Source organism: Cnephaeus nilssonii (assembly GCF_951640355.1).
Source record: "Cnephaeus nilssonii genome assembly, chromosome: 12".
Classification (NCBI taxonomy): domain Eukaryota; kingdom Metazoa; phylum Chordata; class Mammalia; order Chiroptera; family Vespertilionidae; genus Cnephaeus; species Cnephaeus nilssonii.
Window position 1 is genome coordinate 16,850,904 of NC_137083.1, and position 72,089 is coordinate 16,922,992.

Genomic DNA, 72,089 nt, shown 5'->3' on the forward strand with positions numbered 1-72,089 from the left:
CCCACATAGAATTTTCTAGAGGGGTTCCTACTGGGAGAGAGCATAGAGTTCCAGGCAATAGCCAGCAGCAGAGTGAGTGGTGACAGAGACAAGCACAGACTAAGGAGAAACAGCTGAAGGCAGGCAGCTCAGGAACAGGTGTGAGAAAAACTCAATGTCAAATATTCTGGAAGGAGATGACAATGAGGGAGTGTTACAGTTGGTTTGCCCAGATAACAGACTCTAAGATGGAGGTTAGTGGACAGAAAGCTTATTAAGCAGAGCTCTGGGGACCAACCCCTGCAGGAATGGGAAGGCAGCAGGACTGGGCTGAGGGAGAAGCTGGGCTGTGGTGCAGCCACAGTGTGGCCTTGGCTGGACTCACAGTGAGCTCTGAGCTTCTGAAGGGATGGGGCCCTCCCAAGTTGTCCCAAATTGAGCTGAGGAGGCTGAGCCATTTTTATCCTTAATTCAAAGGGATGAATGGGGCAAAGAGGCTGTCTTCAACAGAGGACAATTCTTCCCATCAGCGGAGGGAGCAAGTCCCTCAATTCTATACAGGAGATTTGAACAGCACAGTGCAGTATCCACGATAATACTAGGAGACTAGTATATGGAAGAATGTTATAATAGAACACATACTGGTTTACATCCAAAGATACATATTTATATGGCAGAGGAGAGTTTCAAAATAATTATATTAACATGAATAAGTAATAAGATGCTAAAGATGAGAATAAAGATTGTGAAGATGTGATCAAAATTTTCTTGGCATTTGATATTGTTCCTTATTCAAATGATTATCAAATAAAAATACCTTTTTAGCCTACATTGTAGTCCTTATCCAGACTTGGGAACAAATGTGTGTTGATTTAGAGAGTCCCCTCTTCAACATCGGGTCTCTTTCTCTTTCTCCCTTTTACACACACACACACACACACACACACACACACACACACACACTTAAAGAAGACTGTTCTGTTGAGGAGATTTTTTTTGTTAATCCTCACCAAAGGGTATGCTTTCATTGATTTTAGAGAGAGAAAGAGAGGGAGAGGAAGATGGAGAGAGAGGGAAATGGGAGAGAGAAACATCCAACAGTTGCCTCTCATACCTGCCCTGAACTGGGGATCAAACCCACAACTTTTCAGAGTATGGGATGATGCTCCAATTTACTGAGCCACCCGGCCAAGGCAGGGTAGATATTTGGATAAGTATTTTGGTCACCTAAAAGTCAAATTTGCGTCACAGTAGAAGGTTGATAAATTGCTTTGTGAAAATAAGTAGATTAGGTTAAATATAGGGGAAAGTTTTGTTTAGCAGAAAGTAAAGAGTAAGAAAGCCTAAAAATTGTTTAGGTAGTAAGAAGGGTTCTAAGAGGTAGTGGAGGGGTGGGGGAAAAGAATGAAGGGTAAAAGTGGCTGTCTCTTAGAGGGGGAAATAAATTGTGGGGGAATAGGTCATTCTCAATGATGGTCTCACTAGAAGAGAGTTTTAAGCCTTAATGACCAAAAGCATCCTCTGTGTATTAATTAAACTCCCTCCTATGTGCCATGAAGGGTACTATTGCTCTACTACTCATGGGGTATTTTCTCTGTGTGAGTTCAGAAAATGTGCCTAATTCTTTATTATGAATGTAACCTATAAAATGCAGACACTGGGATACAACAACTTCAGAAAATCACTGTAAATTTTTTAAAACAAATGATTCAACTTCAACTTAGTATTTGAGTTAACATCAGTTAATAATCCTTCTCTGCATTCACATCTCTCGCCTCCTAGAAGGAAGAATGCTAGTGATGAGGAAAGCTGTCAAGTCTCTGATTACTGCCTACAAATGTTATCACTTAACTACTGTTCAACAATGTTCTGATGAATACATTACTACTAATGGAACAACATGCATATGTTCTTAGGATAGAAATAGTATCGCTACATTCTGTTTGCTTACAAGTAGAGTAAATTAGCATTGATCTGAGGTGAAAAGTAATTCCTTGAACAAAGTTCTCAAGAAATTTTAACTCTGAACGCACACCTTTTCATAGGAGATTGCAAGAGACTTCAGACTTGAACACTTCTCTAAATAAAACTTCATCTCTCAGTAGATGAGGTCTCAAATCTCATCTCCCATCTCGTCATCTCAGTATTGCAGAATGAGAGCCATTAATGCAGTTCCTGGTGACCAATTTCACATTTATGAGAACATTACATTGTGTTTAGTGTCATAAACTTTCCCCGAGAGGCTGACAAAGGACAAAAAAATAAAATGGGTAACTAGCATCAAATCAACCTACCAGCAAACTTCACACACACCAGTCATCTGCCCAGTTTCTTAAATTCAAACAAAATTTTATAGAAGTGTGCCCAGTATCTTTAGTGATAATGGCAGAACTGCACATTTAAATGTCAAATACTTCTAGATTATAGTGCAATAAAAAGTAAAGAGTGGGTACATGCAAGAATTTTGATATTAAGAAATAGCAAAGAAAATTTTAACATTATAATCATAGAAAAATTTTAATACTTACGAAGAGCCTTAAGCTTTTCACCTACTTGAATCAATAATTTCAAGAGTGAGATTCCATTTTAAAGAAATAATTTTATGAGTGGACACTATTTGTAAGTAAAGATGTTCATCGCAGCATTATTTTTACTGTAGCAATATTCTTAGTATGAAAGTTAAGAAGCAACCCTGACCGGTTTGGCTCAGTGGATCAGCCTGCGGACTGAAGGGTCCCAGGTTCGATTCCGGTCAAGAGCATGTACCTTGGTTGCGGGCACATCCCCAGTAGGGTGTGTGCAGGAGGCAGCTGATTGATGTTTCTTTCTCATCGATATTTCTAACTCTCTATCCCTCTCCCTTCCTCTCTGTAAAAAATCAATAAAATATATATATATATTTTTAAAAAGTTAAGCAATCCAAGTCTATACCAATTGGGAAAGTGGCAGCGGGCAGTGAGGAGAGATTAAGTACACTATAACACATCCACTCACAGGAATTATATGTAATCATTAAAATTCTTTTTAGAATTTAACACTATGCAGCTGTTTAATGGGGCAAACAATAAATATGTAGATGATAGTAAGATATTTAAAATGTATAAGTGATAAATGTAAGCTGCCAAACTGTATACAAAATGTGATCACTCTGTTGCATGTTTATATGTATTTATCTGTATATATCCTGCAAGTTTATGTTTAAACACATGGGCAAAACTTTGGGAGGATATACACTAAGTTTTACTGTGTTTATTTCTGTATGGTAGGATTACTGTTGCTATATATACTTGTGTATTATTTCAAATTTCTATAGCTAACATGAATTATTCATATAATGAGAATAGGAAACAAAGAAGTATCCATTTTTGCTTTAAAATTATGTTTGCTAGATGTTTTAAATGACTAAGAAGATCCTCATGTTATAATATAAATGCAAAAGCAGGATATGAAATTATATGTATAGTGAAGTCTCAAAGAGATTAACAAAAAATGCAAGAAATATGCTATAATGAGTAGTAGGATTTTAAGCTACTTTTTTCCTACTCATTTAGATTTTTTCACATTTTTCAAAATTTCAACAATGAATGTTGATTAGTTTAAAAATTAAGAAATAGATAAACATAAAGCTTTATAGAAAATGTAGAATTGCATGCAAAAAGCAACAGCTAGGAACTAAGGTTCACTATAGAAAAAAATCCCACTGACACATGCTCAGTATGGTGTTTGTGATAGTCACTTTCCTGCCAACTCTTCATTTATTCCTTTTAAAAAATGATCTTGAAACTTTTTGTAGACTAGAACTCACAAATTTCTAGCTTCTAGGGCTACAGTATGGCTAACCCAATTAAGTATGAACAAATCAGTGACTAAGGTGACTAAATTTTTATATGAAAGACTAACCAGTGAAATAATGTGTCCTTGAGCCACTATCAAATGGACAGATACAAAACATAAGTAACAGTGCTTTAAATTCAGAGGTCAAAAAGGAGGTGTACCCTGGCTGGGTGGCTCAGTTGGTTGGAGCATCATCCAGTTGTGCGTTTGATCCTTTTCCTAAGATCAATTTAAAAATTTTTAAAAAGAGGGTGCTACTGTGACTTAAGAAAACTTAATAAACTAGAGTTGAGGGAGTGTAGGAATGCAAACATGTCTAGAACTTAAACTGAGTTTTAAAGGATGGGTAATACTTGACAAAAAATCAGGGTATTTCATATGGTCATCATTTACATATAACTGGGTAGAAAATTAACACTTTACCACCAGATATGCAAAGAAAATATTTTGTGTGTGTGTGTGTGTGTGTGTGTGTGTGTGTGTGTGTGTGTGTATTATAATGGCTATAATGGTTATATTGAGCCCAATACTGCAGAAAGTTGGTGGAGAGAATGAGTGCTATAAGTAAGGGATACAAACTTACCAAATGTTGGTTTCTCAGTCTCTTAAACTGTTATGGATGACTCAGTGTTTTTAAGACAAATGCTCAACCTTTCATATTTCCTTCTGGAGGCAATGGAGAAATAAGTAATTCTATGTAAAAAGCATAGTTGGTGTAATCACAAGGTTGTGAATGCTCCTGATAGTATTTCCTCCTCTATAGACCCACCAGGGTAAAATGGAGCCATGCCGTATCCTATCTAATAAAAGGGTAATATGCAAATTAATCGTCACTCCGTCACAAAGATGGCCGCACCCATAGCCACAAGATGGTGGCACCCAGTCCTCTCAGCCCTGCCAGAGTCCCCCAGTCCCGGGGGGGGGTGGGGGAGGGGGAGGTCTGCTGCTGAGAGCAGGCAGTGTGAGCGGCCTGGAGGAATGCTTGCTTCATTGCCACGGCGACAAGGCAAGCATTCCATGCCTGGCCGCAGATGGGCCTCTGGCCAGGCTGGGGCGCAGATGGGCCTCTGGGCCACAGAGAGCCTCTGGGCAGCAGGCACGGAGTGGCCAGGCCCTGCAGAGAGCTACTGGTGCACAGATTCATGCGCAGGGCTACTAGTCCTTTAAAGAACGGACTTGAGCTTAGTCATGCTGACTTTACCAACAACAGATGTTAATTTGGTATAGCCTAACTCTCACTCTAAAGACAGTGAATAGAAATGTTTTCTCAATTAATGAGGAGCCTCTCCGTTCCCATATTGTGAAATATCACATTCAGTTTCTTCCATCTGAGGGACCCTACCAAGAAATAATCTTATCAGAGGCATTACAAGGCACTTTAAATGGTGTTCCCTTGTTTCTCTAAGAACACAGATTCTGGAAATTGCTTTAGGCTTAGTACTTGGAAGTGTGGGGAATCAGGGAGATGAAGAAGCCAATTTTTTTTTTAAGCATCACATACTTCCCATTCGGCTTTCCAGCTGTGCTGCCCTTCTGCACTGCTGACTAAAGCGACTAATTACCACCACTCACTTGGTGGCTCTCAGTTGTGTGTCTTCTCACTTAAAAGACCTCTCCCTGGGCTCTGCCACAAATCTTGAGGAAGGAAGGGGTTGAGAAGATCTAGACCAGTCATGTGTTATGCCTTGTGATTCATTCAAAATTCCCTTTCCCTTCTGACCTTCATGCACTGTCTCTGGGCCAAGTCTGTGCACCTCAGCTTCTCCATCACTCAGGATGCCCTGGTTCTCCATCAAGCATACTGCCAGGGAAGTTTGAACACAGCTTTCATTATCAGCCTGGGGAGAAAAGTGATCAACTCCAACTCTAGTTCTTGGCCTCCCCTTGAGGCCCCCAGTCCCTTTCAAGAAGGACTGGATGTGTCTGATTTCTCCATTTCCCAGCTTAGCTCTCTGAGTCACTCACCTCTAATCAAGTGTCCTGAGCATCCACACCTGCCAGGCCCTGTACTTTAGCTCATCTATATGTATAAAAGCCTAAGTGACTATTCAACCATTCAACTGGTAGTTATGACATGCACTGACCACCAGGTGGCAGACACTCAACACACAGGCATGGAAACATGAAGCAGACTGATGAATCTCAGAGGGTAGAGGGGAGGGGAGAGGGCTGGAAGAGATTAACCAAAGTTCTTATATGCATACTAGAGGCCCAGTGCACTGCTTTGTGTACCATTGGGGTCTCTCAGCCTGGCCTGTGGGGATTGGGCAGAACCCTGCAGTCCAACATCCCTGGAGGGGTCCCGGATTGAGAGAGGGCACAGGCTAGGCTGAGGGACCTCGTGTTGGAATAAAGAGATGAGAAAGGCATGTGTTTACACTAAAATACATCGGAGGCTAAGGAGGAATTAAAGGCAAGTGGATAAAAAGTCCATCTTAAGACTGGACTGTAGAGGGTCTAGGAAGGGGATGGGTGCTGGAGCTTTCAAGTAGTTAAACTGGGGCTAGATTACAGAGAACCTTTAATTCTAAGCGAAAATGGTGAAATGTGACAACTCTTACTTCTCAAGCAGTGATATTTCTGTGATTTATGTCAACAGTTTATTTTCGAATCTTAAAAAAAAAAGTTATTTTGGTCACTTTAAATATACCACAGCACATTTTTAAACTCTTAGATTTTGTTAACACCTGCAGCTTTGTCATTGTAGAAAATAAGTCACATTAAATGCTAAGTGGAAAAGCTTAAATTAAGTCTTTCAAGAATAGCCTCATCTGGAAACCAGTGCTTATGCTGAGGTTTTGAAGCACGAGTGCTCTAATACTATGTCTACGCTCATACATTGGACTCTCTGCTAGAACCTTAAGGAGATGTGAAGAAAGGAAGCAAATTGCTTGCTGCTCATTCATCAAAATCATTAGTGAGTGTCTATTAGCACATGATGCCATGCTAAATGCTATTTAGGAGGAAGTTAAAAACATGGTTCTCCCTTTTCACATTTATCACCTTAAATAAATTTAATTATAAGAACTCTAATGCCTTAAGTCCAGATTCATATTGATTTTTAATCTGTCATCATAAATCTGTTATATGATCTTCACTTTTTTGTGAATTTTTCAATAATGCTAAATAAAGTTAGTTATTGAGTGTCTATATTGGTATCCATCTCAAGGTTCCTTATAAAGGTAGATTTTGCAATTTAATAGTTGACGTGGTTATATGATAATGCAGAAAATTCCATGGTGGATGAATAAGATTTTCTTTTAAGTGTAGGGGAAAATTCATGAAGGATGAAATTTAGAAGTAAAATCTGGATGCTCTGAACGATCTTTATATTTCCTCTCAACAGTTATGATCCTTTTCTCTGCCAGATGAGTAAAGGTTCAAGTTTCAAAAGTGTAGGCTTAAGCTGATTGTGAAATGAATCCTTCACTAGGGACTGGAAAATCTACTCACTTAGCAACTATCTTTAAAAATACGTATATTTACATATATTTCTAATTTGCTATTTGAAGTTTGCAGTAGAATTACTATTTTGAGGAATAGTAATTTCTGTGTTCTTTCTAACAAGAAATATAATGGGGGAAATGCCTTAGAGTTTCATATATTTTCACAATGCAATCATCTTACATGTATTTCCTTCATCAAATCATCTACCTTTTGGATTCCTTTCCACTTGGACAATGATTCTTACTTTATTTTATTTTATTAAATATATTTTTATTGCTTTCAGAGAGGAAGGGAGAGGAAGAAAGAGACAGAAACATCCATGATGAGAGAGAATCATCCACCCCACACTGGCGATCGAGCCCACAACCCAGGCATGTGCCCTGACAGGGAATCGAACCATGACCTCCTGGTTCATAGGTTGACCCTCAACCACTGACCATGCCAGCCGGGCTGATTCTGATTTTAAAATCATGGATAAAGCTCTGGTGCTCTATTTCCAAGATGTGGCTCAGACAGACAGCACATTTTGGCAATGTCTCCTCTCCACACTTGCTCAGATCCCCCAGGCTTTCCTCTTCCCCTTTTAATTAAAAGCCATTATCAAGAAAGGATCTGAACAACTCATTCCCACTAAGGTTAAATAGAGGTGAGGCTTAATATCTACTTACATTTTAATCATGGAAAGACCCTGAAGGATCCAGTCACTGAATGTAGGGATTGTCTGAAGCCAGCCAGATCTAACCTTTTGAAGAAATACTACAAATTGAGGGAGGGAATAAGGAAGGGAAAAGGAACGAGATTTAAAGTTCATTACAGTTTATATTTCATTCTTACTCAAATATTCTAAGGCGGCATATTTTCTGTAAATGAAGAGGTGAATATTTTCACTAAAATGTCACAGCATTGTAGATGTTGTACTCTATTTATTTTTGCTAAAAAAAAAAAGTCAAACTTATAAAAAACAATGAAGTCAAACATGCTTTTCAAGACCAATGCAACTCAGTGTCTTAGATAAGTGTAGTTCTGTAAATTCTGCTGTCTATTTAGGGCAAGTATAAAGACTGAGAATAAAAATTTGAGAGAAATAATTTTAGAGCAGTTTGACAAAATAGTGTCTATTGAAACAAATAATTTTAAAAATTTGGATTTGTATGGGTTTTTTTTCTTTTTGATGGTATCCTTTTTCTAGTAATGCCTTATTTTTGTATTTTACAGAAGAATTGGTTTGCAATGACTTGGGTATTTAAAAAAGAACCATTTCTTCACCAAAGTTAGTTTGAGAGCACTATATTATAACATAAATAATTCTGTGTTAAATGGAACACTGTCATATTTTGTTCTAATACAAACAAATGGTACCAGCTGTCAGATGTTTAAAAATATTTTATGGGAAAAAAGTCTTCTATCCATTAATTCAACTTCTATGTCTGTGTGTATATGTGTGAATTAGGAAAATATTTTCATTATCTGTGTAACCGAATGCATATCCAGAAGTCAATATTTGAGAAACACTATAATCAGGTACTAAAAATACTAGATTATAGAAGATAAAGCAATTTTGCAAAAGTTGTTAGAGAGTAACCAGGGGAGGAATCTCTAGGTACTGGAGCTGTTGCATTTTTGGCAAATGGCTGATACTGGGGAAAAGATTAATAGAATCATGAAGTTAGAAATCACAGAATTCTACGTCTTTGTTTTGACAGAGGAGATCAGAATAAGGAAGAAATTGTTGGAACTGAAAAGATGAACTGGTGGGTGAGAACTGCAGTTCCCATTACATATACAGTTTACATGTATAAATATATCCTTGCTGCTATTTGTAATATCCAAAATCACATGATATTAGTCAGAAGAAACCATCACTATCATATAATACCGCTTCTAAATTTTGCGTGCTATAAGACAAAGACTTACTAGGTTAAGTGAACATGCCTGGAACTGCCAGTTACGTAAAGAAGGAAGACCAGGAAGAAAGAATCCAATCTGAAACCCATGTCAGTAATTTCATGTGGCACCATGTTATGGGAGACTTTTTTTTAAAAAAAATTGTATTGATTTCAGAGAGGAAGGGAGAAGAAGAGAGATAGAAACGTCAATGATGAGAGAGAATCACTGATAGGCTGCCTCCTGAATGCCTCCCACTGGGGATGGAGCCCACAACCCGGGCATGTGCCCTGACTGGGAATCAAGCCATGACCTCCTGGTTCATAGGTGGGCACTCAACCTTGGAGCCACGCCGGCCGAGCATGGAAGACTTCTAAGTGAGTTACCACATTAATTCCTCAGGAAAATTCTTCTATACAGTACCCGAAGTAGTGCATTTCATAAATATGAAGTGTGGCTTCTATAAATCAATGGAAAAAAAAAAGATGTATTTAAGTTAAATTATTAATCATAGTGATAGGACTAGAAGAATTTTGCCAGCTAATGATCATGTATCTGGGTGAATTATACAATTTATAAAAATAAGATAATTTCAGGGTTAGAATAAACCTTAACTAATCTATATACACTGACTGGAACTACCATCTAGCCTACCCATAGGAAGAATGGTAATGAATCCAAGCCTCAAATTTCTATGCTTTGGGACTCATAAACTGTGCTGATTTATAAAAACAGAAGTCATTTTCTGAGAACCTTTATAACCCAGAAACCAAGCTAGCCCTTTATTTAAAAAACTCATAATAACCTATGAAGAAGGTACTGTTAGTAGCCCCATTTTACTGATGGTATCATTGAGCTGGGAGAAATCAAGTAGGTTGTATATATTAACATTACTTATATGAGATCAGACTTCAATCTGCTTATATCCTCTTCGTTCATATCTTATATGAGATCAGACTTCAATTTGCTTATATCCTCCTCACTCATATGTTATACAATATTGTGGTCTAGCTAGTCAGGCAAGGGGCATCATAGGCAGCCACAAGGGCCCTGGGGTCAGACTGCCTGGGTTAGATCTAGCCTTTACTACATACAACTGTGTGACTCTGGGAAAATTATTCAACCTCTCTGTGCCTGCCATTTGCTTCCCTGTACAATGGCAGTGGGATAGTGGTGAAGAAGTCTAAGTCTTTGGCATATAGCAAGTACTCAATAAATGAGTACTTAAGTTAATATGTTAGCTGTTATTACCAAGGGCCAATTCAAACTCAAGTAGCTCTCCTGGATGTGCTGGGCACAACCAAATCCATTTATTAACTCCACCATCCTTAATTTCTCTGTCTGCAGGCTCTCCGTCTGGTAGGAGAAAGGCAATCCCACTTGTTGTACTTCTCAAAGAAGTCATCCATTTCTCCCTGAGGTAAGCAGGCTCAGACCTCTCTGCATGCCAGAACGTGCCTGGAGCCATCCTCCTCTGCTGCTCCCAGGGGTTATCAGGATAACTTTATAAACAAAAAGAGAGACAAATATTTGAAGACAGTAATGAAATTGTAAAGTTGTAAAACAAAACTCTAATCAAGAAATGTATTGTTTAAAGCAACGGTTCTCAAAAGAGGTGAGGCATCAGCCTGAAAAGCTCTCGGGGTTCAGGTTAGAGTTAGGGTGACTCAGAACCAATTATCCGGATCCCAGGCATGGGATGAAGATGAGACATCAGCTTTTGTTTTTGTTTTTTAAGCTCCCTGGGGGATTCTAATGAGAAGCCACTGTTGAGAATTACTGATTTAACGCTACCCAGTAAAAAACATGTCCTAGGTTGAGTCTGGAAATATGTATTTTCAGAAAACAACCCTGATGACACTGATGATTAGCCAGTGTCATCTGGTTTTGAACATGTAACACCCCAATAAAATAACTGAGGGCCTATTTTTACAGTTATGGAGTCTGAGAAATTGCCAGTGGAGCATTCTGATAGATAAATACTTGGTAATAGTTTGAATTCCAGATCATGAAATTGGAAATAGATTCTTAAAATCTCTCTATTTACTAATCTATAAACAACATATAAGAGTTGGAGGTTTAAGGTGAAATTTAAATGTGCATGAAACATTTCCATTATATACCTAAAGCATAACCCTTAACACTGAACCAAAATAGCATGTCTGTTACCTACCAGGAACTCTTTCATATGCAAATTGTATGAATCTCAGCCTTTATAATACAGAAGAGACAGCACAGAAGTCACAGCTATGTAGCAACCAAGCAAAAAAACAGTGCTGATTTATGAAACTTCACAGACTTTGAAATAGAAACAAAGCACTAAATATTCATGAAATCTTATACAGTGCTTACACATAAGTTACATCTCAGTGATTTGTGTAAGTTTATATGGAAGAAATAATAATCTGAGTATATCCAAACATATGGAACCTTTCAAGTGTTAAGTTCACTAATTTTTGGTCTCATTTTATTTTGAGTCATAAATAAATTATGAATATGCTGTAAATGGTTGGCCATAATCTAAACCTTTCAAAGAAAAGTAAACAAAGATTTCATCAGCAAAATAAGAGGGTAACTATGGAAGGAAGGATTTAATAACAATCTTCTCTGATTGCAATGTTTTTAAGAAGTGGTAAAGCTCTTTAAAGACACAAAGATAAATGAAAGAAAATAAAATTTTGTCATTAAACAAAGCAACATCATAACCTATCATGCAAACAGAGTTAAAATAAGAAACAATCTGGGCCATGTACCTTTTATATTAATCATAAACTCAAAGAAATAATCTGATAGCTAATACAATAATCAAGGGACTCTTAAATTTCACTGAGTTACCTTGCCAATTTTGGTTCCAGTTTCATAACATAATTATCCCAATTTCATTTAACTATATTAATGGCAGATGCAGTCTTTAAACATAAACCTAGACCTACAATCCATGTTTAAAGTAGAAAGATGAAAAGCATATCACTGGTGAAATCTAACAGTTCAATCCAAGATCTACTTATTTATTTCAGAACAGTGGCTTTTTAAAAATTATACAATCCAATTAATTGCTAAAAATCCATTCTTTATCCTCTTTACACTTTTTGGGGGGGTGTTTTTTATTTTGTTTTTATCCTTCAATTTATAATAAGCCATAATTAACTCCAAGTAGCTCTGGAATATAGTGCTGTTCTTTAACAACTGTTAAACAACTTGTTTAATTAGAAAAAAAAAATCAAACTATACTCTTGTATGAAGGGAGGATATTGGTTTTCAAATGGCCTTAGTTTACCTGTGACACAAATAAATGCTCAGAGATAATGTATCACCTCCGTTGAAATGCTCTTACTGTTCCTAAAAAAGCAAGTGTGATACTGGAATGTATAAATAGCAGTTGACACAGCCAGTAGAATACTACACTGGTCAGACCCACAGGAGCACGAGTTGTTTAAATTCAGAGATTTAAGAGAGAGAGATGGAGAACAGTAAAAAAGATCACAGGATTTAAAAATAGAACCTATAAAGAAGGCCTTGATAAAATGAGATTACTCGGTAGAGGAATTTTTAAATAATGGTTCTCAGGTATACGAAGAGGATGATATCAGCTGCTCTCCATCTTTACTGAAGGATAAATAAGCGAGAAAGAGATTAAACTTCAGGAGAATAGACATAAGAGAATTTCCTAAATGAGTTATGTATTTTTAAAACAGAAAATTATCAAAAGGATCTGCAAGATTTCTTTCCCTGGAGATATTATAAATAAAGCATATATTTCCTTGTTCAAAATGTTTCAGCAATGTCTTGCTGGGAGCAATAGTCTACTATCATGGAATCTCAGGATAGGAAGATGGTGTTTTCTAATGTCCATTTATTGCTATAAAATATATTGAAAATTGAAAAAATGTATAGTTTTAAGAATTAAATATTGAAATATTCAAAAGATTTTATGATCTGTTATTAAGATGTGCTTAATCCCTGTAAGATAAACTAAGAAAAATGAGGAAGCAATCCTCTTTTGGTTAACTAGTAATTTTCCACATGGCCTTATGCCTAAACTCTTCTTTAGGGGCCTCACTCTACACTTATATGTGGAGAGAGCCTGCGTCTTAAGGATGTTTTAAGATGTCAGTGCCTTCCCAACTCTCACTTGACCTGACATCAGGAGTCTTTGGGTGAAGACACCCTCTACTTTAAGGAGTCAGAGGGAAAGATGCACTCTTTGGGGCAGGCATACTTTCAGTTTATGACCGTCTCATCAAAGCTCACTCTACAGCACAAGCAATAATCTCCCCCATTCTACTTCACTGTTATTGCCCCTTCTGGAGGAAGGTATCCTATATAATGAGAGGAATATGCTAATTATCCATTATGCCCCAAGGCATAATGACCAACCACATAATGACCTGCAGAAGGGTGGGGCAGCGGGCAGAGAGCTACAGGAGGGGGCAGGGAAGCAAGCTATGGGGGAGTGGGGGGAGCTACAGGAGGGCAGTAGCAACCTACTGGCGCACGAATTCGTGTGCAGGGCTACTAGTAGGGAAAATAAAGAACCTGGAGCAGGACTCTTTGCAGACATGATTTTGCTACCAGTTTAAAAATTTTATTACCTACCTGTATCCCATTTACATGAATAACCAACATTTATAAAGCAGATGTGATATATATAAAATATATAAAGTACTGTTTACTAATGGTTTATATTCATTCTGCTTATTAAATCCTCACAATCCTCAGAGGTTGGCAGTACTGTTATGATCATCCATTGTATAGATGAGAAAACATTGACAAAAAAAATATGCTAAGTAATTTGCCAAAAGTCATTCATATAGTAAGCTATTGAGCCAGGATTCGAACCCAGTCTGGCATCAGAGTCTGTGTGCAAATCCATAACATCAAACTACCCTCTGCAGTTGGATTAACCTTACAGAAAATCAGACACCAACTATTGCCATCTTACTCCTCATACTTGGAAGTCCCATTAATCACTGTTTTCCTAGGCCCCAAGCACAGAGCAGAACCCTCCAGAGTTAGTGAAAATAAAATATTTCTTTAAAAATACATAATTTTCAAGAAATAAGATAATAGCTTATTGTCATAAATTCATTTATTCACTGGCAAAATCTTTTTTTTGTATGTCTACAAAAGGAAGAAAACAGATTGACGCTAATAAGCTGTTTCTTGCTTTTCATTGTTGTTTATCTGAAACGAGAGCTCATGAGTTGAATTGATAAGAAGTAAATTAACATATAAGGATATGAAGCAGAATGTATTTATACAAAAATTGACTGTTGGCAAAGTAAACTGCTAAAGTGAATAACAATCACAAGAACATTTTTAAAGACAAATTACTAGAAGGTAGTATATAGAATATACACTCATTATGTGTATGTAGTCTCTCTTATCACTCACCTTGAGTTTATCATAAATATAAGTGTGTAACCTTGATATCCCATGTCCTAGCTGGGAAAACCTGGGAAAACCAGGTGGGAACTGTAAATATGACTGTAATGGCACAGGCTTATACTAGCTAATTCAGAAAATAATCCCTGTCTCAAAATGTCAAACTACTGGTTTCTGTTACTTATACAAGGTCCTACAGATTTGCCCAGTCCAGGCTCTTCATCAGCCACTGCACACACTAGTCTCGCTAGGATGACCTTCTCCCAGGGACAGGCGTTCTCTGCCAGTGGCAATTGCTGCTTGCTGCTTCCACCATTCTGCCCTCAGGGAGGGGATGTGAGCTCATCCTAAATTCTTAATAAAGAGCTATGACTAGGTCTAATTAGCGTAATTTTCAGTTTTATAGACTTCGTGGGTCAAGGGTAATGGAATTTAAGGCCCAGGGCCTATCCAAGGTGAAGAGTATCATAGGAGACCTTCTACTCATTAAATTGGGACCTCAGAGCTCTCCATCTTCAGAATACTAATGGTGAAGCAGAAGTAAACCAGCCTGCACAGTCCATAATAGGGAGGGATGACTTACTGGTGAGCACAGCAGAGAGCAGAGAAAAATAGTGTGTGAAAGGGGGGTGAAAGGGGTTGGGAGGTGTGGATCCCTGAGTCTTGACCTTAGGCTACCCTTGCATGGTTCTATAGTCTGGAGTTATATCACCCAGATGGGCCAGGGAAACTTAAGTACATTTGAGGTAGTCCTAGACTAACAGCCATTGCATATAGGAGTCAGAAACAAATTCTCTCTGGAAGAAAAACAAGTTACATTTGAGGCTTCAGAGAATTTCAATAAAATTGCATATGACATGAGGGCACATAAACATAAACAACCACAAAAGAAAAACTCATCATGAGCAAGAAAAATAGACAACAGATACCGATTCCAAGAACTTCAGACATTGGAATTACCAGATAGAGCTTATACAATAGCCATTATACTATGTTATAGAAAATAGTTTGAAAAAGGAACATGTTTGGAGATATCTTCAGAAAACAATGAATGAACTCTAAAAATCGTCTCAGACGGATTGAAAAGAGATTAGACAAAATATCTACAAATGAAAAATACAAGAACTAAAATGAAAAACTCAAAGATATGCACACCTATTAGAATTGCCTAAATCTAGAACACTCCAAATGCAGTGAGGATGTGGAGTAACAGTAACTTTCATACACTGCCAGTGGGAATACAAAATGGTATGGTCACTTTGGCAGACAGTTTGAAGGTTTCTTACAAAACTAAATAAATATACTCTTACCCTATGATCCAATAATCACACTCCTTGGTATTCATCTAGAGGTGAAAATTTATGTCCACACAAAAACCTGCACACAGATGTTTATAACGGCTTTATTTACAATTTCCAAAGCTTGGAAGCAACCAAGATGTCCTTCAGTAGGTGAACAGATACATAAACTGTGATCCATCCAGACAATGGAATATTATTGAACGCTGAAAAATAATGAGCTATCGAGCCATGAAAAGACATGAAACAACCCTAAATCATATTAAGTGAAAGGAGTCTATCTGAAAAGGATACAAGCTGTATGATTCCAACGATATGATATTCCAGAAAAGGCAAAACTATGGAGACACTAAAAAGATCAATGGTTGCCAGTGGTGAGAGAAGGGAGGAGAAATGAAAAGGCAGAACACAGAGGATTTATAGCGTAGTGGAAATACTCTGTATGTTATTATAATGAGGGATACATGTCACTATCCATTTGTCCAAACCCATGGAATGTACACCAAGAATGAAACTTAAGATGTCAGACCTCAGAGGGAAGGTAGGGGAGGGTGGGGACAAGGGAGATAGATCAACCAAAGGACTTGTGTGCTTGCATATGAGCCTAACCAGTGATTATGGACAACAGGGGGATGGGGGCATGCGTGTGGAGAGGGGGGGTTTGGGATGGAAATGGGGGGGGGGGGTTGATGACAAATATGTGATACCTTAATCAATAAAGTAATTTAAATAAATAAATAATTAATTAATTTAAAAAATTAAAAAAAAAAGATATACTCTGGACTTCAGGTAATTACAACATCAATGTAGTTAATCTCTGGTAAAAAAACAAAAATACCACTGTGGTTGGTGATGTTGATAACAGGGAGGGTATGCGTGTGTGGGGGCAGGGGCTATATGGGAAATCTCTGTAACTTCCTCTCAATTTTATTGTAAACGTAACACTGCTCTAAAAGAATAGTTATTCAAAAACCCTCAATCACTGTTTTTATGACACAGTAGATCCAGATGAAAAGAGAATAAAGGAAGCTGCAGGATAGGTCAGAAAAATGCAACATAAAAAAATGGTTTTTTAAAAGAAACTATGAAATGGAGATTCATGGAAAATAGAATGAGAAGTATATTTTAAGTTTCATCTGAGTTCCAGTAGGAGAAAAGAGAATTTGACAGAGGCAATATTTGAAGAGATAATTAATGAGAATTTTTTTTCTCAACTGATGAAAAACAACAATCCACAGACTGAAGAAGTCAAATGAATCTCAAGCATGTAATTACTTTAGACAATTCCAGACCTCGGCATATAACACTGAATTTGAATCAGAAGAAAGGGAGGAAGAAAAGAAGGAAGAAAAGAGGAAAGGAGGGAAGGAAGGAAGGAAGACCATAAAAAGCAGCTAGAGCAATGGTTCCCAACCTTTTTTTGGCCATGCCCCACCTAAGCATCTCTAAAATCCTGATGCCCCCACCCTCCGTCATATAATTCTTATTATTCAAAAAATGAACTCCTATTCACATGGAGGAAGCTTAAAAGGCCATTAACTTGGTCTAAGCAAACTTCCAAAGAACATGGCATCCATGAAAGAGAAAAATAAAAGAAAGGACTGTTGAAGTGCTGAGGAAGAAATCACTACGAAATTGTTAAAAATAATAATAATAATATGAAGTGATATGAAAAATAGCAAATAAAGTTTCAAAACATATATCAGAGAACTGAAATGCATAATTCTGTCACAATATACGTTTATATACTGTATGTGAGGCCCCTAGAACCATAAGAAATGCAAAAAAATCATTGTTCAGAACTCATTCTCGAATTGCCCCCCTTAAAAATCAAATTGCCCCTGTAGGGCATGTGCCCCATGTTGGGAACCACTGAGCTAGAGGAAGAACATACATTATCTTCAAAGGAATAACTTCAAAGGAGGCTGAGATCTAAACAGCAACAATGAAATCCAAAGAGAGAGAAAATGATGGCCTCAATGGGCTGAGAGAGAACAACTGACCAGCTTGGAATTGCATACCTAGTAAAAATATATTTAAGGATGAGAGTGAAATTTAAGAAAAAAAAAATAGTTTTTCACTGGCAGTATCTTGAACATTTGTGAGGATATGTGTGTATAGTTCCTGAAGGGTGATGTAAGATTTGAAAGCAATATTAATACATAGAAAAGAAAAATATTAAGAGAAGAGTTCTAGAAGCAAAACAAAATATGTCCCATTATAAGGAATAGTGAAATATGTGGAAGCAAAATAAATCAACTCTACTTTTCATCTCCCCAAAGGGCAAAATGAATATTGGTGATATAATCTAGTGGTTCTCAAAAGTGTGGTCGCGGGAACGCAGCATCAACATTCCCTGGTGTCACAATGGAAACAAAGTGTGGGGCTCCACCCAGGTGTCCTGATCAGCAACTCTGGGGATGAGGCTCAGGAATCTAGATTCTACCACTGATTCTGATGCCCTGAAAGCTTGAAAGCCGCTAACCCATTCCAAACCACACTACACTCAGTTTTCACTCATGTGAATGAACAAATGGTCTTAATATTTATCATGAAGAGTAAATTAATTGTCACCATTGAAGGGAAAAGAATAAAATGTCTTTAAAGTAGGTTTGAATAGCACAAGTGGAGCTTGTATTTTGTCAAAATATAATTAACATGTGTATCTTTGCAGTAATTTCATGCAACTAATAGTCTACATGAGAAAGCCAAGATCCATGATCAAAAACTGTTTTTCAAATATTGTACATCAATACTAGGGAGATATTTCCTTATTTGCAATCTAGAAACCTCTCCATATATTGATTCTTCTGTCACTGTATTGATTCAGCACATGTAATCTCATTGTTATTCTAAGATTGGTATTTCATACTAAGACTTTTAAGTTCACCAGAAAATTAAAAAAACAACTCCGAAGTGTGTTTCAAAAATGATTCTAACATAATACTCAGAATTAAAGTCACATTTCTGAATCACAAAATTTTCTTCTTTTTTCCCTATTTGTTTCACTCAGCTTTATTTATCTAATCACTATCTTCACATCTATTGTATAAAAGGACAGGTTTCCAACAAAAAGCTCAGTAAAAACACACAGTAGTCAACTTCAATTATAAGCAATCTCCAAACTTTAAAGCATTCCTACCAATGTGAAGCTCTGTGGGAAATTGTTTTCTCAAAGAATTGTGGATGATGATTATGAACAATAAGTGAGGGAAGGTAATATTACAATAACGATCTGGAACTGTGAGTCCAATGAGTAAGATTAAAAGCATAAAGAAATTCTTCCTAATAAACAAGCAGATAACTGCTGGAAAGAAAAATATGTTCCTTGTTGGAAATTAACTGTCAAACCTTCTCAACCTACACAAAGCTGTCATAAAGGACATCTAAATCTTTCCTTGTTTATAAAGTGTGTTGTGACAAGATGTGACAGTTTATCAAAGAACTATAATTGCCACCTAAACATCTAGCATTTTGTCAACTGCAAGTATGTTTAGGAAAGCATTTATTTTACTTAAAATACAACAACCATTTTTCTGCACTTTCTGAAAGAATTGACTGAATGCCTTTTCTCCTAAGCTGATCAAGCTGCATCAGGGCTCTTTTTGAATTATTATGCTAGACTTGTGAAGGGTAAAAGAATAATCAGTAAAGCAAGAAACTATTACCAAGGTAATATATATATTCTGCATATTGATTCAAAAGACCTTCAAAATACAACAATTCTCACAAATCTGGAGAAATTACATTTAAATATGCTTGCCTTGGGAGGAGAAAGATAAGGCATTTTCTCTATATCACAACTTTTATTTTCAGAGTAGTTTATTAAGAAACAATGTCTTAGGCCCTGTCCCAGTTGCTCATTGGTTAGAGTGTTGTGCGGATACGAAAAGGAAGGAAGGAAGGAAGGAAGGAAGGAAGGAAGGAAGGAAGGAAGGAAGGAAGGAAGGAAGGAAGGAAGGAAGGGAGAGAGGGAGGGAGGGAGGGAGGGAGGGAGGGAGGGAGGGAGGGAAGGAGGGGAAGGGGAAAGAAAGTCTTAAATGGAGAGAATGTGTTGTTCTATAGGCATCATTCCTACCTATAGCTTTTGTCAGAAACAGCCAATGATGAGAGAGATGTCTCACAAACTACAGAGACTCAAGTAAACAGTAGCTAAGTCCACTTTAAATAGATCCATGTAGCAGAAATGTCAGAGTAATAAAGATATTTCCATGACCCTACTCATGCTCCATTTCTTTCTAGAAATAATTGTTTAAAGTTAGAGCATTTTCCAATCTCGGGTTTGGGGTTTTGTTCTTTTTGTAGTTAGTTGTTTGATAAAAGAGTAAACATTTTCTGCAAAATTTTCTGCACAACTTTTTAATTGTTCCTTCATTCTGATAAACCTCAAAAAAAAAAAAAAAAGACCTATTAGTGGGACAGTGAGAAAATCCCTGTTTGAAAATTCAGGAATCCCATATTCTTAGTCCATATTCTGCCTCCAATTAGCGGTTAGGTCCCAGGCAAATGCTTCACTTCTCTGGGCCTCAGTCCCCTATCTATGAATTGGGATGTTAGACTGGTGGTCTCTAAGGCCATTTTCCTCTTGAACACTTTATGATTCTAGACAAATCCTTGAAAATATGAGGTGTTGAAACAGTGAGATCTTGGAGCAAAAATAGCAGCAAGACAAAAACTTATCCTACTTAACACCTCAAGGAAAATGCAACCAACTATGGGTTTTTAATGTTTACATTAGTATTCAGTCCTATTTAGGTAATATTAAGTCTATTTAAAAGTCTGTTTTGTTTTTCTTAAACTTTAAGAATGTGTGACACATTGAGAACACTAAGAGAAAAATCATTTTAATTGAAGCTGCAAGTACTTTTTAGTGCTGCTAAATTAAGCCACAGTATTTTCTTTAAAAAAAAAAATCACTGTATTGCCCAGCCGGTGTTGCCCAGTGGTTGAGCATCAACCTATAAACCAGGAGGTCAGGGTTCAATTTTCAGTCAGAGCACATGCCTGGGTTTTGAGCTTGATCCCCAGTTGGAATCATGCAGGAGACAGCTGATCAATTATTATCTCTCATCATTGATGTTTCTCTCTCTCCTCCCTTCCTCTCTCTGAAATAAATAAAAATGTATTTAAAAGAAAAAATCACTATATGTAGTCTAGCTAGGGACAAGAAGTATATGGTATAGGTGGGTCTGTTGATTTTACGATAGGAAAGAACATGAATGAAGGATTACGGACAGAAATGAGCCAGCAGGCACTGTCAACCATAAAGGGTCTGAAATGAGGAGACAAGCATGTTGATGTTGGGGAACATGTTATTGGATCAGCTGCAGGGCATTTTGATGTAGCTTTTTTGACATAGCTGTTTGTTTGGCTTTGTAAGAATAGCACATTCTATATATAAAACACTTTTTTTTCTGCAAAGTAATGTTTTACAGACATTACCAAATCTTACTATTTTTCTTGCCTACTCCAGTCCTGAGCTTATCCTATCCATGAACCCAACCCAATGAAGAATCTTTTCTGGCCTGGCCATTACCCATATCAATAGTGCATGCTTTCAAGTGGTAGTAGTTACCAATACCATACCTCAGGAGGATGAGGTGAAACATTGCTCCAAAATACAGGCAGGTGGCATCTCCATGATCCTTGTAGAATCCATCAAGAGAACTCACAATGGGGAGTTCTTTATAATAGAATAACTCCGGGGTTATTCTATTTTAAAATAAAATAAGAAAAAAAAATCAAATATAACCTTTCCATTGTTTTCCCTTGATATTTGATTAAAAGTTTACCATTGTGGCTTTCTACATCCCACATCAGGTATATTCTAGCTTATTTTTAATTGGGGGAAAACACATTGAGAATAATCACTGGGATTTCTTATCTGGGTTGTCTCAGTAATTGAGCGTTGACCTATGAAACAGGAGGTTACAGTTCAATTCCCGGTTGGGGCACATGCCTGGGTTTCAAGCTCAATCCCCAGTAGGGGAGGCAGCCAATCAATGATTCTCTCTCATCACTGATCTTTCTATCTCTCTCCCTCTCCCTTCCTCTCTGAAATCAATAAAAATATTTTTTTAAAAGAAATAATATTCAAATTGCTGTCAAACTTCTCATTTGATCTCCCAGCTAATAAGCAAAATGAAACAACTCAATTGAAATACAAAAAGAAAAACAAAACAGTGAAAAGTTAGGGAGAAATGTACAATCTATATTAACAGAGGAAAATTTGAACAAAATATTCTCATAAATAGTAAAAAAATATAGGATTAAGTAACTCCCTAATCACAATTTAATAACTGTATGTGGAAATTAACAAATAATTCATCTTTTCCCAGAATGAATTAAAACGTTCATAAATATTAAAAATAGGTCACAAAACGTTTCATAAATTTTTAAAAAGGAATTTATGTAGACCATATATAGTACCGTAGAATCACTAGACATCTTGAAAATATTTTGAAAAAATATAACACTAAAATACAAATACAATGAAGTTTGCTTGACCTGATCAAGAAAATGCACTAGAGACATACAAAGATGTACTTAATGATAAAACATTGAGAACCATTAAAATCAGACAAACTTCTAAGCCAGTGGAATAATATAAGAAAAAGAAGAAAGGTATCAATACTAGGGGGAAAAGAGGCTAAACTGTCATTTGCATATGTCATGATTGTTAACAAAAAAATCCAGCAATCAAAAGGAAAACTACCTGTTCCCACGTTAAGTCAGTAAAGTGACTGCATGTAGGTAAATAAAATAGTTGTCTTTCTTAAACACCAACAAAACATAATTTAAATATAATTTTACAAAGTTTCCACAACTAAAGCAATTAGCTTTACAAAATAACCAGTAACATACTATAGGTCTTGTATGATAAAAATTTACTAAAGTGTATAAAAACTACCTGAATAAATGTATTAAGAACCTGAAGAGGAAGCAATATGAGAGTTTCCCCAAGTCATCTATTCAGTATAAGCTCAATGAAAACACTGATAGAACTTTTTAATTTTTAAATTTATTTATGAAAACTTGTCAAGTTTTTCTTAAAGTTCATTTGGGAAAATAAGTCATCAAAAATACTCAAGCTCTTTCCCAGCTGGCATGGCTCAGTGGTTGAGCATTGACCTATGAACCAGGAGGTCACAGTTTGATTTCCCATTAGGGCACGTGCCTAGGTTGCTAGCCCAATCTCCAGGGTGGGGGTGTGCAGGAGGCAGCCAATCAATGAATCTCTCTCATCATTGATGTTTCTATCTCTTTCTCCCTCTCCCTTCTTCTCTAAAATCAATAAAAATATTTTTTAAATATATTCAAGCTCTTTCTAGAAATGTTTTTAATACGTGAAAAAGTGTCAGTAATTAAAACATATTGATGGACACATAAATTAATACTGCAGAATTTAGATTCCTGAAACAGACCCTTGTGTACTTACGGGAATTTGGTACACACATACCCTTTTTAATGGAGGGACTGTGTTACTGTAAAAAGGAGCATAACTGAATCAATTCTATAGGAGAATCACTATTACCACTCCCTATGGAGATGCTTTCCGGATATCCTGCCCTGGCAGCCACGCCTGCAATCTACTTAGAGTCTCTGAAATGAGGATAAGACTCCTGCCATAGCTTTTTTCTTGTTTCATCGTACAATTGTATGGTCAACCCAGGTCATTGTGATGCTTATGATGAGCTTCTTGATGTTAATTGTCCCTTGTCAATATCTAGCTTCCTGATGAACTTAACTTTCTGCTTTCTTGATTATATTCTAAAAGGCAACTTCAGCCTCTTCAAATGTTCACTTTAAGACCTATTTTAACACTATCACTTTGTTTATATGAACTGTAGCTCATATTATTATTTCCACTCATTTAATCAGCCATTGTTGGGCAAACTGTTCTCCAGTATATAAAATAAGGGAAAAAAGAGGCCACAGCATCTTTTAAATGACATGTGCCACAGAAAATATTCATCTCATAGCTAGCTAAGTAGCATATTTCCGAGCTGAAAGCTATAGTATACTTATGCTTATTAGCTGAGAGTTGTTTTATACAGTGGATCACAGTACATACCAGCTCCCGTTGGCTGAGACTTCACAACAGTACTTGGAGGTTGAAGAGGGGGAAATATACATAGAGAGAGAATTACCAAAGTGACATTAAGTCAAGTAAGCATATATTTGATAAAACTGCTATGTCACTATATAAATAATGCACTGGTTCATTAATAATGCTAGATAACTAATGATTGGGAAACCAGTTTTTTTCTTATCCTTAAATAATGCACAAAAATACATTTGAAAAGACACTTCTCCAAAGTGGACATACAGATGACCGAGAGACATGAAAAATGCTCAAAGTTACTGATCATCAGAGAAATGCAACTTAAAAAAACAATGAGGTATCACCTCACATCTGTCAGAATGGCTACCATCAACAAATCAACAAATGACAAGTGCTGGCGAGGATGTGGAGAAAAGGGAACCCTAGTACACTGATGGTGGGAATGCAGACTGGTGCAGCCATTATGGAAAACAGTATGGAGTTTCCTCAAAAAATTAAATATGGAATTGCCCTTTGACCCAGTGATCCCACTTCTAGGAATATGTGCTAAGAAACCAGAGATACCAATCAGAAAGAATGTATGCACCCCTGTGTTCATAGCAGCACAATTTACAATAGCTAAGATCAAAAAACAGCCCAAGTGCCCATCAGTGGGTAAAAAAGCTGTGGTACATTTATGCCATGGAATACTATGCAGCAGTAAAAAAGAAGGATCTCTTACCCTTTGAGACAGCATGGAGGGACCTAGAGAAATATACATCTCAATATCTTTCTCTCTTCCATAAACTCTTATTGTCTGCATCATTCTTTGCAATGTTGCCTTCTCTTATTAGGTTAGTTTGGGTGGTCCTTAAGGATTGCAAGTATTTCATATATTTTTTTTTGTATCTTCAAGATGCCTTATAATTCTTAATATATACTAAGCAGTTGGTTCTTATACTTTGGTTGATTATTAAAACTTGATATAAACCTTACCTGATAATGAGTAAATCTAGCAATAGCTAAGTAAGTATGTGTCTTAAATACCAACCTAAGGATTTTAAAATGTATTCAGAAAAGCAATGGGGAGCTATGGTAGCATTTTCAGTGTATGTGCAGGAGGTAGCTAATGCAGTGAAAGTCATACTTTCTGAAGAGACAGCAGCAACGTTGTGCAAAGTGAACTGGACTGGAAAGAGTCTGCACCTGTGAGACCAAATGTGTCTCCGTGAGTTCCATTTTGAGAAATTATGCCTATCTAATATTTTTAAAGATTTATAGTAAACAGAGAAGCCTTCATTGTCCTAATCCCTAACACACACGCAAGGGATGTTTACTGGAATTCAGTCTGAGTATAAATTTCTAAATGTAACACTGACAGTATCTCTTATCAGATGACATGATTAATGATGTTTTCTTCAGAGTTGCTCCAGTTAGTGCTTATAAAGATGCTTTCTAGCTCCTAATGCTATTTCAAAGATACAGTCAGATGATTACACTTATGAGCACCCTGCAAGGATCAGGAAAGATAAGGCAGTGATTGAATGGCTTTAAGGAATATGTTTTACCCAGGTTTAATTATTATGCAACTAGTGGCTTTCTTCTTCCTTTTTATTCTCGGCATTCTGTTTCTTTCTTTCTGGGAAAGCCATTATTTTCCACTAGAGGCCCGGTGCACAAAATTCGTGCATGGGGGTGTGTGTCCCTCAGCCCAGCCTGCACCCTCTCCAATCTGGGACCCCTCGAGAGATATCTGACTGCCCATTTAGGCCCGATCCCAGTAGGATCGGGCCTAAATGGGCAGTTGGACATCCCTCTCACAATCCAGGACTGCTGGCTCCCAACTGCTCGCCTGCCTGCCTTCCTGATTGCCCCTAACCGCTTCTGCCTGCCAGCCTGATCACCCCCTAACCACTCCCCTGACAGCCTGATTGATACCTAACTGCTCCCCTGCCAACCTGTTTGCCCCTAACTGCCCTCCCCTGCAGCCTGGTTACCCATAACTACCCTCCCCTGCAAGCCTGGCCTCCCCCAACTGCTCTCCCCTGCAGGCCTGGGTCCCCCCCCCCCAACTGCCCTTCCCTGCAGGCCCAGTCACCCCAACTTCCCTCCTCTGCTGGCCTGGTTACCCCTAACTGCCCTCCCCTGCAGGCTTGATCGCCCTCAACTGCCCTCCCTTGTAGGCCTGGTCCCTCCCAACTGCCCTCCCCTGCTGGCCATCTTGTGGTGGCCATCTTGTGTCCACATGAAGGCTCCATCTTTGACCACCTGGGGGCAGTCATCTTGTGTGTTGGGGTGATGATCAATTTGCATATCACTCTCTTATTAGGTAGGATAGAGGCCTGGTGCATGGCTGAGGGCCTGCTGGTTTTCCCTGAAGGGTGTCCTGGATCAGGGTGGGGGTTCCCTTGGGGCGTGGGGCATGGGGCGGCCTGGGCGAGGGGCCTGTGGTGGTTTGCAGGCTGGCCACGCCCCCCGGCGACCCAAGCGGAGGCCCTGGTATCTGGGATTTATTTATCTTCTATAACTGAAACTTTGTAGCCTTGAGCAGAGCCAACCCTCCTGCTTGCTCCGTGGCCGCAGCCATTTTTGTTGGAATTTATTTATCTTCTGTAATTGAAACTTTGTAGCCTTGAGTGGAGGCCAAGGCAGGCCAGGGCTGCAGAAAGCTTGGCTTCCTCCATCGCCAGGGGCAACTCAAGCCTCCTGCTCTCTCCAGTTTCGTGGCTGCCACCATTTTTGTTGGGATTTATTTATCTTCTATAATTGAAACTTTGTAGCCTTGAGTGGAGGCCTGGGCCAGTCAGGGTGTGCAGAAAGCTTGGCTTCTTCCATTGCTGGGGAAACCCAGGTCTCCTGCTCACTCGGTGGCTGCAGCCAGCTTGATTGGGTTAATTTGCATACTCACTCCTGATTGGATGGTGGGCATGGCTTGTGGGTGTAGTGGAGTGATGGTTAATTTTTATATTACTCTTTTATTAGATAGGATACCCTGATTCCACTGCAGATGCTATGTGATGACTTTCATAACTCACTGCTTAAAGCTAAGAAAGGGATCCTCCCTTTCACAAATTAAAGAGTCTCTGGTTGTCAGATGGGCAATGAGTAGTGTCTGCTTCACAGACTTAAAATTGTGCTTTCTTTTTCTCCCTTGCTTATCAACAGACTCTTTCACTTAATAGCCCTACAACTTAACAGAGGATTAGAGGCACCAGTCCTGTGCAAGTCTCCAGGAATGACATCCCATGCGGGGGAACTACCAGGGCAAAGGCATTGAGGTGGGACCTTGCACTTGTTAGAGCAACAGAAAGACTAGTGTGACTGGAGTAGAGTGAGTGAGAGGAAAAGCAGAATGAGATCAAGTCAGCAATTTGGCCCAGCCTGCATGGCTCAGTGGTTGAGCGTTGACCTATGAACCAAGAGGTCACAGTTCAATTCCAGTCAGGGCACAGGCCCAGGTTGCATGCTGGATCCCCGGTAGGGGGTGTGCCAGAGGCAGTCAATCAATGATTCTCTCTCATCGTTGATGTTTCTATCTCTCTCTCCCTCTCCCTTCCTCTCTGAAATCAGTGAGAATGTTTCTTTTTTAAAAGCCAGCAATTTGGACAGAGCCAGATGAGGTAGGTAGACTCTCAAGTGCTGTGAATTTCTCTGATCACCAGTTCATCAGATTGATCCATTGTTTGCCCCTTGCCTATATGGACTCAAATATCTACTGGAAAGATTGTACCTTAAAAGTATTACTGCTTAATAAGTTAATGTTTGTCCTTCACGGAGACTTTCTAAATACAAAGGCAACTTGAATATTCCCAAATTTGCCAGATCATAAAATTCCTGGCCTCCCACTGTTAGCATCCTGAATCTCCAGAAGAGGCCCAGGGAATAGTTTTTTTAAATAAATAGCCTAGCTGATTCTTATGAACATGCCAGCTTAGGAAACACTAAGCTCCAAAAGTGAGATTAAAGAGAGAATTTTGAGTGCGGAAGGCAGTTTTGAGCAGTTGCATCCCAAATCACATACTATTTTACTAATATTTGTGGCAGCTCTTGCCAACACATGGCACATGTGCTGCTGTTTCCTCTCCCATGACCATGGACTTGATCTGTAATGGATCCCAAGGCTGCTTCCTGCTAACTCTAGACATGGGCTCAGTTTCTTCTCCACACAGAGATCCAGGCAGCCACTACCAATTGGTAAGACATAGGAGATAAAACTTATCTGCCATCCCTCTTGTGGGGTTATCCCTACACCAGGGGCCTTCTCAAGCTGATTTTTCTTTTGAGCAATACTGAATTATTAAATAGGAAAATATATTTGTGTTTGGGTATTGATATGTAGGGTTTTATGGAGTCAGCGTTATGGGGGGGGCAAAAGTAGGTTTACAGTCATTCATATAAAAATAATGCAATAATTATTAAATAATAATATAAGAATAAACTATTTCATGCAGTCAGAACTATAAACTTGTATATTGCCCCAACGTGTATATTGAAATAGATTTCATAACTGCAGCATTATCTGGAAAAAAAAAGGATTTCAAAACTTCTTTGATAAAAGCTTATGCATACAGACATTTCTAAAGTATGTGACAGTGAAAACCAAAGCAAGCTTTAGAATTAGGAATTTTAATCCTAGCTGAGCTGCTTACCCAGTTAATATATATACCCAGTTAATATATATCTTTGACTCTTTCATTCCTCATTTCCATAATGGAGACAAAATGTCACACACAGTTGCTGTGATTCAATGTGAATATGTGTGAAACAGCTAGGACAGTTTTGGTTACATGGTGTGTACATGAAATAAGGCCTACATTTCCTCTTTTTCTTTTGCAATAAAAATCTCCCTCTATTAATAGACTAAGACTTTTTCCTGTGTTCCTCTACTTGGTAACAGATTTGGATAGTATAATGCGGAAATTTGAAAAAGTACTCTAAAATGTTATTTATTTAAAGTTTAATAACTAATACATATTTAGACAAGCAAAATCCTCAATTAACCTTTTTTTTTTACATGTATGGGGGTATGTCCTAGACATGTAAGGAACGAAAGAATCATAGTTAAATAGGACCCTCACCACAGTTGGTACAATATACTGAATTCCCACAGCCAAATGATAAGAAAATAAGTTCAAATTGGGGACTCATTTACAAAAATGTGCATACTGGAATTAATAGAGACTTGTTCAAAACTGTACTTAATACTTCTTCAGTAGAGTAATGATTATGAGTTATGGATAATCTTCAATTATTGAAGTAATTTATGCTATTATGTGAATTATACTCCCATGATAAGTTAGTAAAGTTAAGCTAATTTAAGAGAAATAAATTTAAGAAAAGTTTATTCCCAAGAAATATTCTACATAGCTCAAATAATCAAAAATCTAAATGAATCAGAACAATTCCATACCTGAACAAGGTAGTTAGTTATTCATCATTTTATTGAAGTTGAATATAAATGCCTCTCAAGTTTCCCCAACTTCTCTGTTTCCTCTGCCCCTCAGGCATGTGTGCTTTCTCAAAGCGTATATCATTAGGCTAGAGTTTCAAAAAGTTCCATTATAGGCTCTTACTACATGTATGATCACATCAGTTCAAGGGTCAATCAGTGTATGTCTCCCATCTGTCCTTCCTCGGCTACTCTCACGGCGATTTGCTAGGTTCTGAACCAGTCCTAGCAATATCGGGATCAAAAGCTTGAATCTGCAATCTGGTATAAGTTTAGAATTACTTGCAGCAATTCAACAGCTATACACAATGATTGGGCTCCCACATGTCCTGTGTCTCTTTCTTTACCATCAATGTAGCATCGCCCACGGTCTGCTATATTGAAGACCAGGCCTTAGGTTTGAACAACAAACATTTACTTTTCACACTTTTGGAAGCTGAGCAGTCCAAGATCAAGGTGCTAGGGAGAGCGTGCTTCCTGGTTTGCAGCCTTCGTGCTGCACCCTCACAACATTCCTCCTCCTCTTTTTATAAGGATGTTAGGCCTATCATGAGGGTCCCACCCTTATGACCTAATCTAAGCCTAATTAGCTCCCAAAGGCCTCATCTCCTAATACCATCACACTGAGGGTGAGAGCTTCGATGTATGAATTTTGAGGGAGACGCATTCAGTCCACAGCGTAATCATTTTCACATAGCCAATAGAAACAGAGGATGATGGTCTGTGGCCCGCATTAGGGGGCAGGAGGAAGCTGAGGAAGGGTAAGCTCAAGCTGAGAGCCTGGTAGAGAGCTCAGTTTAACAGAAAAAAAAATATATATTTCTTCCTCTTAGGCCAACAGGGACAATGACCTAGCTATAACAGTTTTAAGGAAGTGAAGGAAAGAAGCCATTTAAGAATTAGTTGACCAAAAGGTAAATAAATTGATCTAGCTAAAAGTTTATAAAAATACATTGATATTAGAATGATCTGTACAAAAGTTTAGACGACTTAGATTTATTTAAATGAATAAAAACAAAATGTTAATTTATGGGTATAATTCGGTAGGCTAATTAGTCATGCAGTACAGCATTGCCCTGCGACAGTTTATTTCCATCAGCAGAATTAATCACAGCAGAGCAGATGTAGTCGGGACAATCCAAGGTTAAAACAAATGATACAAAATAATGAACTAGAGCACAAGATGATAACCTGGAGAAAGTCATGATTTATTATTCTGCCAGAGCCTTCTGTGGATTGTGCAGCCACTTTATGCAAGCCTGTCTCCCTTTTAAGCAGATATCTCTGATTGTAGCGATCTTTTACTTTGCATTAATTTTATCTGCCTTTGAAGGTAATGTAACTGTGATAAGAGCCAATTAGTTTTGCACCATCGAGAAGCACAATGAAATGTGACTTAAGAAAACAAAGATAAAATTAACTGTCTAAATGAGACTACAAGGCAATCTCATCTTTGCTATTTTCTTATAGGGCTGGAGCGCCATAGGTTCAGCATCATAAACTGAAGGACAACTATAAGGATATCTGAGTTGTTTCAAAGACATGCTGTAAGGAACACGATTCTTCCAGAGGAACATTAACTGGTAATTTAATGCTAACTTTCCACGGGACTTGAGATGTATATGTACAGATCACATTACAGACAAACACAAATGTCGTGGTGGCACTATGGGAAACCAAATCCCTTTTAAACTTTATGTTTAGGATTTTGATTATGAAATAAAATGAGCAAGAGGGTCTTCAATTGAACATCATCTGGCTTTATTACACCATCATCGTTTTTCCCCTATTGCTTTATTACCCAGGAAAATTACAGTGTTTGAAATGCAGAGATATTGCAAAAAGGAAAATCTTTGCTGGAGCTAAACTTTTGCATGTCTTTGGTGTTTTTTAGCTTATGTTTCTGGTAGGAAATGGATGCAAATAACGGTTAAATAATACAAACTCATTGTGTTGTTCTAGGTTTTATGTATTTACCATAAAAACAACAAATAATTTTATTCTTGATAAAAGTTATTTTGGGGAGGTTAGGAAATGAATAACTAAAGTTTTATTTTTTAAGTCAAGAAAATGGCATACATAGATCAATGAAACAGAATAGAGAACCCAGAAATAAACCCATACCTATATGGTCAATTAATTTATGATAAAGGTGACAAGAAGAAACAATGAAGGAAAGGTAGTCTCTTCAATAAATGATATTGGGAAAACTGGATAGTCACATGCAAAAGAATGAAACTAGACTCCTATCTTCCACCATACACAAAAATTAATTCACAGTGAACTAAAGGCTTGAATGTAAGACCTGAAACCAAAAAACTCCTAGAAGAAAACATAGGCGGGAAGATCCTTGAGATCAGTCTTGGTGATAATATTTTAGATCTGACTAAAAGCAAAGGCAACAAAGACAAAAATAAATAAGTGGAACTACATCAAATTACAAATCTTTTGCACAGTAAAGGAAACTATCAACAAATGAAAAGGCAACCTACTGAATGGGAGGAAATATTTGCAAGTCATATATCTGAAAGGGGGTTAATATCCACAATATATAAAAAAAAATCATACAACTCTATAGCAAAAAAAAAAAAAATCCAACTTAAAAAAATTTGCTAGTGTTCTTTAAAATAGTGAAAATGCGACAACATCCTTAAAGTATGTACATTGAGAAAATACAGGGTGTAGGTTTACAGCTGTAAGTATGCAAAACCCAGAGTTTATTCTTATACTTTGTTTATTAATTATTGTATTATTTTCCATACAAACAACTATAAACTTGTTTTTTGTCCCTCCCTGTATTCATTAAATAGTGCATCCATTCAAGGACACTCTGCACAAGCCCTGGTTCCCAAGCTTGTCTGCGGTTTAGAATCATCTGGAGATGTCTTAAAAATTCTAAAGCCCAGGTCACATTCCACACCAATTAAATCATAACTTCTGGGAATGAAATTCTGATATTTTTAAGTTCCCCAATTGCAATGTTGTTTGGGAACCATTGCATTAAGGTGATGTGAAAAATATTTATTGTCATGAAAGCATGTTCACAATATAGTGCTTTGTCAAAAAAAAAAAAAAAAACAAGATGCAAAACAGCTGTGTTCTACAGGACACCACTAGCTTGTATTCTGTTTGCGAGGCTGATCATCTCGCTGAAGGGACAGCCTCCGGCCTCTGGTGACACGCTCCACCATTACTAAATCTGATTGGACCAAAACTAAGCTGCTGACCTATAGGAAGACAGTCTGTGCGGGGGCCAGAAGCTCAGGTTTGCTTGGCATCAAAATCTCTGACCAAGCAGAAATAAGCTGGGCAATCAGAATCTTCTTCTAAGGAAACTGCAATTGTGAATTTTGAAGGAATCAGGCGCTAAAATTGAAACTGAAGGGAAATAAAAAGGAAGGTTCTGAGGCAGAGAAGGAGCCAAGAGAAAGCTAAAACAATGGAAAAGTTGAAAGCATTAGTAAACAAATGCTGTGAAGTAGTCAGACACACTGATGGGTCAGCAAGAGGTGGGAGGGGAGAGGGTCTGAAAAGACATGCAAAATGGGGAAAGACCAAGAGAGTGCCTGTTCTGTAGCATCAGTGAAGCTCCACAAACACTTGTTGGGGGTCTCCAGCACTTTCCTGGATTCAAGACTCACCTGGGCCAGGCTCCATGAGACCTAGTAGAATCCCAAAGATAATTGTCAAGGTAAGTGCTGTCATGGTGAGCACGAAAGTCTCTAAGAAGTCCCTAGGAGAAAAGAAGCTAAAGACTCCAAGGACCAAGAAGGCAAACACCACAGCAGAAACCAAGGAAGCCAACATTGGTCGAATCCATGAATATACAGATACGGTGATATTTCTACAATGCAGGTTCTGTGAAATGTAGACCAATTTCCTGGCAAGAAGCTGGATTGCAGAGAAGTTCCTTCATGGGAGTCTTTGTACCTGGTACTTGGAAATTTCTGAATTCTAATTTGCAACTATGTTAAGCCTGGACTTTAAAGAATAAATGCAATAAAATTTATTTCTTGAGCACTATGCTTCATAAAAGAGGGCACTTGAGTGCTAATCCCCGTTACTATGTTACGACGACCTGTGCAGGTGACATGGGGAGAATCCTTTCCCTTCCTGGGCATCTCAGCTTTCCACCTATAATCAGGGAATTGAGCTAGTTTCCACCAGCCATAAACTGTGATGATTTTATTATTACATAACTTAATCTAGGATTTTAGAATTCCCTCTCTCTGGGTAACCATCTAAAAAACAAGTATGTTTTAATATTAATCACTTGGCAATGTATTTAGGCAAATATTTTGCCCATGATGTCCAACTAAAGGTTCAGTATTTGAAGTCATTCAACATGGAACATCAGTATTGACAGTTTTAAGAAAAATCAGTTTCCAGATCTTTATATTTTAAGTGACTTTTTCCTAAACCTGAGAATGTGCCTGTGGTCAAAGTATCATACCTATTTTCCTTTTCTACCTGTACTTTCCCTAGTGCCTTTTTCCACTTTACCAAAAAATAAATAAATAAGTTAAGCAAAGAACACTTCTTGCCCATTGTGAACTGAGGAAGGCTGCATTTCCTTAGATTTAAAGGCTATGGAGCGGCAAACAAAGGGCAATTCGAAATTTTGATGCCTGCGAAGCTTCCTTTAATCAAGACACCTTTTGGGTTTCTGTTGAATTTTTTTTAAGATTTCAAGGAAGAGGGGGTAAAATATTCTGTTTTAACTTCCTATGAGTGTTTCAAGTTTGAGTGGAGGTAAGTTAGTGAGATTCTGTTATTTTTTTAGCACATACTCAGACTCATAGAAGAAATATTTCCATTAACATTTGCTAAAATATTATTGCTACTGTAAGTTCACATGTGTCTTCTTTTTGGGTAGGTCTCCTGCCCACCATCACACATCAACAAATTTTCTGCTTATTTTTTCCTTCTTGCTACATACTTAGGTGATTTGGACTAACTTTAAGGGAAGTGTTGTAGGTTCTTCTGCAAAGAATGCACTTAGAAACAGTTATTAGAAAATTTCATGTAACTGTATACTTATTAGTGACCTTTTAGTTAACTTCCACTAAAACTCGTCTCATTTTAGAAATAAGGCATACTTATCCACAGATACACCCTTTATTTAAAAACTGCATCCATCAGATTAATAAGTGCATTTCTGATAAAATCTACCTCAGTGGGTAACAATAATTTATTAAAAAGTATAATGTATTCAGGTTTCTTTGATCACTTAATATTAAATATAATCATAACTCAATACAAAAAAAATTTTTAACACTTAGAGCTTTGTGATAACAGACAATAAATGAGTTTTCAAATGTCATATTGTGTATATATTTTGTTTCAGAAAGGTATAATCAAACCCTTTCAGAACATAAAGACTTTAACCAAAAAAATCAGTGAGGTAAATGTAAGGGGAATAAGGAGGAAAAGGAACAATGTATACTTTTTGACAAAATAACTTATTGATGTCTCTTTTAAATATACAATTGTGGGTATCAAATCACTATAAAATTAGATTCCATTATCTATACTTAAGAGCACTGTAATAGTTTTAATTTAAAATGTTAATATTGTAATATTGTAGAAATGGCACATTTGGTAACTATAAAACCCATAATGAAAATTTTAAATGTTGATTTTAAATGAGCAATTGGTCAACAATAAAGATTAAAAGAAAAAAAGAGAGAGAAAGAAAAATAATAATAAAATGAGCAATTGAGTATCTAAAATTTTTAAAATATTTGTAGGGAGTAATAAAATTAGACATTGAAGATTTATAAAAGATACACTTATATTTAGTCTTTAATATTTTATGCCTCTACAAATAGTCTTATTAAAGTCATGAAAACATTCAAAATATATTGCTTGCTAAATGACAGTCATAATATGATACATTGCAATTTTTAAAAATATATTTTTATTGATTTCAGAGAGGAAGGGAGAGGGAAAAAGAGACAGAAACATCAGTGATGAGAACCATTTATAGGCTGCCTGCTGTATGCCCCACACTGCTGATTGAGCCCACAACCAAGGTATGTACCCTGACTTGGAATTGAACCATTATCTCCTGGTTCATAGGTCAATGCTCATCTACTGAGCCACACTGGCCAAGCTGATACAGTACATCACAATTTTTAAAATCTACAAGATGTCATCAATTTTAGCATGTTGTTCTGTTAATTATTTGAAATATATTCATTAGATTATAATATTAATATTAAACATGAAAATATTAATAATGGTTATCTCTGGATGGTGCAATTATGAGTGATTTTTATTTTCCTTTTAGTATATTTGTTATATCCTGAGCACATATTATTTACATTGTAAGAAAAAATTATTTAAAACAGTAAAGTGTATTCTTTGATCTGGACCATAACAACTTTTCTAAGCAAAAACAAAAAGAAAACAACAAAAACAAAAATCACTGCAGAATTCGATTCTCTGATAGTAATTCTGAAGCTTTAGCTACAACAAATGCTAAAGTAAAACCTTGTTTCTTGATCCTAAATTCAGCTGTCTTTATCCAGGATTCTCAGGACATTAATTCTGAACAAGGAGTGCAGAATCAGGCCCCCTAATAGCAACGGTACTACATCACTAAAAATATGCTGTATAAGTCTTTGTAAAAAGGCCAATCAGCAGAAAACATATTCTATAAAGGCACCTCCTGCGTGGTCGTGAATTATACTTACCTTAACTGAAAAAATATAGAAAAGAAAGAACACAGAAATAGTAGTCAACTTACATTCTACATTAAGTTTGAATTATTATTCTTCAAGGAGTTCTGAGGCTGCTCGGTGTGTATTAAATCTCAAACAAGTTACAGGTTTTTGGAACCGAACAGTAATTGGTTTGTAAAACTGGCTTAAGCATTTCCATCTGCACACATAAAATTTTGATTAATTTTCTTTCTAGCTATGTGGTGAGGCATAGCAATATATTTTGACATTGAGCTCTTATCCACATTTAGAAGACTAAAACGTCATTATACTTTCACTCTCTGTGAAGACATTTCTAGATAAGAATAGACTATACAAAAATAGTACCAGGTGATACTTGGCTGGTAGTCAAATGGAGCTCCACCCTGTCTATAAATAAAATTTTCAAAGAACTCAATTCTACAAACACTTGAATGAACATTTTGGTTGTGTTAGTTTCATCTTGCATATTTCAGAAATATTCTAACCAGAGGATATCCTGATAACGCTATGTCAATACACAGCTCTTTCCTCAATTCCAAGGTTTCTTCTTAATTTAAGACGTAGAAAACAAAGTTTTGCAGGGAGTATAAATAAGAACACTCTAATAAGCAAAGAAGAATTATACTTAATCTAGCTCAGTGGATTAATGAAATAGAACTTTGAATGCCAAATGGGATATTAACGCAAGGCCTTCATGTCTTAAATCTACACTGATTTCAAATGTACAAGTTATGGTAATTCTATAGATAATACCTAAATACTTAAGGAAGAGAATATGTGAGTTTTATGGGATGGGAGCTATTACTCCCTAGAAGTGGGGCTTTAGTTGAAATAGAAGCAGCTTAAAGTGATGAACAATTCTAGTGCACTTGGATTTGAAATGAGGCCTCCTGGAGAAGAGAAGCTGTACTAAAGTTTCAACTGCCCACCAAACCAATTCTGACCTACAAAAACAAAATGTTTCATTTTAATATGAGATGAATTTGTCTAAGATATTGCTATTATTTATTAACATATATAATTATTTTTTATTTTTAATATGTTTTTTATTTATTTCAGAGAGAGGAAGGGGGAGAGAGAGAGATAGAAACATCAATGAGAAAGAAACATTGATCAGCTGCCTCCTGCACACACCCCTCCTGGGGCTTGTGCCCTGACTGGGAATTGACTCGTGACCTCCTGGTTCATGGGAGGACACTCAACCAACTGAGCCACATCAGCCGGGTGAAAATTATTCATAAAATCAGATTTTTGTGCTAGATTTTGCTCTCTCTTCTATGCTTCTCCATCATACTCTCAGCTTATAATTGTTCACAGAGTGCCCTTGCAAAAAGCTTGTCTAATTTATTTAGAGACCAGACTAACATAATTCCATGATTACTTCTGATGAGGTGTTAGGAACAATAGACTTGAACACTACAATGTGAATACCAGTGCTAGTACTGACTGGATGTTTCAAATTTCAGACGAGTTACTTAAACACCTAAAACTTTTGTTTCATCATTTAAGTGGAAATAGTAATATTCATTCTCACTTTGGTGCAAGGAATAAATGAGGTAAAATAGGAAAACAAATTTTCCACCATCTCTAATGCATACTAGTTCCTTCCTCAAGAAGTGTTCTGTTACACTGTCCTCTACTGTACCACCTATTGGGTTATATTTATTGAAAATCAGCCACAGCAGAATCTCTATAGCAGTAACACTTAAGATATCAGAATTATGTGAAAACAATATTCTTCTGGTCATAAAGTCCAGTGGATAAATTGGTGCATTTGTTTAATAATTCGGTCAATGTTGTTTACTCCAAACTTTTAAATTGCCTTTGGACTTCAGTTAGCACATTGTTGTTACATTAAATTAAGAATATAATGCTTAAGAACTTGAGTGTGAAACAAATGCATTTTGATTTAACTAAAAGTCCAAAGACAAATGGTGAAAAAAAGAACTCACTGCTATGGATAGATTTACTTTTAGTGAATGTTAAATTATTGAAAGCTCACTGCAAGGGGAAATGTATTAATAAAAATCTTCTTGCAAATGTGGGATTAACCACAAAGCAATTAATGAAAAGGGAATGTCACTCATTCACGTGGAAGAAAGTATTAAGTAGTCATTCAATACTGTTGTGACCTTTGTTTCCCCAGGCAATGACAACTTTGGAAGCAATCAAAGCTTAGGCCATAATCACATTAGTAATTGGGTCCAGTTGTCATACAGAATTTTTCCTGAGACTCCAAGTTCTCTTTTCCTGGTGGAGCTATTAAAAAATATATTAATAGTGCCAGTCAATTAGTATATGTAATGCTACTCTGAAAACTTTCATGGATATTTAAAAAGGGCAAGTTAATTAGAATAAAAAGAAACAACTACTGGTTTTCTTCTTCAAATCCCATCTGTTAAAAATTCATAATTACATCATCCTTTCACTGATAAAAAAACACAGACAAATAATTGGAAACAGAAGGGAGATTTACAATCCCTTTTCCTACTGGGAAGGTTCTAGCTCAATTCTCCTCTAACTGGAACACTGAGTAGATGAAAGCTTAGTGTAGTAAAATCTCTACTTATGTAGTTCAGCATCACCATGGAAACATCTCCCCCTCAGTGAAATAATGAGATGGTAATGAAAACAGCTGCCACATACTGTACCTAGACACAAGCAGAGGCTGAGTTACTCATGCCAAAAAGTGAGTGACAGGAGGGTCCAATAGCCAAGGAGTGGGATGGGCAAGGAGGAAGAAGAAAGCCATCAGTGGGTCTTATGAGAAAAGTTGGGAAGAACTGCATAAAATTCTAATACTGAAACTCTCAGTATTTGAGTATCACAAATTTTGGTACTGAATTTGTGGCATTCCCATGGCAGAGACATTGGAGTGTGGAAAGCGAGTTTTGATCATCTGTGTTCAACCTGATGTTTTACAAATAACAATCAAACTCAAAGTATGTAGCTTGACCATTAAGGGTTCAATATTCTGCTGGATCCTAAGGCACAAGTGTAAAGCAGGAACAATATCAGGGTGCTTGTTGAGGGCATGAAAGGATATAATGCCCTCCATTAAAGAGCTCTCAAGTGATTGGAAATTATACCCTCCTCCTCCAAGATGACCGGGCTCACCAACTTTAAGATTAAGAGCAGAAATAGGTTGAAACTGGTTAATAGATTTAGATACATAGAGCAAAGAGACAAATGAGAAACTGTTTTGTGTGTGTGTGTGGGGGGGGGGGGGGGGGAATCACATTAACCCTTTGCACTCGCTTGCTTTTTTCTCGATTCCTTTATTTTAATGCTAACCGTGTCGCGTCACACTCAACATCTGAGTGCAAAAGGTTAAAAGGCATGAATCCAAAAGGTTTGGGCCCAGAATGAGAAAGAATATAACAACAAGGAAAAAGAAAAAAATACATATATAACTTACATTGTGTTTATCACATACTAGAGGCCTGGTGCACGAAATTTGTGCATGGGGGTGTGTGTCCCTCAGCCCAGCCTGCATCCTCTCCAATCTGGGACCCCTCGAGGGATGTCCGACTGCCCGTTTACAGGCAGTCAGACATCCCTCTCACAATCCAGGACTGCTGGCTCCCAACTGCTAGCCTGCCTGCCTTCCTGATTGCCCCTAACCGCTTCTGCCTGCCAGTCTGATCACCCCCAACCACTCCGCTGCCAGCCTGATTGATGCCTAACTGCTCCCCTTCAGGCCTGGTCATCTCTAACTGCCCTGCCCTGCAGGCCTGGTCACCCCTAACTGCCCTCCCCTGCAGGCCTGGTCCCCCACAACTGCTTTCCCCTGCAGGCCTTGTCCCCCCCTAACTGCTTTCCCCTGCAGGCCTGGGTCCCCCCTAACTGCCCTTCCCTGCAGGCCCAGTCGCCCCCAACTTCCCTCCTCTGCCAGCCTGGTCACCCCTAACTGTCCTCCCCTGTAGGCTTGATCACCCCCAACTGCCCCTCCCTTGCAGGCCTGGTCCCTCCCAACTTCCCTCCCCTGCTGGCCATCTTGTGGTGGCCATCTTGTGTCCACATGGGGCAGCCATCTTTGACCACATGGGAGCAGCCATCTTGTCTGTTGGAGTGATGGTCAATTTGCATATTACTCTTTTATTAGATAGGATATGCATATATATATATATATGTATGTATATGTATATAGATTAGCAATTGGTCTAAAAATCCTCCTTAAGGAGAAAGCCACTTTTGTTTAATGAATTTGTTTGATTAGCTCTGGGAGACTGAGTCTTCAGAGCTGCCAATACATCTGGTCACTAAAAGTGACCAGAAAATCCAGAGATAGAATGAAAACTTGTCCAAGAAAAAAACATTTCCAAGGAGAGTGAGAGACAAAGATAAATGTTTTTATTATTATACTACATAAGCTATACTTGTTTGATGTAATAGTTTTACCTGGTAACTTGCTGCATATGTAGGATAATGGAGAGGAAGCTATTACAAAAGTAGAAATAGTCATGAAGAAGGAAAATAATGAGTTTAATTCAGATGAAGCAAGAGTATCAGAGTTTTCAAACACTTGTTGGTGATGGAAATCTCCATTTATTTTCTCAATGCATCCATTTATTAATTGAATAAAACTTTAACAAATTCCTATTAGTGCCTCCACTGTGCTAAGCATGGAGGATAAGTGGGTAAAGCATTAAACAAGATAGATGCGGTCTCTGCCCTCATGGGTCTCCCAATCACAAGAGTTGAGACCAGAGGCATAGGCTAATCTTTCATGAAGCTTGGCTATGAAAGTGAAAAACGGAAGTACCTAGAAGGAATTACCAGGTTAATCATTTTTTTTTTTTCGAGAAAGCTTTGGCCATGCTTATATACCCTATGAGGTAATAGAGGGAGAAGTTAAAATACAAAAGAAGGATTAAATGATAAAGTAAAACCTAGAAGAAGACAGAAGGATCTAGACTCGATCTTCTCACATACATACTGGGTGAAAGATGGTGGTAGATACTGGAGTAAGGGGAAGGAGTTATAGTTGCTTCAGGAGGCCAGCATCTACTCCTGCAGTGGTGTAGAAAGCACGGACAATTGCTGAAAAGAGCTGGAGGGCAGAAGTCCTAGAGGGTCTTTCTTTTTTCTTTTTCTTTTTCTTTTTCTTTTTAATCCTCAATGTGATGAACCTCGACCAGGGCCTGGGCCAGGGATGAGCCTGCAACCGAGGTATGAGCCAAACCAGCTAGGTCTCTAGAGGATCTTTAGGAGAGAACAGTTAGGCTTAGAATAGCCTGTTGAGAAGTATGCAGAGCCGCCTAGTGGTTAAAATGCATTGTTCTGGAAACAGAGAGGAAATTATTTGAACTGGCTCCTCTATCTACTAACTGACGGAGCAAATGGCTTAATGTCTCCAGTCCTAAATTTCTCCCTTGTAATATGAGATCAATAACAGTACTTGTCATGGTGTAATTGTGAAGATTAAATAAGATGATGCTTGTAAAATGCCTATCATGAGGAGTGTTCAATAAATATTAGCTATTATTTATTTATATTAAAACAAGTAAAAGGGTTGACAGATTAAAAGAGCTTTGGAGAGAATGTATTTTGACATATAACATTTTGAAAAGGATTTTCATGTGGTATTGAAGTTGGAATATATTTGAAATGGCCTCATTCTATACAGTTAGGCAATATTTTAGAGCTCTCATTTGCAGCCTGTATATAACAGGGGGAAAAATAAGACAAATTGTACAATTGATACAGAATTGAGAATTTGCAGGCAGGATTGGCAAAAGAATTTTTTTAATATATTTTATTGATTTTTTACAGAGAGGAAGGGAGAGAGATAGAGAGTTAGAAACATCGATGAGAGAGAAACATCAATTCAGCTGCCTCCTGCACACTCCCCACTGGGGATGTGCCCGCAACCAAGGTACATGCCCTTGACCGGAATCGAACTTGGGACCCTTCAGTCCCCAGGCCGACACTCTATCCAGTGAGCCAAACCAGCTAGGGCGGCAAAAGAATTTTTAAGGGTGTTAGTGAGAGAAGATTTGTCATCTACTATGAGGTACATTGTCTGTAGAGAAACAATTTTAGTGGGAAGAAGTTGGATAAAAGTGAAGATATTAAGAGAATACAGGTATCCTTGAGTTGAAGGAAAGTAGAGAGAAAATTAGAAGTAATCTAAGTTGAAGAAAGAAATTGGTTGGTGGGAATGGAGAGTAGCAACTCATGAGAGTTCCATGAGAGCCCTGACATAAGCAGTGTGCCTTTGAAAGCAGGTAGGGCTAGCTGTAAGTCCAAAATGTGGTCAGAAAACCCACATCATGAGATCAATTTCCTAGCTCCCCTATACTTCCTGTCTCCTATTCCACTGGAATTCAAGTGACCTCCTGAGATGGCTCAGGGTCCTTCTCCTTGGTCACCCATTATTGGATCCTACTCTGCCCATTGTGAGAACCCCATAGCATAAGGGGTTCTGTGAGTGTCCTCTCTTGGGACCCTACTATAACCATTGCTCTGCCAAACTGTTCATTTCAGACCCCCTCTGTAGCCCTGCCTTATTCTTCATTAATAGCATCCCTACCAATGGGATTTTCTGCTCTCTTCTACCCCAATCTAACTGCTCTAGTGCCCCCAGCTGCCACAAAAGATCACACTCAGTGGCTGGTGCAATGTCTCCTGACTGACCTTGGTTGAGATAGACAGGAAGAATACCAAAATGTTCATCGTTATATGTATCAGTGAGAAAACCTCTGCTGATAACAGGAATGGAGGATAAAGGACACTGGCCATTAATGTATCACTTTGGCAGTTGTTAGTAGGTTTAAATTTTGAAGTCATTACTTAAATGTGCAGAAATGATGGTGGAAATCTTGTACTTTTGCCATTCCCATATCTTAAACTCTTCTTTAAAATGTAATGTCTTTCAGGCAGTAGTAAAAAAAAAAAATTAGTTTCCCTTCTGTTCTTCCTCCTCTTCAGTCTTCCCTTCCCTCCCCCCTAAGTGAACTAAGTTCCCAGGGGACTTATGTATCACCCTGGTGTATCTGTGTGCTGAGGGTGAGGGTAGGGATATCTGTGCTGTCTCTTGTCCCACCTGGTCTTCAGGCACCATAACATGACATTTTCTGGGATTTAGCTGCCCATACTTGGCTGTGGGGTATCATGAGCTGGTATGTGCTACTGATATATGTGATGCTTATCATGGTGCCTGGTCACAAGATCCTATGCATTTGTAGGTCTTTTTCATTTCAGGCCTCTTTCAGCCCCTGGTCCTCTCAGCAATTCTATGTACCTCTTGAGAACTGAAGGACACTCAGCTATTTTCCCCTCCCCTGCTGGAATGTGTGGGCCTCTGTGAGTGTGCCTTCGGGCTGTGCTGCCCAGACACCTCCTCCAGCGGTGGTCATCAGAGTCCTGCAGCACCAAGACTCCTGCACAGCGTCTCTAAGGGGCCTGTGTCCTTCACTATTCTCCTTGAATCCCTACTCAACCTATTTGAGTTTTCTAGCTAAAGAAGGATCTGAATCTTAGTCATGTCCTTTACACCTTCTTCTTGATAGCTGGCTGAAATTTTATCTCTTTTCATAGTGGTGAGAAAGGTGCCCTGACATTTGGTAGTAAATTCTTCCCATTTTACGGTTTGTAGCATACTAATAAGCCAGGGATTTCAAACCACAAATTATGATTTATTTATAGGTTATAAATAAATGTATTTTTATTAAAATTAAATAGAATTAAACAGTATAGAAAAGTAATAAGGATAACTGTTGTAAAATGTCTGTTTTATCTGTGTGTGTTTGTGTGTGTGTATGTGTGTGTTGTATATTGGATCAAGATGTAAAACGTATTTCTGTGAATTATTATTTTAAAAAAATTTTTAAAGCCCAGGTATAAACTCTTCTTAGTTCTACAAACTCTGACTTTTGGGACTTAAATATTTTTCTCCTTCAAATTCTTTGGCTCTTGCACATCAAAGTGCTTTGACCTATTATTTGTCTTTGCCATAAAATTTTAGAATAAGTATTAGCTCTTTATTCCAGATTCTATCATATCTTCCTCTGAGGCAATGAATAGTACTAGAGTTTGGGTAATGATGCTTATGAAAAGAAGAAAAGGAGGGGAAAAAGAAACCTGAGACTGAAATTTAAAATATTCCTATTATATGGTCTCAGAATGCATGCCAACTTCCCAAGTGGGTGGAAATAAAGAATTCATACAATTCCATGTAAATAAAGAGATGATCTTTTTACACAATAACTATCTAACATTTATTGAACATCTAACATGTGTCAGGGATGGGAACACAGAGCTGAACCAGAAATGTCTGCTCACATGCTAGGGTAGACAAAAATAATTAATAACTTAATGCAACATGATAAAGATCCACAGAGGAAGAATGTCAAATTTTAGAATGTTTACTCCATTTAAGCTCTGAAGATAAAGAGATTTTTTCAGCCCTGGCTGGCATGGCTCAGTGGTTGAGAATAGACCTATGAACCAGGAGGTCATGGTTCAATTCCCAGTCAGGGCACATGCCTGGGTTGCGGGCCAAGTGTGGGGCATGCAGGAGGCCACCAATCGATGATTCTCTCTCATCATTGATGCTTCTATCTCTCTATCCCCCTCCCTTCTTCTCTGAAATAAATTTTTAAAAAAATTTTTTTTAAAGAGAGATGTTTTCCAAGCAAAGAACGGGAGGAAGGAACAGCAAACCTAGAAAAAGTGCAACGCATGTTCTGGGTGACTAGGAAGAAGGTACAAGGCAGAAGTGTAATGAGATCAGGCTGAACAAAGATTGAGGCCAGGCTGAAAAACAGAGGTTCTTAACACAGTCCTGGAATAGCATTCATTGTTAATTTTACTGTTATGTGCCATGCTCAGGAATTTGTACTTAACTTTGTAGGCAGATGGGAGCCAGAAAGTTTTAAGCAAATATGTGATGCATCAATGATTTTAGAAAGATAATTGCATTGGAGAAATGTTGCAACATGATGAAAGTTGGTAGAATCAAAAAGAGCATGGTTACCAACAGGTAGTAGAGATTGAGGCAGTAAAGGGCATTCCAAATTCTCTTAGCTTATGTAAATGTGTGGATGCTGGTAGTGGTGCCTGAGATAAGAGAAAGAGCAAACTTGAGAAACACAGGATCAAATGCAACATGCTTTGTGATATTGAAGTTGGAATATATTTGAAATGGCCTCATAATAGTAGAATTGGGCCCAGGGGGAGGCGAGTGGGGGGGGGGGGGGGGCGGGGCGTGACTATAAAGGTCAACAGATTAAGGGAATTTACTCTAATGTGGGCTTCCAGGGAGGGAGAACTGACAATAAAATGTATGTTTGTCATAAACACATTCCTTTTCATGGGTTTGATGACATCTCTGGCTGCATTACAGTGGAGCAGAGTGGGAGAATATATAACCTGGATATATTATAGTCGGGCATGTGTTGAGGTGACAAATCCAGTTGAAGGCTGAAGAAGTCTGTGGTACCCAGAGTGGATAGAGACAGGTAGTAGGTGGTAGTAGAGGCAAACCCCTGGCAATGGAACTATCTATTGTGATCTTAGGAAAGTGCCCAATAGCAACCAAGCATACTGCTATAGAATTCAGGGAAGAGAAATATCTGTGAATCCTAGCAGGCAGACAACTATTGGGGGAATGTCTGCCAGCACGTGACTCATTCACTAGGTGAGGGATTAGGAGAGAGATATAGTGCTTGAGAGGGAAACCAACAAGGCAAGGGACTACAGACCTATGGGAAATGGATTTCTACATGGGTATTAAGTAGGGACCCATTTAGAGAAATAAAAACCAGGTTCAAGTACAAGGCTCTGGGTGTAGTTTTGCAAATGGGTCTTGGAAACAAGATAGAAGCCTGTTACCAGCTGATAAGGAAAACCATAGAGAGAGTTGCTGGCAGAATACTGAATTCAAAAGTGTCAGCCAATGTTTCTCCACCTGCTTTGTACTTTATAATCACTTGGGAGAAGTTAACACAAATTTTTTTGCCTAGCACACAACCTAAACCAATTAAAATCAGAATCTCTGGAGTGGAGATTGGGCATTAGAGATTGGGCACAAAAGTGTTCTAACCCAAAGTTGAGAAACACTAGTCTAGAATGTTCTAAATCTTGGCTGTCCATTGTAATCACCAGGGTAGAGTTTAAAAATATCCGGAAGCCAGGTTCTATCCCAATAGAGTCTAATTTCATGAATCTGGGGTTTGGCTTGGACATCAGAACTCTTAAAAGGTCCCTAGATGATTCTAATGTGCAGCCAAGGTGGAGATTCGTGGTCTAGAACTACCCTGTTCAATATGGTAGCCCCTAACCACATGTGGCTATTTATAAAGCACACAAAATGTCATTAGTCTGAATTGAGATGTGCTGTAAGTGTAGAATACTCATTGGAATTTAAAGACTTCCTATGAAAATAATAATGTAAAATTTTGGTTAAAAATTTTATAATTACATGTTGAAATGTCAATTTTTTATGTAAATAAAATTACTTTTTGTTACTTTTTAAAATGTGGCTAACAGAACTCGGAAATATAATGGCTCACATTATATTTCTATTGGACAGTGCTGGTCTAGAACTTCTTACATGCTTCCAGCCTAAAGTCTAAGTGGTCCAAGTACTGCAATTCAACTTAGCTTGGAGTAGACTTGCTATGGGAGACAAAGGGCCTGTGACCAAAAATAGCTTTTCCTTATACAACCCTGGTTTCGTCATAATATAAAGGAACATCAGGGCATAAGGAACATTGAAAGTCATCCAGTTTAACTCCTTAATTTTACAGTAGGAATTAACACGAAAGAAACACAAGAATTCAAACTAATTTGATCGGATTCGTTTCCCCCACTACCTAAAGGAAGGCTGTGGGGGAGGAAATTTGAGTTTGGACTCCAATAGGGGAGATAAGGTAACTGGGAACAGTGAATGCCCTGGAGGATAGGATGGGCCTTAGAGAGGTCCTATAAAGGGCACTGAGGGCAGGAAGAAGACGTAGTGAATCTGAGTGGACTAGTAGTAAGATAGTGAAAAGAAAAGATACTAAAAGGGAAAGAGGAAGCATTTTATTTTAAAAATGTTCCTGTTTCCAAGGAAACAAGGGAAAGAAAACTAGACTTCCTGTTTTGCAGTTCCCATAAGTCTGACTAATACTATGGTATTAAAGTTTAGTAATAGTGAAAGTTAAATGGGCTTTTAAAATTTAAGAATTGCCCATGTATAACACTGAGTGCTAAATGGAAAATTCCTCACAGAACTATACACGGCATCTGGGTTTTCTAAAGGGTAGCACATGGAATAAATCTGGACAAAAATAAGCATACAATGCACTCAGAGGGTGGTAGCTTTATAGCTTGGAGTTCTTGCAACTTTGATGGCTAACAGCCTTAAGTTGGATACTTTGGACAAGAAGAAGAGTGTTCATTTCCCTTTCATATACCAGAGTCCACAGAGAATCAAGAGAGTAAAATGCACCTGAACCTGATTGGTAACTTTTTGACAGCCAAGTATTTTTCTCTCTTTCTTTCTTTCTTTCTTTCTTTCTTTCTTTCTTTCTTTCTTTCTTTCTTTCTTTCTTTCTTTCTTTCTTTCTTTCTTTTTTTATTTCAGAGAGGTAGAGAGAGATAGAAACATCAATGATGAGAATCATTGATCAGCTGCCTCCTGCACACCCCCTACTGGGGATTGAGCCCGCAACCAGGGCATAAGCCCTGACCTGGAATCGAATCGTGGCGTCCTGGTTCATAGGTCTATGCTCAACCACTGAGCCACACCAGCTGGGCGACAGCCACATATTTCTTAAATAAATTGTTTCATGTACCTTGAGAAAGGTTCCTCTTTCTCCTATCACTTCCTTCTATGAGATTGTTAATTACTCAAAACCATTCTTCTTTAAGGTGAGGCATTCTATTTTGGGGTACAAAAATAGAACCTTAGTAGTGTGGTAAAAAAAGAAACTCTAGCCAAGCCAAAGGGGGCCATATGAAGAAATAATTTTGAATTGGTAGTCTACTCGAAATGTATTCTTGGTTCACATACACACACACACACAAATAATATTTGCAAGATCCAAATCTGACTGAAAATTTTGACAGTAAAAGTCTAAGATCACAAGATCAATGTGTTCAATCATTAGGTTTGTAGATGCATAGGCATTCACTTATATCTTGGGGGCTTTATTCTTCCCAGCTTTATAAACCAAGATCCACTGCCCAGAACTTCAAATATTAAGCTGCTTTCTGAGTCCCAGAAATGGCTCTTCCTTTAGTGCAGTTCCTTTAAAACCCTTAGGCTTACTATATCTACTTTTTTCATTTTATAGCAGTAGTTCCATCTAATTCAAATGAGTCAATTGCCCCTTTTCAAATACAAACACTTTATAGCCTCCAAATTATAGATCTGTGAGTTTAACAGTTTTTTCTTCTCAAATGTAAACTGATTTCTTTCTTGATTAAAAAACACATCTGTGATTCTCAAAGTTTGTTAGGAACTAGAATTGAGGAAGGAAAAAAGCAACTGGAAGAGGCTCTGAAGAGACTTTTATAGACTTTTAGCATCACTAAACCTCACAAACAGCCCAGGAAGATGTGACAGTTATGGAATCTGCTGTGTGCCAAATTCCTAGCAGGGCTTTTACAGCTCCTGCTTCATAAGAAGTTACTAGTTTTAGAAATGCTTATAATTCATACAAGTCTAACTTATTAAAATAACATTGGCTCACGTGGCCAGTATGTTTTAGTAACATTTTCAAAGCAATTCTTTAGTAAGACAATATCACTTTTATTGTGATTATTACTGGAACTCCTGGTTTTTAACTAAATGCATGGTCACCCAAAATAAAGACTACATTTCTCAGCTGCCCAATGTAAATAATAGTATGGACACTAAATATAAGTTCTATTCAATGGGATAAAAGTGGAAGTGATGGGCACAACTTTCAGGAAGCATTGTTCAAGTGAGAGACTATAATTGATAAACTGTTACTCCCCAGAAGGTATGTCCACCTGGAAACTATAAATGTGGCCTTATTTGGAAAAAGGCTCTTTAAGGATGTAATTCAGTGAAGGGTCCTCAGACAAGATCATCCTGGATTGATGGTGACATCTAAACCCAGTGACAAGTGACCTTATAAGAGAAAGGCCAAGGCCTTTTGTGACCTAAAGACACACAGAGAAAATGGCAATCAGCAGACAGAGTGGAGATTGGGGTTACGCAGCCCCAAGCCAAGGAGTCCTTGGAGCCATCAGAAGCTAGCAGAGGCGAGGAAAGATTCCCAAGTATCTCTGAAGGAAGCATAGTCCTGTCCAAACCTTGATTTCAGATTTCTGGCCTCCAAAACTGTGAGAGAATATATTTCTGTTGTGGTAAGCCACCAGTTTGGTGGGAATTTGTTAAGGCAGTCTCGAGACACTAATACAGAGGGTATACCACTCTTCTTTCCCTGCCCCTTTCCTGCTGACTGGTCATGAAGGCTGGGATCCCCCAAAGCAACAAGAGGCCAAAAAACAAGCCTTGAAAATGAAAGCCAGGCACAGCAGAGTCACCCTGCCAGAACCATGGGTACTGAGCACCTCTAGATTTCTTAAAATGGAAGTATCTTCTTTAAGCCATCGCTATTTTGAGTTTCTCTGTTACTCACATCGAAACCTAATACTAACCGATAGCCCTTGTATATTTATTGTGTGTGGCTCCCGGAGAGCCAACCTGATAGGGGCTTCATCTCTGTATTCACTTCAGGTGTTGATGTTAGTGCCTTGTCTATTATAGCCACTCAATCAATATTTGTTGAATTAATGGGTGGATTCAATATTAAATCTTCCTATCAGTTTACCGAATATTAAACTTCTGAATTTAATTAAAACCTAACAAATTCTAAGTTTTAGTGATAAAGTCTGCTCTATAGTGACAGACACATAAATGAAGTCAAAAAAATTAGTCGATTGTGGCCATTTTGAGAGAAAGTAGGAGATAGAGGTATAACTTACTTTTAAGTTTCCATAGTTATTTAGTCTCACTCCTTCTTCCTATTATTGCCCAAACAAACAGCGCTTTTCTCACAATAGTGTGTCTGTGTGTTTTTAAAGACATGCTTTAAGCCTTCATGTGAAACATGATAAAAAGGCCTAATGAGAACTAGAAAGTAAAATTCAACAGTCTTCTACCCAAATCACAATCTGATAATGGAACTACAAAAATCAAATTATAGTGCATGGGACCTTTATAAGATATGTCTTAATTCTTCCAAAGCCAACATCTTCCATTGGTATTTGAGTAAGCTTATTCTACCCCAAGTACTATCACTGACAAATTGATACAACCTGTCACTGGCCTCAGAGAGAAAGGAACAAAAAGGAGAATGGTCTACATTTCTTCTTTTAAGTTATAATTGACAGTCCCAATGCTTCCAATAATTAGGTAGGGTCAGGTTTGTAAACTTCAAATATATGCCCATGCAGGTAGTTGGAATGGAGCAATGACAATAAGCTTGCCAATGATGACATTTATATTTGGTATTAACACAAGTCTAATATACATGATTTCCAGATTCTTATCGCTCAAAATATTTAATCTCTTTTCATTTCACTTCCCTATATTTAAATATCACTTTGGTTCTCAATGCCCTGTGGTAAAGTGTACATAAAATCAAGTCCAAATAAATTCAAGCTAAATATTGAATGTTACTTGCAGTGACTGGGCCAAGAAAAGAGCAGATGACTAATATCCTCATAACTTTTCCTTATGCATGTATTCATCCATTTGATATTAATGTATCTGTCACTCTTCCTCATTCCTGGATTGCAAAGCTAATTCAAATATGGATCTATCTTTCAAAAAGTTTATATTCTCATGGAGAGATTAATAGTTGTCCCCTATATTACCTTCTTTCTCCTCTATTAATATAACCCATATATTTAAAAAAAAAAAAAAAGATAGGCATATGGCCATGTGGAATAAATGTTGCATCTTAGCTGACCTGGTTGGTAGATGTGGGCATGTCATTCAAACCTGGCTAATGGAATATAGGTGCGAGCGGTGTAAACAACTTTCAGAAAGGGTCTTCAAACTGCAGAGGTAGTGCTTGCCTCTCCCCTTCTTCATTCCGCTAGTTAGATTGCCCCAGGTCGAGCAACCATCTTGGATCACGAGGGTGGAGCCATGTGCCAAGGAAGGAAGAGCAACAACATAGAAGAACTGAGGTTAGTGACACTTTGAAGCACTGACATAGCTCTTAAGTACCTCCTTCTGGACTTTATTTGTGCAAACCCATTATTTTGAATAATTTGGTAATTTTAAATTACATGGAGCTGAGCTTAATCCTCGTTAATGCTGGAATATAAGATGCTTATAGAACGTGGAAATGGCCATACAGAGAGAGAACTAAAATGTTGAAGTTACTTAGAAAAAGGGAGGGATCAAAAAGGCTATATAGAGGCAGTTGCACTTGAAATGCACAGGATTTGGTATATGGAAATGAGGTGGGGAAAGTGCATCACAAGGTAAGGTGTGAAAGGCAGCCTAGAGCCAGTGTATTGAGCTTTGCTTAACAGGCAATGGGGAGTCATCAAAGTTTTTGTATATGATCAGTGCTTTTCTTTGGGAAGATTACTGACAGGTCATGTAAGTGTGGAACATATTCAGCCCTTGATAATGAGAATACCTGGTTATGCTAGGATAGTTCTTTCTAACCTTTTCCACATAAGAGTATACATAGAAGTAATAATATTTGTATAGCGCCCCATGTTAAATGGGTGAGGCTATTGACTGCTGAGGACCCCATGCACAGATGTTCTAGGCCCCACCTGGCAGCCCTGACACCTTTGAGGATCAATATGTCAGCATACCTATTGCCTATTTTCTCTATGTCATTCCAAATACAAAGCTCTGCCATAGGGATATTGTATTTAGACATATTTATATTAATAATTTAGAAATTAAACTTAGTAAAATAAAAGATTACATTCTATTATTAGGATTGGTAACTTTGATTTCTGCATAAACCCTGAAGATAATTCAATAAAATGAGAATGGAAACGGTGATGACATTACAATGTATATTTCTCTCTCCATCCACATATACTATATTTAGAGTAATATAGTATATATATTCACACATATACAGTATATATTAAGGAGAAATGCAGAAACCATTCAGTTTTACCAAATATATTTTATATAATCATTTTTATAAACAATTAGACACATTTTGGAAATTGTTCATTTTCCTACTTCAGTAACTAATAGCCTCCTCACCCCCTACACCCATGCCATATGGCTTTTTCCCATGTTCCTTTTATAGGTAGGGAGTATGGAGCCCAGGAGCCAAAGATATGCAACTCCATAAATAAAGGCTCTTCATGAGTTTGTCACATTGAGCAGTCTCTTTGCAATTCTAGTTGATACCCTTTATTAATTAAAAATAGGGATAATAAGAATAAGAATACATACATAACTAATATGCATGTATGCCAGATAGCAGTTACTGTGTACAAACATTATCTTATTTCATGCTCACAACAACACAGAGAAGTAGGTACTATTATCCTCATTTTAAAGAAAATCTAATTTTAGGACACAGTTTAAATCCTTATCCATTTTACTCTGGCTAGGACTAAAACATGAGAGCACTATGAAGTGTAGCAAATTATTTGAGTGGGGTGTGACTGGAGTTTTCTGCATAGATTTTTGTTAGGGCCCTTACAAATATAAAACAAAACTCATACAGATGTCGTATTTGGGAGAGTGGATTGGGAGAAGCACAGTTTTTAATTGGGCAGCCTGAATATTTTGGTCCTTGACAACCCAATTGATCTGTAGCTTTGGCTGTTTCCATCAATGAGATGCAAAGAAACACAGATATGAGTCATTTTCCTTTTTTGTAAGATACATTTTTTCTTCTATAAATCAATACCATTAAACAATTTTAGAAAATCCAGAATCTTGAACATCCTTGATATTTCTGAAAATTATTCATGAAAAAATTATTCACACTAAATCCTATTCTGCATGATAGAAACACAACCTTGTCATAGAACTGTAGCATGATTTGAGGATTATATTTTTAAATATTGGTTAAAACATTCATCTTTATTCTTTTTACTTCATCCGATCAACTTAATGAAACCAAGGATGACAAGATACATGGAAAACCTTCATCTCAAGCTATGATTTTATTCCTAAAATCAAATCTATTTTTAACAGCTATTTAGAGCCATGGACTACTCTTTACACAAATTATGTATTCATGGAAAAACTGTGAATGAATCTACTGCTTAATAAATGAACGTAAGTAAGTGATGGAGTAAACTGCCACCTAGAGTTGAGATTTTAATTCAGTTCAAAATATTTTATAGAAATGATTCTATCAATCTCAGATCTTTTAATGTCTCAATATTACATGTACACAGAAGTCCTTTACTTGTGAAAGTTAATGTCCCTATATATTTGGGAGTTGTGCCCAAGAAAAGGGGTAATATTTTTATGAGGAAAATACAAGGCTATCAGAAGTAAAATACATTGATGTTCATTGGCTATAGTTATTTAAAAAATGAGTCTTTGGGAAAATACGTTTAACAGATTAACACAGGTTAGTGCTTCAAAAACAAAAAGTCAAATTATTGAGAATGTTATGTTATAAATTCCTGGAACAAAAATATATTCAGCCCAACTCTTCCATTCATAACCTATTTGATTTCCCACTTCACTTACAGCCACACTGGGAGCCAAAGACTTCTACTGTTCACCAAGATCACTGTCAAAATCTGAGTGAACTATTCACATTTAAATATGACAGTTATTTGTTCTGAGGTCTGGAAAACTGATATTTTCACTTCCTTAACTAGGTTGCTCTAAAATCGTACCCTTGTCAGAACCCCTGAACTTAACATAGGAGCCATAATAGAACCTATGCAGTGTCATCAGTTGTGAACAGCACATTCTCATCCTAAATTTCTACCTGCCCACAGTGTGAAAAAGACTACATCCTAACCACTCATGTGTAGCATGGATTAAGCTGTAAGTCTATGTATGTCTTACTGTGAGTATGGGATTTCTGGGTGAGGAAGAGAGTATCTAGGAGATAAAGGTTTAGAAGTAAGGTATATAACTCTTTGCCAACACAACTCTGTGATTGTAGGTCTATCACCTGACTACTCTCATTTTTCAACCCTAGCCATGTAACTGATTTATCTTGAAGTTTCTTGGTGCATGGAAAAATAGATTGTTGACTCTTTTCTGCCTCATATAATGTCCTACTTTTTTCTCTTACTCCAGTACTTCCTCATTCTTATTTTCCCTACCCAGTTTCCCAAGACATATTTTTTTTTAAATATTTTTTTATTGATTTCAGAGAGGAAGGGAGGCGAGAGAGATAGAAACATCAATGATGATGTTAGAGAATCATGACCGACTGCCTCCTGCATGCCCCACACTGAGGATCAAGCCCACAGCCCGGGCATGTGCCCTGACATGGAATTAAGCCATGATCTCCTGGTTCATAGGTCGACACTCAACCACTGAGCCATGCTGGCTGGGCCCAACATGCATTTATTATCCTCATTTTTTATCCATAAAATTTTCTTTCAACATTCCTTTCCCCTTCATTTCCATTATTTTCTTTGTGACTTTCATGGCCCTTTCCCCTGAGGGCAAATTTGTGTTTGATCCTATCTGTTTCTTAGAGCTTCCCTCTCTCTCCTCTAAGCTTTCCGAAGGGGTCTTTGCATCTCTGTTTCCTCTAGGAAACTCTTGCCTTCCCTGCTTCTACAATCAGCTAAAGAGGAGGCTAGGTAGGTTTCCTTCCCACTCCCTAGCAACTTCTGTATTGTTAAACTGAAATTCTTTTCTCATGTCTTAACATTTCCACCTTAATCCTTTGGTTCAACTTGCCTACAAGTCCCTCTGAGCTTTCTCTTTTCTCTTTTTTTCTCTTTTTTCCACTAAGCTGTTGTCATCTACTTTAGAGGATTTCAGTGCTTGATCTCCAGTCCAATCATAAAATTAGCATTTTGCCATTTATGTTGAAACTAGAGGCCCAGTGCATGAAAATTCATGCACTGGAGGGGGGGGGGGGTTCCCTCAGCCCGGCCTGCCCTCTCTCACAGTACAGGGGCCCTCAGGGGCAGGAGGCGACCTGGCGATCAGGGGAAGGTGGCGCCCCCATCACACCTCTGCTGCTGCCACTGCCGGCAGCACAAGCCTCGGCCAGCCCCGGTTACCTGAGCCTTGGGCGGCCCTGGGTGGCTGGGCAGCTGCCATCCAAGGCTTGCCTGCGCCTCGAGCTGGCTCTGGGTGGCTAGGCAGCCGACATCTGAGGCTTCCTTGTGCCTCGGGCCCACCCCGGGCGGCTGGAGGGCTGAGGGGACGGGGGGACTCTGGAGGCAGGCTTGTGCAGAGCGGCCGGACCCGCCTGGGGGCAGGCCTGGCCATGCCACACCTGCTGCCCCGGTGGGGCTGAGAGGACTGGATGCCGCCACTTTGAGGGTGTGTCAGTCACTTAGCATATTCCCTCCTTATTGGCTGTGGGTGCCACCATCTTTGTGAGGGCTTGAGGGTCAATTGGCATATTCCCTCTTTATTAGATAGGATATTTTACAACATGAATTGTACACTCCCTGTGTGAAAGGCATTATTCTGTGTCTTTCTCAGTATTTATTACTTCATGTTTTTAAAAAGCTCCATAAACTAGATATTGTTATTGTTCCAATTTTGCAAATAAGGAAACGTACACATAAGAGGTCTAAGTCACTTGCCCAAGGGAACACAGGCAACAAGTAGTAAAGCTGGAATTTGAACCCCAAAAGGTTAGGCTGCAAAGTTTACAGACTTAGTCACTAGGCTTTACTGCTTCCACCTCAGCACTTAACCCTCTTCCTGTTCCCACTGCACACTAGCCATGAATCTCAAAAGGCGCCAGAAAACCTAGATTTAGGTTGCTTTGAGAAGAGGCTGAGAAAGTCAGCTCACCTCAGATTGCTACAAGGATTGTAATCAGATTGGGATTTGACTTCAGGCTGTGTGATTTTGTGTGGTTATTTGACCTTTCAAGTTCATCTTGTGTGAAATGGAAATTTAGATAACTGTCTTTAGCCTGTGTTGTGATTCTAATACACAAAGTTAAGTTTCTTTTTTTCCCCTTTCTAGTCCCAGTCATGTCTCTTCCCATCTACTACTGTCATTTGGCTGGCTGCTATCAGAACTGATAAAGATCTGGGGCCCCAGACCTTATCTTTCCCCTCTAATCTCTCCTAATTGTTCACTCTTGTAGTTTTTGACTCATGTCAACATCTGCAAAATGCCAGACTTTAAAAAAAAAAAAATGAAATTTTCCCTAGCCAGGTTGGCTCAGTGTATAGAGCATCAGCCTGCAAACTGAAGGGTCCGGGGTTCATTCCCAGTCAAGGGAACATACCTCAGTTGCAGGCTCCATCCCCAGCCCTGATCCAGGGCCCTTTGTGGGAGGCACTTTGTTCCAGCACCTTGCTCCAGGAACAACAAGGAGTCCTCTTGCCCTAGGGACTTTGCACTGACTATTCTTTTTATCTGGAAAGATCTTTCCACTAGATACCTGCATGGCTAGCTCTCTTACTTCTGTCCCACCCACCTTTTTTCAAATGTCACCCTACTCTGACCATCTCATTTAAAATGCTGCCCCTCCCCCAGCATCCTCCCTTCCTTGCTTCAGTTTTTTTCTTAGTAGCACTTACACCTTCTAACATAAATACTTACTGTTTTTCTTATTGTCTGTCTTTCTTCCACTAGAATGTAAATTCCATGAGGTCAGGATTTTTCTGTTTTGTTCAAAGATATTTCCTCAGCACCTATTCTACAATTCAAGAGTAGTGCAGTGGCACATAGTATACAATAAATATTTCTCTTTTTTAATATTTTTATTGTTGATAGTTTTACAGATGTCTCCCATTTTCCTCCCTTTAACCTCTCTCCTGCCAGCCCTCCCTCCCCTGCTAGGTCTTCACCACCCTATTGCCCGTGTCCATGGGCTAAGCATATAAGTATGTAAGTTCTTTGGTTTATCTCTTCTGGCCCCCCTAAATATTTCTTAAATGAATGGATGAATCACTTCCTAAAAGACCCCAAAAGGAAAAGGCCTAATTAAAACTAACTTTTTAAAAATTCTTGATGTTGAAAGATTTTTTTTTTTAATTGGTCATTGTGTGTTCTTATCTTGCAATTATGGGGAAATTGCTTTTATTGTCACTAAGAATGCTGGACAGAAGTTTATGTCATTTGTTAGCTAGACACCTTATACATTGCATATATTTTCAGTGGTGGTAATGTGAGTGGTAGATAATAGAGATAAAATATATTAAAAGCAAACCTTCTATTTTAAGCACGAATCAAAGTGAATTTGCTAGCAAGGGAAGCAACCGTGAATAAGGAATGTCATTTCAGAGCGTTGTGGAGATTTAGGAGTTACAAGTTAAGTCTCTTTCTTTTTTCCCCTTTCTAGTCCCAGTCATGTCTCTTCCCATCCACTACTGTCTTTTGGCTGGCTGCTATCGGAACTGATAAAGATCTGGGAAAGAATGCTTATAGAAGCAACTAGCTTTTTAAAAAAGCAAGCACCTAATGTGGCACAGATTGCAGTTTTATTCTATGTGGTCTTAAAAACATCATGTCAGTTGTTATAGAGGAAACCTGAGACAGGCTGATCTGAGATGCTGGATTCTTTGGCTGTCAATCAGAAATTTAAAACAAAACAATCCATCTTAAGAAACATATGATAAGGATACAACTGTGTCTATCATTTCAAAAGGTTTGATTCTCCAACAGAATATCCAATCTGTCCACTTATTACAGGAAAGGATGACAAATGAGGTCAGGGGCAGTGGGTAGAGAATCGGCCTGTGGACTGAAGGGTCCCAGGTTTGATTCCTGTCAAGGGCATGTACCTCAGTTGCAGGCTAAATCCCCAGCCCTGGTTGGGGCGCGTGTGGGAGGCAACCAATGGACGTGTCTCTCTCATATCGATGTTTCTCTGTCTCTCCCCCTCCCTTCCACTCTCTCTAAAAATCAATAGAAAAATATCCTTGGGTGAGGAGTAACTAAAAAATAAAATTCACTAGAAATAATAAGTAAAGCCCTAGAGAAGAGGGGATATTTTCTATAGGAAATAAGTGATAAATCGATGCAGGGTGACTAGAAGAATTTTCATAGCTCTCATAAAAATCATAGACGACTATTTAGTGTACACAATGGTAATGTTAAGCAATATACACAAAAATTCTACCATTTATCAGTATACACAGTATATATACATATATGTATATATATGTCATAGATTTAAAAAATATTAGATGAGATAATGCAAGTCAAATGATTAGCATAGGGCCAGGTACATAGTAAGTGCTCAATAAATATTAGGGGTTGTTTTCATTACTGTCCTACAAATGAATCTATCACTGACTATTAAAAGCCTGACTAATATTCTCTGCAAATGAAAATAATAGGACATGCCCATTTGAGAAGTAGATACAATTCTGCTTTTATTATCGTATATTTTCAGACTGATGTGATACTACTCTCTTACCACTAATTTATTTGAAGTTTGATCTATATTATCTTTTTTATGCCATACTCTGAATGAGGCTCTCAGAATATATGCTGTCAGGGGAAACTTAAAGCAATATCAATATTGCTTTAAAAAAGTAAATCAGCACCAAAAAACTTCTAGTTTCCTATATTTCTCCTGAAATTTGGTAGGGCAAGAAATTCTGTGACACAGCCTTGATGATCTCAGGGAAAAATTTTAGCCAATGTATGTGACCGTATCAAACCTCGATTAATGGGCATAGAAATTCAGGATGTAAAGCCGGAAGCAAGGGGTTTATTAAAATGGGATACCTCAGACTGTATATTTTTTCTGTGGGAAGAAAAGTTATTGAATATCAGATAAATACAGAGTGGTTTATTAAAAAAATAAATAAATAAGATGATCAGAATATTTCCATACATTGATACATCTGAGAACACTGAAAAAATATATATGCTCTAAGGGGGTACATGTTCAATGTGTTCAAAAAACAAAAATATGTTTTCCTAGGGGATTATTTTGGTGTGTATTATTGCTTAATGTCATATCCTAACATAGGCAAAGAAGAAACCTGGGAAGTGGTTTGGTCAGTAAAATGGGCCTATGGCAGTTTCTGGTTCTGTCTGAATTCTGGGAAGTGACATCAAACATGGGTGGGCAGAAGTTTTAGGAGCAGTTGTACATCAAAAACTACATACCCACAATTGTTCCGGAGGAAAATAATCAAAAATCCCCCATGATCTTGAAGGAAGCTGAATTGGAAAATAGGTGGAACAACTAAGTATTGTCAACAAAAGTGATGCGGGGGGCAGGGGGAGGGGGTGGCGCGAGAAGAATGCAGATTAATTTTCCATATAGTTTGCCTTCTACAGTAACTGTTTTTATTAATCCAGTCACATATACAAACGTTTTGGTGACACCTTAATGGCATTGTTTTGCCCATGAGACCTACAGGGAAATTATAGGTGTCATAAGAAGATATAGAGAAACAGTTTTCAGAGCCATGAGTACTCAGGAATACTGTATGGCTAGAGCCATGAGCCACCAAGGTTACTGAGTGACCCTAGCCACATTAGTAAACTATGTGACTGCATTTCCTTATCTGTAAGACAGGTATAGTAATAAGTCTATTGCATAAGACTGTCCAGAGGATTTAAAAAGATAATAATTGGAAAAGCACTTTGAACAGTCTAGAACATAGTCTTTGCCCATTGAGTATTACTTGTAGTGATCATCAACATCATTGGCATTTAAATTTTAGAATGGGCCATTTGAATACATGTTCCCTGGGAGCCTCTTCCAATGATGGTCTCTTTGAAAATGTTCTTGCCCAGGCCTAGCTGGTTTGGCTCAGTGGATAGAGCATCAGCCTGCAGATGGAAGAGTACCAGGTTCGATTCTGGTCAAGGGCATGTACCTCGGTTGCAGGCTCCTTCCCAGCCTGGGCCGTGGTTGGGGCTCGTGTAGAAGGCAACCAATCGATGTGTTTCTCTCACGTGGATATTTCTCTCTGTCTTTCCCTCTCTCTTCCACTCTCTCTAAAAATCAATGGAAAAATATCCTTGGGTGAGGATTTAAAAAAGAAGGAAAGAAAATGTTCTTGCCCAACTGGTGTGTCTCAGTGGTTGAGCGTTGACCTATGACCCAGGAGGTCAGGGTTCGATTCCCAGTCAGGGCACATTCTCGGGTTGCGGGCTCGATCCCCATTAGGGAGAATGCAGGAGGCAGCCAATTTATAAGATGATTCTTTTTTCATCATTGATGCTTCTATATCTCTATTAATTTCTCTCTGAAATCAATAAAATATTTTTTTAAATAAGAAAAGAAAATGTTCCCATCTTCTGTGAAATGTTTCAACCTTGTCATGGAATGACCATACCATTTTCTTTAGTGCAAGATCATGAAACACATAGCAGTAGAGAATCTTTTAGTACTAGTGAAGGGGAGCCGACAAGTATTTTCTTCTTTACATTTATTTCAGTCTAAAGATTTAAAAGTCATTCTGCTTTTGTCAACACAGCTCCCCAGGAAGTTCTACTAGTTCTTCATGTTTGAGAAGGGCTTGATATTTTCAAAGCAACTTTAAATATTAAACAACATCCTTATGAAGCAAGTCAGTATCTTTGTCTTTCAGAGGAAGTAAACAGGACACAGTGAAGTGAAATAATAATTTGCCTTTGGTCACGAACTAGCTCATCATTTGAATGGACTTCCTGTCAGTTAACTAGCCTGTGGTTCAATCTGATAGGCCAAGTTATAACAAACAAAATAGTAAAATACTAATGTGTATGTTGCTATATTTAGTGAGTCATCAGTGCTTCCTGTGCCTCATGAATCTGAACTTTGCATCTCATGTTCTCCCTGCCTGGGGTGACCCTCCTTCCCTCGCCTCCTTATTTTTCTAACTAATTGCTACTCATGTTTTATAACTTAGCTCATACATAACCTCCTCTACGAAGCCATTCCTGCCTTGCCGTCTGCTTTAGAGTCTCCTGTTCATTGTTCATATAGCACTCTGGATCCCTATTATGGTACTAACTATACTCTATTGTGACAATGGGCTCTATGAGGAATATTTTTTTCCTCCTTTTGTTTTTATATTATCTAGCATAATACCTAACACATGGTATTTGCTCAACAAACATAATAAACTATATATGATTTCAGAGAGGAAGGGAGAGGGAGAGAGAGAAAGAAATATCAATGATGACAGAAAATCATTGATCTGCTGCCTCCTCCACGGCCCACACTGGGGATCAAGCCCACAACCTGGGCATGTGCCCCGACTGTTGAATCGCGACCTCCTGGTTCATAGGTCAATGCTCAACCACTGAGCAATGCCAGCTGAGCTACACTAATTTTTTAAAATATTCTGTACCTACCCCAAACCAACTCTGGGAACCATGTTTCCTCTTGGTACCCATTGACTTCATTATTTTTTAATTTCTCATCTAATTTCAAATTTAGAGGATAGTAGAAAAGATGGTCCAAATGCTTGTGGTCGGGACTAGGAGTGGAACTTTTGGAAAAAGAAGAGATGAAATTTTAAACCTAAAATGGACTGGAGAATTTTAAAAATCAGACATATATTGGGGTAAACTTTGGCCTCATATGTACTTCAGCTTGAACTGGTGCAGCATTTGCATGTCTTTCTCCTCCTTGCAGGCTCTCTCTCGTCTCTTTGGTCTGGGGTATCTTCAATTTTGAAGTTACTCCTTAATCAGAAAAGATAGAGAGATTGATATGAGAAGAGAAAACACAAAGGTGGTGGCCTAGGACTAATTCTAGATGTATTTCAGGAGAGACTAGTAAAGAGGATTTTAAGAGGATTTTTCTAGCTTACTGACCTCTGTTGATTAAAATGGAATACAAACGACAGTCCCAAGGCAGAGGCTCTTTCCAGAAACGCGGGTTATTAATTTAGCTAGGCTGTTAACTTGCAGGAACTAGCTTGCAAATAAGAAAGAGGTGTAAGAAGAAATCCATTGGAGGACAATTCAACAAGTATCTAGCAGAAATGCTGTCAGCTGTGGAAGATGCCACATTGTCTTTCTTCTGGATACGACAATATTAGTGGCGTCATTGATGAGTTTTTGCCGTTTATTTTCAGCTTTTTATATATAGGGGAAAACTTATGCAGCTATCTAAGTAACTTGTATGAAATAGGAAATGGTATTTGATCATTACTCTTCTGAAATATAACGTTAACTTCCTAAACGTTTGGAACTCTGTTCATAATTTATTTTTTGATAGTTTATCTACACTTCACAGGGTATGTGTATTAAGCATGTCAATGGACTGTGAATATCATCTGCTCGTAATTTTCTCCCTGATAGCATAAAGGTGAAAATATCCTAACTCTTTATCGGAGCTAGGTATGGGTGAGTGTGTGGTGTTTTATATGCTCCTTAGTACCTGTAAATCTTTGGTGAGGAATTGTTACATGGATCTATTGGTTATTTTTGATTTTTCAACTCCATCTCCATGTCACTTAGAATAGGTGCCAAGCTCAGTTTTACAGCATTTTGTTTAGTTTTGGATAAAGTGACTATTTTTGATGTCAGGGTAAGACATCAAAATTAAAATGAAATGAAATGATGTTGATAAGCACATGATAAAGAATAACAAGTCACATAGTTCTTGTCCCAAACTAGATTTATTTGCATCTAACTTTTTCTTCTTGGTGCTGAACACCTAGAGCCATGTTAATTTGCACTTCTATTATAATGAGCTATCATCATGAAAATCTGAGTTCTGTAGTCCTAAACATCCAGGGGCCAATTTTTCATCTTACCATACCCAAACCTTTCTTTAAGCTATATATGAAAGGATGGAAAAATATTTCAGTTTGGTGATCAGGGTCTTTATAGCTTTCTGTGTCCTGCTTATCTATCAATCTATGTGTACACATGTTTGGATTAATATTATAGCCAGTAGCATAAGAAGTATTTGTGAAGACGATTTATAGACAAAAATATGGATTCCAAAAAATGTGAGCTAGCCTTAAAGTTCACACTAGCCCACCTACCCAATAAATAGGTATAATCTCTGGCAGTCTTAGGACTAAGAATAGAGTTTCCTTCTGTGCATCATTCTCAACTGGTAATTTGATGGTTTATATGATTTAGAGAAGCAACAATAAAGTCCAAGTAAAAGTCTAACTGTTGTAAATTTGATCTCTTTCGCTCCTAAACTCTCATTACTAGACTTAGCAATTAACCTGATATGTTAGTCTAATTGTATTCAGTATAAGCCTTAAATTGTTTATTCACTTCAACCTTGACAGGATATTTATATTTTCTATTGACTGTGAGTACAAGTGGGTTTTTTTTCTTTTTTTAGAAACTTAAATATACCACATTTTATTTTTAAAACAAATTTATTTTCTAAAGACATCTTGACTGTATTACGTTATTGTGTCCATTATATTTTAAATGAGATTTAAATAATTTATTTATGGTGCAATAAGTACAATCAACCAAAACTTTCACAAAATATTGCTTCAGTTCGGTAAGCAGAACCTGCACAGCCTTCTGTTTCATGCTTATCCAAGCAATAAATTACTTTTTAGACAAAAATCATCCTCTGAAATTGCTTTAGCTTTTTCTGAAGTAAAAGGTATTGAATGCATAGTATTGGGAACACTTTATTTTGCTTTTTATCAAGTACAATTATGTTTCACGTGATAGCTAACATCACAAGAGAATAAGATGGGTTGCCTATATTTCACGGTCCTCTCATTCCTATTGAGTCCAGCTTTAATTTGTCCCAATAAAGATTCCTCCTACCCTATAACTTAATGCACTGACCTTTTAACATAGAATCATTTTGCATTTTAATCTTAAAACATCTGAGATATATTTATCAAATTTAAATTTAATGCCTGGTATTATTTCCTTGAAGGTTATTCCTAAAGATAGATTCCTTTTAAAGTTTTGATAAAATATAAATACTTGCTTCTTATTAGATGTTCATCTTCCTTGAAGCTTTATAAGTCAAGTGACTAACAAATGCTTCCCATTTTAGCCTCTCTTGAGAAATATGCTGACAATATCACACATATACAAATAGGCTAGGATGTGAAGAAAGTAACAAGAAAGGAATTAAATAAAAATTAAGTGCCTTTGGGATTCAAAACTCTTAAGAAACCTTAAAATCTAGGTTAAAAACATCAGGCAAAGATAGATTCGAATTCCTACTTAGGTGACTGTAACAATCTCCAAGGTGGTGTGGTATGTGCTCAGCAAATTCTGACACAGAGAGCTATCTGTTTAGTTTATTTTGATTCACATGAACTTAAGTCAGCTTTTGTGAGTTTATAGGTCTCTTTGCAACTCTGCGGGAACTTATGAACCTTATTTCTGCACTTAAACACAAACACACAAAATCTTGCATACAATTTCAGGCATTTTGCAGACTTGCTGAAGCCTGTCCATTAACTGTGTCATTAGGACTTCAATATTGCAAGTATGAGAAAAACAGCTCATGTTATCTTAAAGCAAAGATAAATACAGTGGTCCACGTAGCTGGAAAGATGTTGAAATAACACACAAAAATGAATAAATGGCTATAGGAAGCAATACGTATATTCCCAGAAGAAGTGGATCTGGGAACTTAACATTCTCTATCTGCTGCTCTTTTCTGATGATCTATACTTCTCTTGGCACATTAATTCATTTTCTCCTGCGGCAGAGATACCTTCTTCATGTGATATAGAACATACCTGCCAGCAGATCCTGCTTAGCAAACCTAGGAAAAACAGTATTCCTGGGTATCCAGGTACCACAGTCAGAGAAGGCTTCTATCTCTGCTTAGGTCACTGTCGATCCAACCAGTTGCTGAAACTAATCAAGTCCAAATTCCATGGCCACCTCTGTGGCAAGGGAAACAGAGTCTGTAACTGAAAAAAGAAGATAGATCACCTTAAATACTATAACCAAAATCCATGAGTCCCTGCATCAAAAATCTAAGACAATAGAGATAAGGGCCAAGGAATTAGCTTTTTCGATCTTATCTGAGAACTCTTTCAAGTCTTAACCAATCAAATGTGAAATGGAGGCGAGGGGAATAAGCTGACAACCAATGGGTAAACTGAGGCTATGTGAGGGAGTGTCCGTGGTAGACAGTGGTGAGCTGGTAAACTGGCTCTCTGGAAAAATAGTGTATGCAACTATTTATAGATGCATACAAAATTATTATAGATTTTACTGATATAAAGAATGAGTGGCACACAATTTATTAAAATGATACAATATTAAATATTTGCATACAGCCAATTGATTATCTTCTAATGCTTTTAAGTTTTTTATATCCTCCTCCGAGGATGTTTTTCCATTGATTTTGTTTTTAGAGAGAGTGAAGAAAGAGGGAAAGACAGAGAGAAATATTGACGTGAGAGAATCACATCGATTGGTTGCCTCCCGCAAGTGGCCGACCAGGGAGGAGCCTGCCTGTAACCCAGATACGTGCCCTTGACCCGAATTGAACCTGGGACCCTTTGGTCCACAGGCCAACGCTCTATCCACTGAGCCAAACCGGCTAGGGCGTGCTTTTGAGTTTTGCTGAACTCTTATATGATGGTTGCAATTAACACAAGTGTTTGACAAACATGAATGTTGGTTGATATTTACTTCTTCATTAACAATGAAGATGTTAGAACTTCATTCGTTTGTTAATGGTGTGAGAAACTTCTTGCTGAATTGGATATTTGTTTTTTTTTTAACCCTTGAAGGATAATTCTGAAATATTTTGGTGTTATTCACAATGTAACAATTAGCCATGATGCCTTTTCAGTTTAATATGAATTATTAATATATTCCTGATCACTTTCTTAACTCTAGGAAATCAACAAGACAAAAATTCAAGCATTGGTTTGTAATATTTTTCAATTTCCATGGTATAAATACTGCCACCAGAGCTCGATTAAGCTACCAACACCATACCACCGAACAAAGAGTCTGGAAGAGATGTGAACTAGCACACTATTCTATGGTATCCTATATAATAAAAGGCTACTATGCCAATAGACCAAACGGCAGAACAACCAAACAACCAGTTGCTATGACGTGCGCTGACCACAGGGGGCACGCGCAGAACATGGCGGGCATCGGCTGTGGTGGGATGGTGAAGCAGGTGAGCAGGGGCGTCAGATCAAGGCGGGGCAGGACGCCAGTCACTGTCATCAGGGCAAGCCTCTAGTGGTTACTGAAAATTCTTTGCTCCCGCGCGCCACGATCCCGCCCAGCACTCACACCTGCTGCCAGCTCCAGCCCCACTTGCACCCACTGCCCACGCTGCTCGCACCCGCTGCCTGTGCTGGCCCCGCTCACACCCACTGGCGGCGCCTGGCACCAGTCCTGTTTGCTTGGTGCCGTCAGGGGGTGCAAGCTGTGGCTGCCAGCTCTGATTGCCCCTGAGGGCTTCTCCACCTCCCCCTGCTCCTGAGGGGCGATCAGGGCAGCAGCTGATGGCACCGGCCCCGCTTGCACCCACTGCTGGCGCTGGCCCCAATCACTGCGTCGTCAGCAGGTGTGAGCAGGGCCGGCGCCTTCAGCATGTGGAAGGGACGGTGGCGGGAACAGGGCTTCCAGCAGACAGGGGACAAGGGACCATGGCGGGAGAGGCTGGGAGGGGGCGTGGAGGATGGCCGAGACCCGTCCCTGTGCCTAACGCAGCCTCATGGCCCACAGTTCCTTTCAAGGTGCACAAATTCATGCACTGGGCCCCTAGTCCTACCTAATAATAGAGTAATATGCAAATTGACCATACCTTCGCTACACCTACAAGCCACGCCCACCAGCCACGCCCACCAGGAAACCATGGATCACAGGCAACTGGGGGTCGATTCCTGCGATCCGTCACAGGGATGCTGGGGTGCGGCTGAGCCCAAGGCCGGGAAAGCTGGCTTGCCCTGATGACAGCTGGCTTTTCCGGCCTTGGGCACCAGTGGGGAGCCTGCAAGGGATGGCAGGCAACCGGGGGTCGGTTCCTGCGATCCGTCGCAGGGATGCTGGGGTGCGGCCAAGCCCAAGGCCGGAAAAGCTGGCTTGCCCTGATGACAGCTGGCTTTTCCGGCCTTGGGCACCAACGGGGAGCCTGCTATGGATCATAGGCAACTGGGGGCCTGCTCCTGCGAGGGGTTCTGCTCCTGTGGTGGATTGCAGGGAGCTGGGGTCCCCTGCCCAATGGGCAGTGTCTGCGATCACAGGGAGCTGGAAGTCCCCTTCCCAGGCCTAAAGCTTTGGCCAGAGGCTTTAGGCCTGGGCAGGACACAGCCGATAATTGGTGTGAACTATAGAGGAAACACCTTTTTGACTGCCCATTGGCTAAGCTTCCTGTATGCCACTGGTAATATTCTTAGTAACTTGGGTAATAAGAATCCAAAAAGGTGATCTAGGGTTTTTCCACCACACTTCTGGAGAAAAAAACGAAGGTCCGCTGCTGGAGGGCTAAGAAATGTCATAACCTGCCCTAGCCGGTTTGACTCAGTGGATAGAGCCTCGGCCTGCCCACAGCAGGGTCTGGGTTGATTCTGATCAAGGGCATGTACCTAGGTTGCAGGCTTCTCCCTGTTGGGGCCCAGATCAGGGCTCATGCAGGAGGCAACCAATCAAAGTGTTCCTCTCACTTTGATGTTTCCCTCTGTCTTTCCCTTTCTCTTCCACATTCTCTAAAAGTCAATGGAAACTATCCTTAGGTGAGGATTTAAAAAAAAAAAAAAGAAAGAAAGAAATGCATATCCTATGAAAGACACATCTTGAAAATGCCTAAAGAAAGTTGTCATTTTTTCTTGGTGAAGGGACTGGAGTCGTGTTGATGAAAACACCTTGGTGGCTGTGGTGACTGACAGTGGCTGCAGCAGTGGGGTGATGGGGCTGGTGCCTTCCTCTGACCAGCCCGGTTGCCTCCCACAAAGGGAGGCCAGATTGCGGCTTAGGCCCGCTTCCCGTGGGGATCGGGCCTAAGCCATGAGTAGGACATCCCCTGAAGGCTCCCAGTATGTGAGAGGGGGCAGGTTGGGCTGAGGGACCCCCACCCCCAGTGCACGAATTTCGTGCACTGGGCCCCTAGTTTTACTATAAACATCTCAAAAACAGATAATAGTAAAAATCAGTAAAATAACTAGAAAGTGAAGATTCTGATTATTTAATTCCTTTGTTTTATATATAACTTATTTAATTATAAGTTTATAGACTTTAACTTATAATAACAACTGTATCTGAAAATTGGCTAGTAAAATTCCAAGAATTTTAATGATTGCCCTAGCTCATGAGCCAGTCTGAACCAGCTCCAGTATCCCACTAGTGATCGTTTGCATGATTCCTGTGAAGAAAAGGTAGTTAAGAAATAATAACTTGAAGTTATTGTAATATAGAGAGCTGACATGTGAAATCAAGGTTCTGCCATGGCATCAGTATGATTTATCTAAAACAATATGCTCAATAAATAGAGCTAGCTGGATATTCAGCATTAGATACACTCAAATTTGAATGGCTTTACTTCATAGTTTGGCAAGTTTTAGATTATTCACCATTTTGGATTTTTCAAATCCACTCGTCTCTTTTATTAGTGCAAGTGATTGAGAGGTTATTTTATCACATTTACAAAAAGTGTAATTTCCATAAGCTTTATATTTTAGTTAGAAAAGGAAGCAAATGCTGAATCTCTGAAAGCCTTTTCTGCTCCTTCATTCATGTGTGTGATTAAAATCTGACTTCCATTTCTTCACATTATAAATTCTATCAGAATCTCTTTCACGCTTTAATAATCTTCTAAAAAACTATACTAGACAAAGTGGGACAGTGAACACTAGGAATATGCTGTTTATCTCAGACACACTGCTGTCTTTCATTGAATATTGAATATGTCTTGGCTAAGAAATAGGCATAAAGGAAATAACAGTGAAAAACGCTTTTGATATTTTTACTTTATGTATTTGGCATTGAATGCAGAAGTGTCTGCTTGTTGGCTTTCTGGTGACCCAAATTCTTACGTGCTTTAAACAATAAAGCAATGGATAAATGAGAGTAATTGCTGAATAAATTAAGTTGAAAACCGTGTAGCAATAGTGTCATTAAGTAATTATTTTGTCTTTGATGCTATGTTGAGTACAGATTTATTACTTTTAAACATTGCGCAGTTGTGAAAACCTATCAGTTTTCTCAGTATACATTTTCAGTTGCAGTGTCTTCATCTCTTAAAATGAGCAAACAAAAACATATTATGTGAGATATAGTACACCAAACGTGTTTCTAAGGAATTGGTTCAAAGAAAAGAAATAATGAGTGAGACTAATAAACAAGAAAAAGATAGTCTGGAGCTCAGGAGAAAAATCATCAGAATTGCCTGAAAATAATGAAGTAATGAAAATAAATCTACATTAGTTGTCTGCGATGTCAAAAATGGAAGATTTTGCCATTAACTCTGGACTGAACTTCTCGTAAACATCCAGGTGGTGCAGCAATATAGGCCTGCTGTTGAAGTTAGTGTACCATCTGTAGGTGGTGGTTTGTTCTTTTTGGTGATTACAGATCACAGGGTCATCCCTTTTTGCTCTAATGGGGCTCAGAAGCCGCCTGTAACCATGGACACAGAGGATACTTGCGGGACTAGGGATTAGCCTAAATGAGAAAGAGAAAGATTTGATTAATGCTAGACTTATCAACGTCAGAAGCAGATGAGGAGCGGGAGATACAATTGGTCTAGAAAAAGAGAAAAGCTTAGTCCTCTGAGGGAGGAAAGTAAAGGAGAACAGAACTGCTACAGCTGGCAGCTCACATGGAAAGGGAAGCAGAATGAAAGAAATGGACCAGAGACCTTGGGTTACAGTTATAGGCATGGCCTGAGGCAGGGGCCAATAGGCATGAGGCAGGCATATGACGTCCTATTGATGTCAATGATAAAGATGCCTTGAGTGTGCTCTGTAAGACTAGTTGAATGTATAATATATGTCAATCAAGGAGAAAAATTAAATAAATATGTGAGATGGGCATTTTGCAATCAGGATAGGTAATATGTATTTACATCAGAATAGAACTATGGTTAGATTTTGACAAATTAACAGAAGAAATCATGAAACTATTGGACTCACCCTCTTTTCTTATATGAGATGTGGGGGCAGGGAGGTAAGAGGGTAAACAGGAAAAACAAGTCATCATGACAGTTTATTTCAAGAGACCCTCATGAGACCTGGACTGTAAAAAGCAGGAAATGCTTGGGGAAAAGCGATAAACTTTTATTGCCTATTCAAAAAAAGTAGATTAACTCCTCGGTCTGAGGCTGAGCTTGTGGGAGGAATAGTAGGGAAAAAAAGTCAGTTTCAAGTCAGGAAAGTCTAGACTCAAATTGATTTGCATTTATTAGCAGAGAATTCTTAGAAAAATTAAGTAATCTGAACATTGATTTCCTCATCTTAAAAGTGGGACTAAAAGTACTTACCATGAGGATTAAAGGTAACCAGATAGGCAATGCACCTGGCACAGAAGAGGAGTTTAGTAAACAGTTGTCTTGTTACTGAGTGGACTGTTCAGTGTGGGAGACTCTCTCCATCAGAGTTGAGGAGCACTTTCAAGAATTCCCCACGGCAAAACCTGCCCCACAGTCCAGGTGATCAGAAATTCCTGAACACCTCATGGTACTCCCTCCTTAGTTCCCAATTTGGGCCCTTCCTTTGGTAATGGCTATTAAATTCTAGAAAGGCTCAGGATTTTCAGAGCAGCTGGTCCTTGATTCTGGTTCATGCCTGCCTTATTCACTCTCTTTCCTATTCCATTCATTTCCCTAGTTTTCTTCTTTGAGTTCACTGGATGAAATGAAATCTTTAGCCTGTCCCCTACCCCAGAAATATTTAGGTGCTCTATGAGTGTGTGAGTGTGTGTGTGTGTGTGTGTGTGTGTGTGTGTGTGCGCGCGCGCGCATGTGTGTCTAATCTGTAACACTCAGGCCATGACTTATTAAAGTGGTTATCTTTTATTTTATTTTTTAAAATCTTTATTGGTGAAAGTATTGCAGATTCCCCTCTTACCTCCCCCATCACCCCATTCCACCCTGTTCCCGCCTGCCCCAGGCCTTCACCACCTTACTGTCTGTGTCCTTAGGTAATGCATATATGCATATAAGATCTTTGGTTAATCTTTTCCAGCCCCTCCCCCACGTTTTCCCTCTGAGATTTGTCAGTCTGTTCCATGTTTCCATGCCTTTGATTCTATTTTATTCATCAGTTTATTTTTCATTAGATTTCTTGTTCACTTATTTTGATTTTTAGATTCAACTAGAGGCCCAATGCATAAATTTGTGCACGGGGTGGATCAGCCAGGCTGGCTGGGGGGAGGGGACATAGGAGGTTGGCTGGCCAGCACCGCCCCCTAGTTGAACTCCCAGTCAAGGGGACAATTTGCATATTAGCCTTTTATTATATGGGATTGTTGATAGATATGTATTTATTGCCATTTTATTGTTCATATTTTTTATCTCTCCTTCTTCTTCTTCTTAGTCTTCATCTACTTTTTCTTTCTCTTCTTAAAGAATACCTTTCACCCTAGCTAGTTTGGCTCAGTGGATAGAGCTTTGGCCTCCAGACTGAAGGGTCCCAGGTTGGATTCCAGTAAAGGCTACATGCTGGATTGTGGGCTCAATCCCCAGTATGGGGAGTGCAGAAGGCAGCTGATCAATGATTCTCTCTCATCATTTATATTTCTATTTCTCTCTCCCTCTCCTTCCTCTCTGAAATAAAAAATAATAATAATTTTTTAAAAAGAGTACCCTTCAACATTTTATATAATACTGGTTTGGTAGTGATGAACTCCTTTAGCTTTTTCTTGTCTGTGAAGCTCTTTATCTGACCTTCAATTCTAAATGATAGCTTTGCTTGGTAATCTTGGTTGTAGGTCCTTGATATTCATCATTTGAATATTTCTTGCCACTCCCTTCTGGCCTGCAAAGTTTCTGTTGAGAAATCAACTGACAGTCATGTGGGTAACTAATTGCTTTTCTCTTGCTGCTTTTAAGATTCTTTCTTTGCCTTTAACCCTGGCATTTTAATTATGATGT